At 46.1% G+C, this 72,089-nt stretch overlaps 2 protein-coding genes across 4 annotated transcripts in view; both read right to left on the bottom strand.

Moving 5' to 3' along the window:
- Window positions 1-19,510: 19,510 nt before the first annotated feature.
- On the bottom strand, window positions 19,511-45,644 carry slc10a7 (solute carrier family 10 member 7). Of its 2 annotated transcripts, XM_065025170.1 has the most exons (13): window positions 45,382-45,644; window positions 43,014-43,096; window positions 41,860-41,996; window positions 41,258-41,333; window positions 38,963-39,001; window positions 38,634-38,669; window positions 30,940-31,023; window positions 28,615-28,780; window positions 28,346-28,397; window positions 25,059-25,132; window positions 22,028-22,173; window positions 21,890-21,930; window positions 19,511-21,008 (listed from the first exon to the last, which is right to left on the bottom strand). In XM_065025170.1, exons 1-12 carry the CDS (start codon window positions 45,479-45,481, stop codon window positions 21,910-21,912), a joined length of 1,014 nt encoding a protein of 337 aa, XP_064881242.1. In that variant the 5' UTR covers window positions 45,482-45,644; the 3' UTR covers window positions 19,511-21,008; window positions 21,890-21,909. The 2 variants fall into 2 exon arrangements, with proteins under 2 accessions (XP_064881242.1, XP_064881241.1); XM_065025169.1 differs by lacking the exon at window positions 21,890-21,930.
- Window positions 45,645-54,240: 8,596 nt separating this feature from the next.
- Window positions 54,241-72,089, bottom strand: part of ttc29 (tetratricopeptide repeat domain 29) — an 87,379-nt gene continuing 69,530 nt past the window's right edge. The window contains exons 12-13 of one of the 2 annotated variants that reach the window (XM_065025168.1): window positions 54,660-54,804; window positions 54,241-54,351 (exon numbers count right to left, since the gene is read on the bottom strand). In XM_065025168.1, the coding sequence (XP_064881240.1) occupies window positions 54,338-54,351; window positions 54,660-54,804 (159 nt within the window). In that variant the 3' untranslated portion in view covers window positions 54,241-54,337. Of the gene's footprint in view, window positions 54,352-54,659; window positions 54,805-72,089 lie in introns of those variants that run through there. The other variant, XM_065025167.1, reaches the window with a different exon arrangement.

Raw genomic sequence — 72,089 nt, 5'->3', positions numbered from 1 at the left:
TATGTTAGCTAGCTGGCTATAACAGAGGGAAGCTATGTTAGCTAGCTGGCTATAACAGAGGGATGCTATGTTAGCTAGCTGGCTATAACAGAGGGAAGCTATGTTAGCTAGCTGGCTATAACAGAAGGATGCTATGTTAGCTAGCTGGCTATAACAGAAGGATGCTATGTTAGCTAGCTGGCTATAACAGAGGGATGCTATGTTAGCTAGCTGGCTATAACAGAGGGAAGCTATGTTAGCTAGCTGGCTATAACAGAGGGATGCTATGTTAGCTAGCTGGCTATAACAGAGGGAAGCTATGTTAGCTAGCTGGCTATAACAGAAGGATGCTATGTTAGCTAGCTGGCTATAACAGAAGGATGCTATGTTAGCTAGCTGGCTATAACAGAGGGATGCTATGTTAGCTAACTGGCTATGACTTTCCAACACAACACTGGAACTCTTTCAAGTCAAGGTAAGGCTTATGATTTTACAAATGTATTGGCACCGGGGCCAATAACTGCTTACTGACTGTACACTGTAACGTTACTGAATGATTGTAGCGGGTTTACTAACGAGTTCTATTAGCTATGTTGACTATGACGTTACTTCAGCTAATATGGTGACAACGATGTAGGCTGTTTGTAGAGGTTTGGTTTGGCTTGGAAAGGTTTTTTTCACCTGGTCACATACAGCTGATGTGTTGTGCATTGAACTCCACATGCGAAGGGAAGAGGTGAGAGGAGGAGAAATGTGAGAAGGAATACAACGTGGCTGCTATGAAAGTTAACTGTGATCAGGGGTGTATTCATTCGGCCAATTCTGTTGAAAAATGTTTCTTAAAACGGAAGCAAACAGAACAAAACAGGGATAAACATACCTAACTCTCGTTTCCAACTGTTGGACTAATGACTACACCCTAGATCAGCTAGATGCAGGCAAGCGTGTGCAAGGCGATATTGAATGTCACGGTCTGTCACGTCAAATTTATCTCTCGACCTGTGTGCCTACGTTGTAAACTTGAATTCATAGGCTAGGTTGTAGCAACCTCATGAAGGGTACAGGGAACATTCTAGTGTCATGTAGTAACATAAACCCATCACTGTTACATTGAACTGGGTGAATATGAATGACAGTAACCTAAACCTGTCACTGTTACATTGAACTGGGTGAATATGAATGACAGTATCCTAAACCTGTCACTGTTACATTGAACTGGGTGAATATGAATGACAGTATCCTAAACCTGTCACTGTTACATTGAACTGGGGGTAACCTAAACCCATCATACATTGAATGACAGTAACCTAAACCTGTCACTGTTACATTGAACTGGGTGAATGACAGTAACCTAAACCTGTCACTGTTACATTGAACTGGGTGAATGACAGTAACCTAAACCTGTCACTGTTACATTGAACTGGGTGAATGACAGTAACCTAAACCTGTCACTGTTACATTGAACTGGGTGAATATGAATGACAGTAACCTAAACCTGTCACTGTTACATTGAACTGGGTGAATGACAGTAACCTAAACCTGTCACTGTTACAATGAACTGGGTGAATGACAGTAACATAAACCCATGACTGTTACATTGAACTGGGTGAATATGAATGACAGTAACCTAAACCTGTCACTGTTACATTGAACTGGGTGAATATGAATGACAGTAACCTAAACCTGTCACTGTTACATTGAACTGGGTGAATTACAGTAACCTAAACCTGTCACTGTTACATTGAACTGGGTGAATGACAGTAACCTAAACCTATCACTGTTACATTGAACTGGGTGAATATGAATGACAGTAACCTAAACCTGTCACTGTTACATTGAACTGGGTGAATATGAATGACAGTAACCTAAACCTGTCACTGTTACATTGAACTGGGTGAATGACAGTAACCTAAACCTGTCACTGTTACATTGAACTGGGTGAATATGAATGACAGTAACCTAAACCTGTCACTGTTACATTGAACTGGGTGAATATGAATGACAGTAACCTAAACCTGTCACTGTTACATTGAACTGGGTGGATATGAATGACAGTAACCTAAACCTGTCACTGTTACATTGAACTGGGTGAATATGAATGACAGTAACCTAAACCTGTCACTGTTACATTGAACTGGGTGAATATGAATGACAGTAACCTAAACCTGTCACTGTTACATTGAACTGGGTGAATATGAATGACAGTAACCTAAACCTGTCACTGTTACATTGAACTGGGTGAATATGAATGACAGTAACCTAAACCTGTCACTGTTACATTGAACTGGGTGAATGACAGTAACCTAAACCTGTCACTGTTACAATGAACTGAGTGAATGACAGTAACCTAAACCTGTCACTGTTACATTGAACTGGGTGAATGACAGTAACCTAAACCTGTCACTGTTACAATGAACTGGGTGAATGACAGTAACCTAAACCTGTCACTGTTACATTGAACTGGGTGAATGACAGTAACCTAAACCTGTCACTGTTACAATGAACTGGGTGAATGACAGTAACCTAAACCTGTCACTGTTACATTGAACTGGGTGAATGACAGTAACCTAAACCTGTCACTGTTACATTGAACTGGGTGAATGACAGTAACCTAAACCTATTGATGTTACATTGAACTGGGTGAATATGAATGACAGTAACCTAAACCTGTCACTGTTACATTGAACTGGGTGAATGACAGTAACCTAAACCTATCACTGTTACATTGAACTGGGTGAATGACAGTAACCTAAACCCATCACTGTTACATTGAACTGGGTGAATATGAATGACAGTAACCTAAACCTGTCACTGTTACATTGAACTGGGTGAATATGAATGACAGTAACCTAAACCTGTCACTGTTACATTGAACTGGGTGAATATGAATGACAGTAACCTAAACCTGTCACTGTTACATTGAACTAGGTGAATATGAATGACAGTAACCTAAACCTGTCACTGTTACATTGAACTGGGTGAATGACAGTAACCTAAACCTATCACTGTTACATTGAACTGGGTGAATGACAGTAACCTAAACCTGTCACTGTTACATTGAACTGGGTGAATATGAATGACAGTAACCTAAACCTATTGATGTTACATTGAACTGGGTGAATATGAATGACAGTAACCTAAACCTGTCACTGTTACATTGAACTGGGTGAATGACAGTAACCTAAACCTATCACTGTTACATTGAACTGGGTGAATGACAGTAACCTAAACCTGTCACTGTTACATTGAACTGGGTGAATATGAATGACAGTAACCTAAACCTGTCACTGTTACATTGAACTGGGTGAATGACAGTAACCTAAACCTATCACTGTTACATTGAACTGGGTGAATATGAATGACAGTAACTGTTACAAACTGGGTGAATGACAGTCACTGTTACATTGAACTGGGTGAATATGAATGACAGTAACCTAAAGTAACCTAAACCTGTCACTGTTACATTGAACTGGGTGAATGACAGTAACCTAAACCTGTCACTGTGACATTGAACTGGGTGAATGACAGTAACCTAAACCTGTCACTGTTACATTGAACTGGGTGAATTACAGTAACCTAAACCTGTCACTGTTACATTGAACTGGGTGAATATGAATGACAGTAACCTAAACCTGTCACTGTTACATTGAACTGGGTGAATATGAATGACAGTAACCTAAACCTGTCACTGTTGCATTGAACTGGGTGAATATGAATGACAGTAACCTAAACCTGTCACTGTTACATTGAACTGGGTGAATTACAGTAACCTAAACCTGTCACTGTTACATTGAACTGGGTGAATTACAGTAACCTAAACCTGTCACTGTTACATTGAACTGGGTGAATATGAATGACAGTAACCTAAACCTGTCACTGTTACATTGAACTGGGTGAATATGAATGACAGTAACCTAAACCTGTCACTGTTACATTGAACTGGGTGAATGACAGTAACCTAAACCTGTCACTGTTACATTGAACTGGGTGAATATGAATGACAGTAACCTAAACCTGTCACGGTTACATTGAACTGGGTGAATATGAATCATCCAGTATGCTGTAATAGAAATAAGGCTCATAAATAAATAACCTCCCTCATCTTTGAACGGCAGCGACCTCCACTGTCTTTGCCTTCAACACTACGGGCGGCTACAATGTCATCCTCCTCCTGACCAGACAGCATCAGATAGATGGCCAACACGTAGAGAGACAGAGGGGCGCTGTTTCGCTGACTCGGATCTCATGTGGGATACATTCAGCCTCTTGTGAATCGAAGGAAAATAATGAAACGGCAGAGACTAAATATATAGAAAAATATATAGAAAAATATATAGAAAAAATATATAGAAAAAATATATAGAAAAATATATAGAAAAATATATAGAAAAATATATAGAAAAAATATATAGAAAAAATATATAGAAAAAATATATAGAAAAATATATAGAAAAATATATTTTGGGGAGGTCAATTTTGGGCTTCCCTTGGCAGCCATTGGCTGCATTTAGATAAACCCCTATGTTGTAATGGGGTACATTTCAGATTAAACCCCTATGTTGTAATGGGGGTACATTTCAGATTAAACCCCTATGTTGTAATGGGGGTACATTTCAGATTAAACCCCTATGTTGTAATGGGGGTACATTTCAGATTAAACCCCTATGTTGTAATGGGGTACATTTCAGATAAACCCCTATGTTGTAATGGGGTACATTTCAGATAAACCCCTATATTGTAATGGGGTACATTTCAGATTAAACCCCTATGTTGTAATGGGGGTACATTTCAGATTAAACCCCTATGTTGTAATGGGGTACATTTCAGATTAAACCCCTATGTTGTAATGGGGTACATTTCAGATTAAACCCCTATGTTGTAATGGGGTACATTTCAGATAAACCCCTATGTTGTAATGGGGTACATTTCAGATTAAACCCCTATGTTGTAATGGGGTACATTTCAGATAAACCCCTATGTTGTAATGGGGTACATTTCAGATTAAACCCCTATGTTGTAATGGGGTACATCTCATTCTTGTGTTATTATATAAAGCGACGGTAAGGCACATGCATGTGTGTGTGTATAAACCTTAATATGTGCTGTGTGTGTGTGTATAAACCTTAATATGTGCTGTGTGTGTGTGTGTGTGTCTGTGTGTGTGTGTGTGTGTGTGTGTGTGTGTGTGTGTGTGTGTGTGTATAAACCTTAATATGTGCTGTGTGTGTGTGTGTGTGTGTGTGTGTGTGTGTGTGTGTGTGTGTGTGTGTGTGTGTGTGTGTGTGTGTGTGACCGATCGGCAATAACGCTGTCACGAACTGATCCGAGGGACACATTCTCTAACGTCGCTATTGACGTGCTAGAAGCATAGACCTATAATAACGATTAGAAAAGGGTCATGTTTTTTGCTCTACTGTACAAAATGGTCACGATATAACTTGTCTTTCACTGTAACAATGAGGTCGTGTCAATCATCAAAAACATGTTATACTGTCTACAGTTCGTGACACCATTACTGGCCCAGACAGACATCTTATCAAGACCGGACGGACACACGGTAGCCTGCAGTAACCCACCGTAACCTCATTAGACAAAGTAGCCTACAATGTGTGAGGTTACGGTGTGTTTGTGTCCGGATAGATGTATGTCTGCCTGACTGGGTCGGTAATGATGTCACGAGCCAAACTCAACCTTTAGAACCGACTGACCCCGTTATTGATCCACCGGCCCCGCGGTCAAGGCTTGCGGTCACGGCTTGCGTACCCGCTCCAGCTCTCTCGGTTCACAACATGGCTGCCGCCCGCGAGCTGCCGAGGTGCAGTAGATCCAGACCTCTCAGGCTACGGTATTCCACCGCTCATCTCCCTCTCGTGCTACCGTATCCCTTCCCCGTTTCACCTCTCCGCCCCTGGTTACCGCTCCACTGAACAGAGCAGAAAGCAGTTTTACCGAATACACTTACGTGATTGTAGCCCTAAGCGCTGCGGTTGGTCTTGCTTTTTCCGAGGCATTTTCCTTCTTTTTTTTTACATTCTTCTTCTCAGGTTTGTGGGGTGAAACGTGTATCCTTATCTTCGTTGGAACGAAAGGATACTCCGGGACTCCCGTGTAGAGTGTCCTCGTTGGTTAGTAGGGTAGATCCGGGGACTGTCGCGAGCACTGACCGGGGCAGTGGCCGTGCCTGCTGCTTCCCGCGGCTCTGCTCTCTCTCTCTCTCTCTGTCTCTGTGTGTGTGTGTGTGTGTGTGTGTGTGTACAACCAATAATGGAGAAAGATCAAAGGGCAAAAGAGCAGCAGAGGAGACACACACACACAGATAGAGAGAGGAGAGACGGTGAGGAGAGAGAAGGAGAAGAGAGAGAGAGAAGGTGAGAGAGGAGAGGGAAGGAGAGGAGAGAGGAGAGATGGTGAGGAGAGAGAATGAGAGGAGAGAGAAGGTGAGAGAGGAGAGGGAAGGAGAGGAGAGAGGAGAGATGGAGAGGAGAGGGAAGGAGAGAGACAGAAGGAGAGAGAGAAGGAGAGAAGGTGAGAGAGGAGCGGGAAGGAGAGAGAAAGAAGGAGAGGAGAGAGAAGGTGAGAGAGGAGAGGGAAGGAGAGAGAGAAGGAGAAGGAGAGGAGAGAGAAGGTGAGAGAGGAGAGGGAAGGAGAGAGACAGAAGAAGAGAGAGAAGGAGAGAGAGGAGAGGGAAGGAGAGAGAGAGAAGGAGAGGAGAGAGAAGGTGAGAGAGGAGAGGGAAGGAGAGAGAGAAGGAGAAGGAGAGGAGAGAGAAGGTGAGAGAGGAGAGGGAAGGAGAGAGACAGAAGGAGAGAGAGAAGGAGAGGAGAGAGGAGAGAGAAGGAGAGGAGACAGAAGGAGAGGAGAGAGAAGGTGAGAGAGGAGAGGGGAGGAGAGAGACAGAAGGAGAGAGAAGAAGGAGAGGAGAGAAGAGAGAGAAGGAGAGGAGAGAGAATGTGAGAGAGGAGAGGGAAGGAGAGAGACAGAAGGAGAGGAGAGGGAAAGAGAGAGAAGGAGAGGAGAGAGAAGGAAGACAGAAAGTGAATAATAATAATGGATTTTTATAGCACCTTTTTTTTTTTGCAAAGTGCTTTATATAGTAGATATAGATAGATATAATATATATAGTATATATAGATATATATAATATATATAGTATATATAGATATATATAATATATATAGTATATATAGATATATATAATATATATAGTAGATATAGATAGATATAATATATATAGTATATATAGATATATATAATATATATAGTAGATATAGATAGATATAATATATATAGTAGATATAGATATATATAATATATATAGTATATATAGATATATATAATATATATAGTAGATATAGATAGATATAATATATATAGTATATATAGATATATATAATATATATAGTAGATATAGATAGATATAATATATATAGTATATATAGATATATATAATATATATAGTATATATAGATATATATAATATATATAGTATATATAGATATATATAATATATATAGTAGATATAGATAGATATAATATATATAGTATATATAGATAGATATAATATATATAGTATATATAGATATATATAATATATATAGTAGATATAGATATATATAATATATATAGTAGATATAGATAGATATAAATATATATAGTAGATATAGATAGATATAAATATATATAGTAAGGGGGAATCTCACCTCATCCACCACCAATGTGTGGCACCCACCTGGGTGATGCATGGCAACCATTTTGTGAAGGCTCACCCTACATCAGCTATAGCATGGTGGAGAGGTGAGGGTTATGCCAATTAGGAGTGTGTGTGTCTCTTTATATAAAGCGATGGTACGGCTACATTTTTGTACATTCAAACAGCAGTAGTACCAATCTATCTTGTAATTATTAGAGCTCTATAGCTCTAAAGTGTGTGTGTGTGTGTGTGTGTGTGTGTGTGTGTGTGTGTGTGTGTGTGTGTGTGTGTGTGTGTGTGTGTGTGTGTGTGTGTGTGTGAGAGAGAGAGTGAGAGCTTGGTTGAGTGGGACTGGGGAACAGTCCTATAGCCAATTAATTAATGGTCAATGAATATACAATTTAGTGTTTGTGTATATTATTAGTCTTTTATCATCACTAAGGCTGTTGTTGGAAGAATACAGTTGCTTACGAAACTATTCACCCCCCCTTTTGTCATTTTCCCTATTTTTGTTCCCTTGCAACCTGGAATTAAAATATAATTTTTCGGGGAGTTTGTATCATTTGATTTACACAACATGCCTACCACTTTAAAGATGCTAAAAAAATTTTTTTTTTTTTTTTTTTTTTTTTCGGGACTTAACGGTGACCCCGCGGACATGCCGAATTTGCGCCATTCTGGAAAGGACCCCGAAAATAAATTTTAACCATTTTCCAAAAATATATATATATTTTTTTTTTTCGGGACTTAACGGTGACCCCGCGGACATGCCGAATTTGCGCCATTCTGGAAAGGACCCCGAAAAGAAATTTTAACCATTTTCGAAAAAAAAAACATTTTATTTTTATTTCGGGACTTAACGGTGACCCCGCGGACATGCCGAATTTGCGCCATTCTGGAAAGGAAAGATGCTAAATATTTTTTATTGTGAAACAAACAAGACATCAATAGAAAAAAAACTGAACTTGAGCGTAACTATTCAACCCCTCCCCAAAGTCAATACTTTATAGTGACACCTTTTGCAGCAATTACAGCTGCAAGTCTCTTGGGGTATGTCTCTATAAGCTTGGCACATCTAGCCACTGGGATTTTTGCCCATTCTTCAAGGCAAAACTGCTCCAGCTCCTTCAAGTTGGATGGGTTCCGCTGTGTGTGTACAGCAATCTGTAAGTCATACCACAGATTCTCAATTGAGGTCTGAGCTTTGACTAGGCCATTCCAAGACATGTATATGTTTCCCCTTTAAACCTCTCGAGTGTTGCTTTAGCAGTATGCTTAGGGTCATTGTCTTGTCTCAAATCTCTGGAAGACTGAAACAGGTTTCCCTCAAGAATGTCCCTTTATGTAGCACCATCCATCATTCCTTCAATTCTAACCAGTTGCTCAGCCCCTGCCAATGGAAAACATCCCCACAGCATGATGCTGCCACCACCATGCTTCAGTGTGGGGATGGTATTCTCGGGGTGATGAGAGGTGTTGGGTTTGCATCAGACATAGCATTTTCCTTGATGGACAAAAAGCTACATTTTAGTCTTATCTGACCAGAGTACCTTCTTCCATATGTTTGGGGAGTCTCCCACATGCCTTTTGACTAATGCCAAATGTGTTTGCTTGTTTTGTTTTTTAAGCAATGGCTTTTTTTCTGGCCACTCTTCCGTAAAGCCCAGCTCTGTGGAGTGTATGACTTAAAGTGGTTCTATGGACAGATACTCCAATCTCTGCTGTGGAGCTTTGCAGCTCCTTCAGGGTGAGCTTTGGTCTCTTTGTTGCCTCTCTGATTAATTCCTTCCTTGCCTGGTCCGTGAGTTTTGGTGGGCGACCCTCTCTTGGAAGGTTTGTTTTGGTGGGCGACCCTCTCTTGGAAGGTTTGTTTTGGTGGGCGACCCTCTCTTGGAAGGTTTGTTTTGGTGGGCGACCCTCTCTTGGAAGGTTTGTTTTGGTGGGCGACCCTCTCTTGGAAGGTTTGTTTTTTGGTGGGCGACCCTCTCTTGGAAGGAAGGTTTGTTTTTGACCCTCTTTGTTTGTTTTGGGCGACCCTCTCTTGGAAGGTTTGTTTTGGTGGGCGACCCTCCTTGGAAGGTTTGTTTTGGTGGGCGACCCTCTCTTGGAAGGTTTGTTTTGGTGGGCGACCCTCTCTTGGAAGGTTTGTTTTGGTGGGCGACCCTCTCTTGGAAGGTTTGTTTTGGTGGGCGACCCTCTCTTGGAAGGTTTGTTTTGGTGGGCGACCCTCTCTTGGAAGGTTTGTTTGTTTTTTGGTGGGCGACCTCTCTCTCTTGGAAGGTTTGTTTTGGTGGGACCCTCTCGGCCCTCTCTTGGAAGGTTTGTTTTGGTGGGCGACCCTCTCTTGGAAGGTTTGTTTTGGTGGGCGACCCTCTCTTGGAAGGTTTGTTTTGGTGGGCGACCCTCTCTTGGAAGGTTTGTTTTGGTGGGCGACCCTCTCTTGGAAGGTTTGTTTTGGTGGGCGACCCTCTCTTGGAAGGTTTGTTTTGGTGGGCGACCCTCTCTTGGAAGGTTTGTTTTGGTGGGCGACCCTCTCTTGGAAGGTTTGTTTTGGTGGGCGACCCTCTCTTGGAAGGTTTGTTTTGGTGCCATATTCTTTAAATGTTTTAATAATGGATTTAATGGTGCTCTCTGGGATGTTCAAAGTTTCTGATATTTTTGACATTAACCCTGATCTGTACTTCTCAACAACTTTTAGGTTTGTTTTTTTCTGGGGGGCGGACCCTCTCTTGGAAGCGTGGGCGCTTAGTGGTTAGAGTGTAGGGGCGGTAGGGTAGCCTAGTGGTTAGAGTGTAGAGGCGGTATGGTAGCCTAGTGGTTAGAGTGTAGAGGCGGTATGGTAGTCTAGTGGTTAGAGTGTAGAGGCGGTATGGTAGCCTAGTGGTTAGAGTGTAGAGGCGGTATGGTAGTCTAGTGGTTAGAGTGTAGAGGCGGCAGGGTAGCCTAGTGGTTAGAGTGTAGAGGCGGTATGGTAGCCTAGTGGTTAGAGTGTAGAGGCGGTATGGTAGCCTAGTGGTTAGAGTGTAGGGGCGGTAGGGTAGCCTAGTGGTTAGAGTGTAGGGGCGGCAGCGTAGCCTAGTGGTTAGAGTGTAGGGGCGGTAGGGTAGCCTAGTGGTTAGAGTGTAGGGGCGGTAGGGTAGCCTAGTGGTTAGAGTGTAGGGGCGGCAGCGTAGCCTAGTGGTTAGAGTGTAGGGTCGGTAGGGTAGCCTAGTGGTTAGAGTGTAGGGGCGGTAGGGTAGCCTAGTGGTTAGAGTGTAGGGGCGGCAGCGTAGCCTAGTGGTTAGAGTGTAGGGGCGGCAGCGTAGCCTAGTGGTTAGAGTGTAGGGGCGGCAGCGTAGCCTAGTGGTTAGAGTGTAGGGGCGGTAGGGTAGCCTAGTGGTTAGAGTGTAGGGGCGGTAGGGTAGCCTAGTGGTTAGAGTGTAGGGGTGGCAGCGTAGCCTAGTGGTTAGAGTGTAGGTGTGGCAGCGTAGCCTAGTGGTTAGAGTATTGGACTAGTAACCGAAAGGTTGCAAGATCGAATCCCTGGGCTGACAAGGCACAAATCTGTCGTTCTGCCCCAGTTAACCCACTGTTTCTAGGCCATCATTGTAAATAAGAAATTGTTCTTAACTGACTTGCCTAGTTAAATAAAGGTAAAACATGTAGGGCATTGTCCCTTCACTGCCTTGGGATCTCCTTGGACCAAAGGGAAGACTGCCCCCTACTGGTCCTCCAACACCACTTCATAGCCCCTGAATACATATGCACGCACCAATTTTCCATTTATTTAATTTGTGAAACAAGGTCCATTATATGAAATCCAAATCAATTTAAATTACAGGTTGTAATGCAACAAAATAGGAAATACGCCAAGGGAGATGAATACTTTTGCAAGGCACTGTATCATAGTCCATTAGGCTACATTATATTTGCCTTCGGGTGACGTTTAGTTGCTTATAATTTCAGCAGCTGGAGCCTATAGATGCTCTGTGTCATGACTTGTGCCTGTCTCCACCCTCCACCAGGTGTCTCCACCCCCCACCAGGTTACTCCACCCCCCACAAGGTGACTCCACCCCCCACCAGGTGTCTCCACCCCCACCAGGTGTCTCCAGCCCCCTCCAGGTGTCTCCACCCCCACCAGGTGTCTCCACCCCCACCAGGTGACTCCACCCCCCACCAGGTGTCTCCACCCCCACCAGGTGTCTCCAGCCCCCACCAGGTGTCTCCACCCCCCACCAGGTGTCTCCACCCCCCACCAGGTGACTCCAGCCCCCACCAGGTGTCTCCACCCCCCACCAGGTGACTCCGCCCCCACCAGGTGTCTCCAGCCCCCACCAGGTGTCTCCAGCCCCCTCCAGGTGTCTCCACCCCCACCAGGTGTCTCCAGCCCCCACCAGGTGTCTCCACCCCCACCAGGTGTCTCCACACCCCACCAGGTGTCTCCAGCCCCCTCCAGGTGTCTCCACCCCCACCAGGTGTCTCCACCCCCACCAGGTGTCTCCAGCCCCCACCAGGTGTCTCCACCCCCCACCAGGTGACTCCACCCCCACCAGGTGACTCCACCCCCCACCAGGTGTCTCCACCCCCCACCAGGTGTCTCCACCCCCCACCAGGTGTCTCCCATTTGTCCCCATTGTCTCCTGTGTTGTTTTCTGTTTGTCTGTTGCCGGCTCGTCTTGTCAAGTCCAGCGTGTTTTCCCGTTTTCTAGTCCTCCTGGTTCTGACCATTCTGCCCTGCCCTTGCCTGCCATTCTGTACCTTACTGACACTTATGTACTGGATTACTGACCTGTCCTCTGCCTGGCCTTGACCTGTCCCCTGCCTGGCCTTGACCTGTCATTTGCCTGGCCTTGACCTGTCCTCTGCCTGGCCTTGACCTGTCCCCTGCCTGGCCTTGACCTGTCCCCTGCCTGGCTTTGACCTGTCATTTGCCTGGCCTTGACCTGTCCTCTGCCTGGCCTTGACCTGTCCTCTGCCTGGCCTTGACCTGTCCTCTGCCTGGCCTTGACCTGTCCTTTGCCTGGCCTTGACCTGTCCCCTGCCTGGCCTTGACCTGTTGTTTGCCTGGCCTTGACCTGTTGTTTGCCTGGCCTTGACCTGTCCTCTGCCTGGCCTTGACCTGTCCCCTGCCTGGCCTTGACCTGTCCTCTGCCTGGCCTTGACCTGTCCTCTGCCTGGCCTTGACCTGTCCCCTGCCTGGCCTTGACCTGTTGTTTGCCTGGCCTTGACCTGTTTGCCTGGCCTTGACCTGTCCCTTGCCTGGCCTTGACCTGTCCTCTGCCTGGCCTTGACCTGTTTGCCTGGCCTTGACCTGTCCCCTGCCTGGCCTTGACCTGTCCTCTGCCTGGCCTTGACCTGTCCCCTGCCTGGCCTTGACCTGTTGTTTGCCTGGCCTTGACCTGTCTTCTGCCTGGCCTTGACCTGTCCTCTGCCTGGCCTTGACCTGTCCTCTGCCTGGCCTTGACCTGTCCCCTGCCTGGCCTTGACCTGTCCTCTGCCTGGCCTTGACCTGTTGTTTGCCTGGCTTTGACCTGTCTTCTGCCTGGCCTTGACCTGTCCCCTGCCTGGCCTTGACCTGTCCTCTGCCTGGCCTTGACCTGTCCCCTGCCTGGCCTTGACCTGTCCCCTGCCTGGCCTTGACCTGTCCCCTGCCTGGCCTTGACCTGTCTTCTGCCTGGCCTTGACCTGTCCTCTGCCTGGCCTTGACCTGTCCCCTGCCTGACCTTGACCTGTCCTCTGCCTGGCCTTGACCTGTTGTTTGCCTGGCCTTGACCTGTCCCCTGCCTGGCCTTGACCTGTCCTCTGCCTGGCCTTGACCTGTCCCCTGCCTGGCCTTGACCTGTTGTTTGCCTGGCCTTGACCTGTCCTCTGCCTGGCCTTGACCTGTCCTCTGCCTGGCCTTGACCTGTCCCCTGCCTGGCCTTGACCTGTCCTCTGCCTGGCCTTGACCTGTCCCCTGCCTGTCCTTGACCTGTCTTCTGCCTGGCCTTGACCTGTCCTCTGCCTGGCCTTGACCTGTCCCCTGCCTGGCCTTGACCTGTCCTCTGCCTGTCCTTGACCTGTCGTTTGCCTGGCCTTGACCTGTCTTCTGCCTGGCCTTGACCTGTCCTCTGCCTGGCCTTGACCTGTCCCCTGCCTGTCCTTGACCTGTCCTCTGCCTGGCCTTGACCTGTCGTTTGCCTGGCCTTGACCTGTCCCCTGCCCCCCTGTTTTGTTAATAAACATCTGTGATTCGAACTGTCTACATCTGGGTCTTATCCTGAATCCTGATACTCATTTCCAAGATAATGTAGAGGTTTATTTATGAAATATTACCAACAGTAGTTAAAAATGTAAATGACCTAGAGAAGAGTCCCCTAAGCAAGCTGGTCCTGGGGCCCTGTTCACAAACACAAACACACCCCACAGAGCCCCAGGACAGCAGCACAATTAGACCCAACCAAATTATGAGAATATTTTTTTTTTTAAATGACTTGACACATTGGAAAGAATTTATTAAAAAAACATAACAAATGCTATTTAGCCCTAAACAGAGAGTACACAGTGGCAGAATACCTGACCACTGTGACTGACCCAAACTTAAGGAAAGCTTTGACTATGTACAGACTCAGTGAGCATAGCCTTGCTATTGAGAAAGGCTGCCGTAGGCAGACCTGGCTCTCAAGCGAAGACAGGCTATGTGCACACTGCCACAAAATGTGGAAACTGAGCAAGTTTGGAACCACTGTTGTGGAACTCGTACAAAGTAAATCTTAAATGAATTTGTTGAATGTTTTATTAACAGCACGCTGGAGAGGTTCCAACAAACTTGATGCGCCAGAGACGTCTGTCAGGAGCTCTTCTGGGGCAGTCCCGTTAGTTCTCTTATATCCTGCAGACAAGTTATATTTGCATGATTTAGCTTGTAATTAATTCATATATTTTTTAAATTATTATTATTATTATTATTTTTACCCCTTTTTGACACCCCCGGACAGGGCCAAACAGGAAGGATATAACCCCACCCACTTTGCCAAAGCACAGCCCCCACACCACTAGAGGGATATCTTCAACCACCAACTTACAAGGCCGAGTATAGCCCACAAAGATCTCCGCCAATGCACAACCCAAGGGGGCGCCAACCCAGACAGGAAGATCAAATCAGTGACTCAACCCACTCAAGTGACGCACCCCTCCTAGGGACGGCATGAAAGAGCACCAGTAAGCCAGTAGAGGCAGAGAATCCCAGTGGAAAGTGGGGAACCGGCCAGGCAGAGACAGCAAGGGCGGTTCGTTGCTCCAGAGCCTTTCCGTTCACCTTCACACTCCTGGGCCAGACTACACTCAATCATATGACCCACTGAAGAGATTAGTCTTCAATAAAGACTTAAAGGTCGAGACCGAGTCTGCGTCTCTCATAAACCACGGCTTCTGGTTGGGATATGTACGTATGGTCACTGTGGGGACAACGTTGTCAATGCACTTATTGATGAAGCCGGTCCTTGGTTTCTCATGTGGTAGAATGTGGTCATTGGTTTCTCATATGGTAGAATGTGGTCATTGGTTTCTCATGTGGTAGAATGTGGTCATTGGTTTCTCATGTGGTAGAATGTGGTCATTGGTTTCTCATGAGGTAGAATGTGGTCATTGGTTTCTCATGTGGTAGAATGTGGTCCTTGGTTTCTCATGTGGTAGAATGTGGTCATTGGTTTCTCATGAGGTAGAATGTGGTCATTGGTTTCTCATGTGGTAGAATGTGTTCATTGGTTTCTCATGTGGTCCGTGGTTTCTCATGTGGTCCTTTGTTTCTCATGTGGTAGAATGTGGTCCTTGGTTTCTCATGTGGTAGAATGTGGTCATTGGTTTCTCATGTGGTCCTTGGTTTCTCATGTGGTCCTTGGTTTCTCATGTGGTAGAATGTGGTCATTGGTTTCTCATGTGGTAGAATGTGGTCATTGGTTTCTCATGTGGTCCTTGGTTTCTCATGTGGTCCTTGGTTTCTCATGTGGTAGAATGTGGTCATTGGTTTCTCATGTGGTAGAATGTTGTACGATCTTTTGAAAAAAGTCAAAGGTAAAGGTCAATGGTCAAAGGATTTCTTATAAGTGTCCGGATTAATGTCCTGCTCCTTGAAAGCGGCAGCTCGAGCCTTTAGCTCGATGCAGACATTGCCTGTAATCCATGGTGTCACTGTGGGGACAACGTCGTCAATGCACTCTTTAATGAAGACGCTGACTGATGTGGTAAACTCCTCAATGTTATCAGATGAATCCTGGAACATATTCTACTCTGTGCAAAACAGTCCTGTAGCTTAGCGTCCGCTTCCTCGGACCACTTCTGCATTGAGCCAGTCACTGTGTACTTTTTTACACAAAATATTGGCACTTTGGGCCCAATTTGGACATTTTCACTTAGGGCTGTACTCCCTTTTGTTGCCAGCGGTTTAGACATTAATGGCTGTGTGTTGAGTTATTTTGAGGGGACAGCACATTTACACTGTTATACACGCTGTACACTCACTACTTTACGTTGTAGCAAAGTGTCATTTCTTCAGTGTTGTCACATGAAAAGATATACTCAAATATTTACAAAAATGAGAGGGATGTACTCACTTTTGTGATATACTGTATATCTGTATATCCAAAAAATCTCAGTTTACATTGGCGCCTTATGTGCAGTAATGTTTTGATTCCAAAACATCCGGTGATTTTGCAGAAATACTCATAATAAACATTGATAAAAGATACAAGTGTTATTCACAGAATTAAAGATAGACTTCTCCTTAATGCAACCGATGTGTCAGATTTTTTTTTTAACTTTATGGAAAAAGCATAATCTGAGAATGGCGCTCAGAGCCCAAAACACTCAGAGAAATATCCACCATTTTGGAGTCAACAGAAGTTGGAAACAACACCATAAATATTCACTTACCTTTGATGATCTTCGTCAGAAGGCACTCCCAGGAATTCCAGTTCGACAATAAATGACTGATTTGTTCCATAAAGTCCATCATTTATGTCCAAATAGCCACTTGTTGTTAGCGTGTTCAGCCCACTAATTCATCTTCATGAGGCGCGAGCACTTCGTCCAGACAAAAACTCAAAAAGTTCCGTTACAGGTCGTAGAAACGAGTCAAACGATGTATGGAATCAATCTTTAGAATGTTTTTAACATAAAACATCAATAATGCTCCAACCGGAGAATTCCTTTGTCTGAAGAAAAGCACTGGAACGAGAGGTAACTCTATCGGGAGCACGCGTCATGAGACCAAGGCACTATGCCAGACCACTGACTCAAGCAGGTCTCATGAGCCCCTCCTTTATAGTAGAAGCCTCATTCAAGTTTCTAAAGACAGTTGACATCTAGTGGAAGCCGTAGGAAGTGCAACTTTATCCATATCTCAATGTGTATTCAGTAGGCCAAGCTTTGAAAAACTACAAACCTCAGATGTCCCACTTCCTGGTTGGATTTTTCTCAGGTTTTCGCCTGCCATATGAGTTCTGTTTTACTCATGGACATCATTCAAAAATCATTTAAAAACTTCAGAGTGTTTTCTATCCAATACTAATAATAATATGCATATATTAGCATCTGGGACAGAGTAGAAGGCAGTTCACTCTGGGCACGCTATTCATCCAAAAGTGAAAATGCTGCACCCTATCACAAAAAGGTTTTAACCCTACCCAGAGAGAGACCCCCCTAACCCTACCCAGAGAGAGACCCCCTAACCCTACACAGAGAGAGACCCCCTTAACCCTACCCAGAGAGAGACCCCCTTAACCCTACCCAGAGAGAGACCCCCTAACCCTACCCAGAGAGAGACCCCCTAACCCTACCCAGAGAGAGACCCCCTAACCCTACCCAGAGAGAGACCCTTTAACCCTACCCAGAGAGAGACCCCTAACCCTACCCAGAGAGAGACCCCCTAACCCTACCCAGAGAGAGACCCCCTAACCCTACCCAGAGAGAGACCATCATTATCATCTAAACTGTATCTCCCTGTATATTATCATCTAAACTGTATATTATCATCTAAACTGTATATTATCATCTAACTGTATATCCCTGTATATTATCATCTAAACTGTATCTCCCTGTATATTATCATCTAACTGTATCTCCCTGTATATTATCATCTAAACTGTATATTATCATCTAAACTGTATATTATCATCTAAACTGTATATTATCATCTAACTGTATATTATCATGTAAAGTGTATATTACTGTATATTATCATGTAAAGTGTATATTACTGTATATTATCATGTAAACTGTATATTACTGTATATTATCATGTAAAGTGTATATTACTGTATATTATCATCTAAACTGTATATTATCATCTAAACTGTATATTATCATGTAAAGTGTATATTACTGTATATTATCATGTAAAGTGTATATTACTGTATATTATCATGTAAACTGTATATTATCATCTAACTGTATATTATCATGTATATTACTGTATATTATCATGTAAAGTGTATATTACTGTATATTATCATGTAAAGTGTATATTACTGTATATTATCATGTAAACTGTATATTACTGTATATTATCATCTAAACTGTATATTATCATGTAAAGTGTATATTACTGTATATTATCATCTAAACTGTATATTACTGTATATTATCATGTAAAGTGTATATTACTGTATATTATCATGTAAAGTGTATATTACTGTATATTATCATGTAAAGTGTATATTACTGTATATTATCATCTAAACTGTATATTATCATGTAAAGTGTATATTACTGTATATTATCATGTAAAGTGTATATTACTGTATATTATCATCTAAACTGTATATTACTGTATATTATCATGTAAAGTGTATATTACTGTATAATATCATGTAAAGTGTATATTACTGTATAATATCTAAACTCTGTCTATCTGTAAAATCTTTAACAAAAACAACTTGTAACTGTTACTGTGTTTGTTAGGCCATTACCATGATTGGCTAGTAGTAGACTAGAAAACAGACCCGTTGAACTATATACTATACTGTACAGACCACAGACCCAGTACTGTACAGACCACAGACCCAGTACTGTACAGACCACAGACCCAGTACTGTACAGACCACAGACCCAGTACTGTACAGACCACAGACCCAGTACTGTACAGACCACAGACCCAGTACTGTACAGAACACAGACCCAGTACTGTACAGACCACAGACCCAGTACTGTACAGACCACAGACCCAGTACTGTACAGAACACAGACCCAGTCCACAGTAAAATAGTACTGTACAGAACACAGACCCAGTACTGTACAGAACACAGACCCAGTACTGTACAGAACACAGACCCAGTACTGTACAGAACACAGACCCAGACCACAGACCCAGTACTGTACAGAACACAGACCCAGTACTGTACAGAACACAGACCCAGTCCACAGTAAAATAGTACTGTACAGAACACAGACCCAGTACTGTACAGAACACAGACCCAGTACTGTACAGAACACAGACCCAGTACTGTACAGAACACAGACCCAGACCACAGACCCAGTACTGTACAGAACACAGACCCAGTACTGTACAGACCACAGACCCAGTACTGTACAGAACACAGACCCAGACCACAGACCCAGTACTGTACAGAACACAGACCCAGTACTGTACAGAACACAGACCCAGACCACAGACCCAGTACTGTACAGAACACAGACCCAGACCACAGACCCAGTACTGTACAGAACACAGACCCAGACCACAGACCCAGTACTGTACAGAACACAGACCCAGACCACAGACCCAGTACTGTACAGAACACAGACCCAGACCACAGACCCAGTACTGTACAGAACACAGACCCAGACCACAGACCCAGTACTGTACAGAACACAGACCACAGAGTTTAAATCACAGTTTTTATTCATACTAGAGAAGAAACCTGTCCTTCTAACATCCGCCCAAACCGAAAGGTTCATCTTTTCAGTACTGAGAGTCTGCATCCTGACTGGCCAATAAGGGGTAGAGTTTCATGTGGGAACACATTGCCATTGGTCCTTGTTGTCACACAGTGTTTGTTTGGTAACAGCATTAGAAAAATCTGAAAACAAAATAATGAATCATCATCAACGTGTTAGTATGTATTACTGACGTTATGCCAAGGCACCTAGGGGCTGCGTCCCAAATGGCCCCCTAGTCCCTACGGCGTGCACTTATTACAGAGCTCTATGGGCCCTGGTCAACAGTAGTGCACTATATATATAGTGCACTTATTACAGAGCTCTATGGGCCCTGGTCAACAGTAGTGTACTAATATATAGTGCACTTATTACAGAGCTCTATGGGCCCTGGTCAACAGTAGTGCACTAATATATATATAGTGCACTTATTTTGACCAGAGCTCTATGGGCCCTGGTTAACAGTAGTGCACTAATATAAATATATATAGGGATTAGGGTGCTATTTGGGAAACACTTCTGACATAGTTTAACATGTTCACTGTTCAGAAAGAAATATAGAAAGTAGAACAGAAACGACTCTCTGACCTGTAGAATAAGGAATCTATAGTCATATAGTCAATCTATAGTCAATCTATAGTCATATCTCCATCTGCTGAACGCTATTGTACTATTGGTTCATGATCAGAGATGTGTAGATCCCCCCACCCCCCACCGGAGTTTATTCAGTGTCTGAAATGGCACCCTATTCTCTATGTAGTGTGCTACCGATGGCCGGGCCTTGGTCAAATGTAGTGCACTTTAACAGTAAATAGGATGGCAATTCAGACACTTCACATTTTCCTCCCCCGGAATACAGACAGGGAGACATCACCAGATGTCTGTCCTTCAACTATGGTAATAACATTTACAAATATATATAATCCCCCCCCCCTGCAAAAGCCTAAACAAGCATTAGAAACTATCAGTAAACTAGTCATTGTTCAAAACCATAAAAAACTGATTGTCAGAAAAGAGTCTTGGAATGTAACATCCCCAGAAGAATAGTTAGAAAGAGGACAATGTCCCAGCTGGCAGGCGGCGTCGTCTCAGAATTCACTTCCTGATGACGATCAGTAGTACTTCTTGTCTCACAGGAAGTGGACACCGTCTTCATGGGGATACAAAAATAGAGACTTCTATGTTCGTATAAAAGTAAACCATCGAATAAAATCATACAAGTTTTGTCATGGTAACCATCACAACCGTTAAGCCCAGGACTACGTGTTCGCGAGTCACGCGGTTGTGACGAGGCACTTGTGTTTCTGTATGTATCCTTCCACCAGAGAGATACATAAAGAGGAAGGAAGTAGTCCCTTCTGTCACAGTTTAAAGGATACTCCCCATGAGGGGGAGTGAATGAGTGTACCACTTCAGATGGGCTGTAGGTCGGTCAACTTCACTCCCTGTGGACACACAATATTTACATTTAGCATAATATTTACATAATATTTACATTTAGCATAATATTTACATAATATTTACATTTAGCGTAATATTTACATTTAGCATAATATTTACATTTAGCATAATATTTACATTTAGCATAATATTTACTATTTACATTTAGCATAATATTTACTATTTACATTTAGCATAATATTTACATTTAGCATAATATTTACATTTAGCATAATATTCCCCAGACACCATACATTTACAATCCCCAGCCACCAATCACAACCTTTACATTTAGCCACCATCAACAAGTGTTGACTCCCCAGCCACCATCAACACAGTTCACAACCTTCCCAGCCACCATCAACACAGTTCACAACCTTCCCCAGACACCATCAAACACATTTAGCAAAATAGCCACCATCAACACAGTTCACAAAGATTATCCCAGACACCATCAACACAGTTCACAACCTTCCCCAGCCACCATCAACACAGTTCACAACCTTCCCCAGCCACCATCAACACAGTTCACAACCTTCCCCAGCCACCATCAACACAGTTCACAACCTTCCCCAGCCACCATCAACACAGTTCACAACCTTCCCCAGACACCATCAACACAGTTCACAACCTTCCCCAGCCAAAACCCTCCACTCCAAACCAACTGATTTAATCCGTAACATCTTAATATACATATATATTTCACAAACAAGTTCGATTTGTCCCCTTCCAAAACCAACAGTGATTAAAACATTCTATATCACAATTAAGGCCAATGAATTAATTGCCAATTAGCACCCCGTTTGTGACCAATTAAGTCCAGGTGAGTAGCTGGGTGTTAGTGGGTTAGACACACAGACCGGAGAGGAGGCGTTTCTCTACTCACACAGACCAGACAGGTAGGTATCAATGCAATAAAATACTAGGCTGTTCCAGGGTGGAGAGAACAGAGGGACCGAGTTAGATAATAGTTGGTGTGATAGATAAATAGATCTCGCTCTGTCTCTGTGTGTGTGTTGTCTACCTTTTGTCTGCTGTTCATCCAGCTCTTGATGGTGGGTACCAGTATTGAACCCAGTAGGATCTGAGCAGGGTGATAGATGAGGAGAGGGACGGAGATCAGAGAGAGATGCTCATACCCCTCAAAAACTATCTTTAACATGGGTATACCTGGAGAGAGGAAAGAGGGGAGGAGAGGGAGGGAAGAGGGGAGGAGAGGGAGGGAAGAGGGGAGGAGAGGGAGGGAAGAGGGGAGGAGAGGGAAGAAGGGGAGGAGAGGGAGGGAAGAGGGGAGGAGAGAGGGAGGGAAGAAGAGGGGAGAAGAGAGGGAGGGGAGAAGAGGGGAGAAGAGAGGGAGGGGAGAAGAGAGGGAGGGAAGAAGAGGGAGGGGAGAAGAGAGGGAGGGAAGAAGAGGGGAGAAGAGAGGGAGGGAAGAGGGTAGAAGAGAGGGAGGGAAGAGGGTAGAAGAGGTAAAGAAAAAATTCATATTATCAGTTGAGAAACACAAGCTTAGCTTGATCCATTTCTGTATCATTTTCATGGTGTTACTGGATTTGATCAAATTCCCGATATTTGTTATTGACATAATAGGTGCATTGAGTCTTTGCAGGTCAGTGTTGGCCAGCTAGCACATTTATGTTACACAAGAGATCCGAGTTCCTGGTTGTATCCGTGTCCAGAAACCAGAATAAACATTTAGTTGTTGCTATGATTTACACCCCCTCCCTTCTCTCATCAAGGGTTTTTACATAACAGTTTCAACTCTGATTTAGACTCCATTTTGTCTCCTGCTTCCTGATCCTCTTTAACAACATTTCCTCGAGCAGATAAACACACCCCTTTTTTTTGTGAAAAGTGAATGATATTTTCTAAACCCAAGGTTTTCTTCTGATCCCATTCAGAGGAGGAAAACAAAAATTCGGGAAATCTTTCAGACATGAGAAACAGACGTACTCTCTCGACTAAATCAAGATACCTACTAAGCTTCCATCTCGGACTCCATCTCGGACTCCGCTGTTGGACAACAGTAAAAATGCACTAAAAAGGGTACAAATTCCTCTTCTTCTTTAAGTCTGACTCAGGCATCATAACTGAGAAGATAAGTGGATGCTTTAAAAAACAAAACGAACATTTTATCATCTCTGCAGACTTTATTTGAGAGAAGAAAAAAAAAAACCCCCACAGTGGTTTAAATTGACCTTGGTCAGTCAAATGACTGCTCTTCCCTCTGCCAGCCACATCAACTTCTAGTGAATCGGTTTTCATTTCAGCAATTCACTATCTGTGATGTGCTAGATGCCTCGCTTAAGATTGATGTAGTAATAATAATCATCATCCACTGGGGCTGATATGCTTCATCCATTTCTGCTGCCGCTCTCTGCCCCCCTGACTACGACTATATCTAGTACTATCCCCAAGGTTTGGAAGGAGGCCCAGGTAATCCCCCTAACGATTATATCTAGTACTCTCCCCAAGGTTTGGAAGGAGGCCCCGGTACTCCCCCTAACGATTATATCTAGTACTATCCCCAAGGTTTGGAAGGAGGCCCAGGTAATCCCCCTAACGATTATATCTAGTACTCTCCCCAAGGTTTGGAAGGAGGCCCCGGTACTCCCCCTAACGATTATATCTAGTACTATCCCCAAGGTTTGGAAGGAGGCCCCGGTACTCCCCCTAACGATTATATCTAGTACTCTCCCCAAGGTTTGGAAGGAGGCCCAGGTACTCCCCCTAACGATTATATCTAGTACTATCCACAAGGTTTGGAAGGAGGCCCCGGTACTCCCCCTAACGATTATATCTAGTACTATCCCCAAGGTTTGGAAGGAGGCCCAGATACTCCCCCTAACGATTATATCTAGTACTATCCACAAGGTTTGGAAGGAGGCCCAGATACTCCCCCTAACGATTATATCTAGTACTATCCACAAGGTTTGGAAGGAGGCCCCGGTACTCCCCCTAACGATTATATCTAGTACTATCCCCAAGGTTTGGAAGGAGGCCCAGGTACTCCCCCTAACGATTATATCTAGTACTATCCACAAGGTTTGGAAGGAGGCCCCGGTACTCCCCCTAACGATTATATCTAGTACCATCCCTAAACAAATGGCAACATCATCTATGTGAACCCGGCTGCTACTTTACTTACAGGCGACAGTGTTAGTACTCATCACTACATTCTCTACCAGAAAGTTGATTGTCCCGCTTTGATTTCACGTACATTGATAGCAATGTATGTTAAATATTTTAACAATAAGTCTGTACCTAACATCATTACTAAGCTTTAGACATATGAGTCACCACTTTTAGTAACAATTTTCAAAATGTTCTGAAATGTGATGTCCTGGTGCCTCTTGGGTAATTCAGGAAGCTGATTGAGGATCTTATTACTGATGAATGTGATGTCCTGGTGCCTCTTGGGTAATTCAGGAGCTGATTGAGGATCTTATTACTGATGAATGTGATGTCCTGGTGCCTCTTGGGTAATTCAGGGAGCTGATTGAGGATCTTATTACTGATGAATGTGATGTCCTGGTGCCTCTTGGGTAATTCAGGAAGCTGATTGAGGATCTTATTACTGATGAATGTGATGTCCTGGTGCCTCTTGGGTAATTCAGGGAGCTGATTGAGGATCTTATTACTGATGAATGTGATGTCCTGGTGCCTCTTGGGTAATTCAGGGAGCTGATTGAGGATCTTATTACTGATGAATGTGATGTCCTGGTGCCTCTTGGGTAATTCAGGAAGCTGATTGAGGATCTTATTACTGATGAATGTGATGTCCTGGTGCCTCTTGGGTAATTCAGGAAGCTGATTGAGGATCGTATTACTGATGAATGTGTTTTATTTTTCTTGGTGCTGATTTTGGATCTTATTACTGATGAATGTGATGTCCTGGTGCTCATCTGTAAAATTCAGAGCTGATTGAGGATCTCAGTGATGTCCTGGTGCCTCTCAGAAGCTTCAGGGAGCTGATTTTGTATTTTTTTAATGTTGAATCCCTGAAAAAAATGAAAGGTTAAATAAAAAATAAATGTAAAAAAAAAAAAGCTTACCCAGGGTGAGAGATTTGTGTGTAGCACAGAACATGATAGCTACTGTGTCAGCTGGAGTAAAACCAGACTGTTTCCTACAGGATGGGAGGGGACTGGGAGGATCTTATTACTGATGAATGTGATGAGGGGGGGACAGGGGATTGAGGAGGGATGGGACGAGTATTTTTTAAATGTCGGGGAGGGGACGTAAAGACGGGAGGGGACGAGGGAGAGGAGGGGACAGGACAGGAGGGGCTGGGGGACAGGATGGGAGGGGACGAGACAGGAGGGGACGACGGACGGGAGGGGACGAGACGGGAGGGGAGGGACGAGAGAGGAGGGGAGGGGACGGGACGAGGACGGGAGGGGACGGGACAGGAGGGGGACGGGGACAGGAGGGAGGGGGACGAGACAGGAGGGGAGGGGACGAGACAGGAGGAGGACAGGAGACAGGAGGGGACGGGACGGGGCGAGGCGGGGAGGGGACAGGGGACGAGACAGGAGGGGCGGAGACGGGGAGGGGCGACAGGAGGGGAGGGGAGAGAGGAGGGGACGGGGCGAGACAGGAGGGGAGGGGACAGGAGAGGAGGGGGACAGGAGGACGAGAGGAGGGGACGGGACGAGACAGGAGGGGACGGGACGAGACAGGAGGGGAGGGGACGAGACAGGAGGGGACGGGACGAGACAGGAGGGGACGGGACGAGACAGGAGGGGACGGGACGAGACAGGAGGAGGGGACGAGAGAGGAGGGGACGGGGACGAGACAGGAGGAGGGGGGACGAGAGACGGGAGAGACAGGAGGGGAGGGGACGAGACAGGAGGGGGGGGGAGGGGACGGGGAGAGGAGGGGACGGGACGGGACAGGAGACGGGAGGAGGACAGGAGGAGGGACGAGAGAGGAGGGGACGGGACGAGACAGGAGGGGAGGGGGAGAGAGAGGAGGGGACGGGGACGAGACAGGAGGGGGAGAGACAGGGACGAGACAGGAGGGGACGGGACGAGACAGGAGGGGAGGGGACGAGACAGGAGGGGACGGGACGAGACAGGAGGGGAGGGACGAGACAGGAGGGGACGGGACGAGACAGGAGGGGACGGGACGAGACAGGAGGGACGGGACGAGACAGGAGGAGGACAGGAGGGGACGGGACAGGAGGGGACGGGGGACGAGACAGGAGGGACGGGGGACAGGAGGGACGAGACAGGAGGGGAGGGGAGACAGGAGGGGAGGGGACGAGACAGGAGGGGACGGGGACGAGACAGGAGGAGGGAGGAGAGAGGAGGGGACGGGACGAGGAGGAGGGGACGGGGAGACAGGAGGGGAGGGGACGAGACAGGAGGAGGGACGAGACAGGAGGGGACGGGACGAGACAGGAGGGGAGGGGACGAGACAGGAGGGGACGGGACGAGACAGGAGGAGGGGACAGGAGGGGCGAGACAGGAGGGGAGGGGACGAGAGGGAGGGGAGACAGGAGGAGGGGAGGGGACGAGAGAGGAGGGGGGACGAGACAGGAGGAGGGAGGAGGGGGACGAGACAGGAGGGAGGGGACGAGAGAGGACGGGACGAGACAGGAGGAGGGGACGAGACAGGAGGGGACGGGACAGGACAGGAGGGAGGGGACGGGAGGAGGGACGGGACGAGACAGGAGGAGGGACGAGACAGGACGGGACGGACAGGAGGAGGGGACGGGAGAGACAGGAGGGGGGGACAGGAGGGGACGAGACAGGAGGGGAGACGAGACAGGAGGGGACGGGACGAGACAGGAGGGGACGGGACGAGACAGGAGGGACGGGACGAGACGGGACGAGACAGGAGGGGACGGGACGAGACAGGAGGGGACGGGACAGGAGGGGACGGGACGAGACAGGAGGGGAGGGCGAGACAGGGAGGGGACGAGAGAGGAGGGGACGGGACGAGAGAGGAGGGGACAGGAGGGGAGGGGACGAGACAGGAGGGGACGGGACGAGACAGGAGACGAGACAGGAGGGACGGGACAGGAGGGGACGGACGGGAGGGGAGGGACGAGAGAGGGGACGGGAGGAGACGGGAGGGGACGGGGGAGGAGGGGACGGGACAGGAGGGGAGGGACGAGGGACAGGAGGGACGGGACGAGACAGGAGGTGAAGGGAGACAGGAGGGGACGAGACAAGAGGGGAGGGGACGAGACAGGAGGGAGGGGACGAGACAGGAGGAGGGGACGAGACAGGAGGGGACGGGACGAGACAGGAGGGGACGGGGGACAGGAGGGGACGGGGGACAGGAGGGGACGGGGGACAGGAGGGGACGGGACAGGAGGGGACGAGACGGGACGGGAGGGGAGGGAGGGGAGGGGACGGGACGAGACAGGAGGGGACGAGACAGGGGAGGGGACGAGACAGGAGGGGACGAGACAGGAGGGGACGGGACAGGAGGGGACGGGACAGGAGGGACGGGACAGGAGGGGACGGGACGAGACAGGAGGGGACGGGACGAGACAGGGGGACGGGACGAGACAGGAGGGGACGGGACAGGAGGGGACGGGACGGGACAGGAGGGGACGGGACGGGACAGGAGGGGACGGGACAGGAGGGGACGGGACAGGAGGGACGAGACAGGAGGGGGAGACAGGAGGGGACGAGACAGGAGGGGACGAGACGAGACAGGAGGGACGGGACGAGACAGGAGGGGACGAGGAGACAGGAGGGGACGGGACGAGACAGGAGGGGACGAGACGAGACAGGAGGGGACGAGACAGGAGGGGAGGGACGAGACAGGAGGGGACGGGACAAGACAGGAGGGGACGGGACAAGACAGGAGGGGACGGGACGAGACAGGAGGGGAGGGACGAGACAGGAGGGGGGGACAGGAGGGGACGAGACAGGAGGGGACGGGGAGACAGGAGGGGACGGGACATGAGGGGACGGGACATGAGGGGAGGGGACGGGACATGAGGACAGGGAGGGGAGGGGGGGACGAGACAGGAGGGGACAGGAGGGGAGGGGACGGGACAGGAGGACAGGAGGGGACGGGACAAGACAGGAGGGGAGGGGACGGGACGAGACAGGAGGGGAGGGGACGGGACGAGACAGGAGGGGACGGGAGGGGAGGGGAGAGAGAGAGAGATCAGAAACTGATTAACACACACCTAAAACATCACAGAGTGAGTATATTGGAAGACATTTTACAGCATGAGATGAACAGAGCCCCATAATCCTAGAGTGACTGTACAGATGAACAGAGCCCCATAATCCTAGAGTGACTGTACAGATGAGAGCAACAGCATGACAGTAACAGTACTACAGTATAACACTAACAGTACTATTAAACTCACTGTGTGGAGAAGACAAACGTCAACAGCATGAAGCTCAGCTGGATGCAGAATACTGGGGAGAGACAACGCATCAGATCAGAGGGTTTAGACAGAACTCACACAGAGAGAGAGAGAGAGAGAGAGAGACACAGAGAGAGAGAGAGACACAGAGAGAGAGAGAGAGAGAGAGAGAGAGAGAGAGAGAGAGAGAGAGAGAGAGAGACAGAGAGGGCGAGAGACAGAGGGCGAGAGACAGAGAGCGAGAGACAGAGAGCGAGAGACAGACTCACTGATGAAGGTGATGAGCAGCAGGCTGAGGTGGTCCAGTTCAATATCCGGGTTAGAGAAGGTCTCACAGAAGGTGGTGTAAATGATCATCAGGAGAACCAAAGAACTGATGGCTCCAAACGGAGGTTTCCTCCTCTCGAGCCAGTCCCTCAGGAACCGCCGGGACACCTGGGATACATAGAGGCTATAAGGGCTTTATAGAGGTGTTATAGACTCCCACAGAAGGTCTCTCTAGCCAGTCCCTCAGGAACCTCCGGGACACCTGGGATACATAGTGGCTATAAGGGCTTTATAGAGGTGTTATAGACTCCCACAGAAGGTCTCTCTAGCCAGTCCCTCAGGAACCGCCGGGACACCTGGGGAGGCTATAGGGCTTTATAGAGGTGTTATAGATAGAGGCTATAGAGGGCTTTATAGAGGTGTTATAGACTCCCACAGAAGGTCTCTCTAGCCAGTCCTTCAGGAACCGCCGGGACACCTGGGATACATAGAGGCTATAAGGGCTTTATAGAGGTGTTATAGACTCCCACAGAAGGTCTCTCTAGCCAGTCCCTCAGGAACCGCCGGGACACCTGGGATACATAGTGGCTATAAGGGCTTTATAGAGGTGTTATAGACTCCCACAGAAGGTCTCCTCCCTAGCCAGTCCCTCAGGAACCGCCGGGACACCTGGGATACATAGTGGCTATAAGGGCTTTATAGAGGTGTTATAGACTCCCACAGAAGGTCTCTCTAGCCAGTCCCTCAGGAACCGCCGGGACACCTGGGATACATAGTGGCTATAAGGGCTTTATAGAGGTGTTATAGACTCCCACAGAAGGTCTCCTCCCTAGCCAGTCCCTCAGGAACCGCCGGGACACCTGGGATACATAGTGGCTATAAGGGCTTTATAGAGGTGTTATAGACTCCCACAGAAGGTCTCTCTAGCCAGTCCCTCAGGAACCGCCGGGACACCTGGGATACATAGTGGCTATAAGGGCTTTATAGAGGTGTTATAGACTCCCACAGAAGGTCTCCTCTCTAGCCAGTCTGTCAGGAAATCTGTTTTTATAAAAAAGCTTATAGTGGTTAAACGGGGTATTATTTGGGCTTTTAACGGGATTATGAAGTGGTTAAACGGGGTATTATTTGGGTTTTTAACAGGATTATAAAGTGGTTAAACGGGGTATTATTTGGGTTTTTAACAGGATTATAAAGTGGTTAAACAGGGTATTATTTGGGTTTTTAACAGGATTATGAAGTGGTTAAACGGGGTATTATTTGGGCTTTTAACAGGATTATAAAGTGGTTAAACGGGGTATTATTTGGGTTTTTAACAGAATTATGAAGTGGTTAAACAGGGTATTATTTGGGTTTTTAACAGGATTATGAAGTGGTTAAACAGGGTATTATTTGGGTTTTTAACAGGATTATGAAGTGGTTAAACAGGGTATTATTTGGGTTTTTAACAGGATTATAAAGTGGTTAAACGGGGTATTATTTGGGTTTTTAACAGGATTATGAAGTGGTTAAACGGGGTATTATTTGGGGCTTTTAACAGGATTATAAAGTGGTTAAACGGGGTATTATTTGGGTTTTTAACAGGATTATGAAGTGGTTAAACGGGGTATTATTTGGGGCTTTTAACAGGATTATAAAGTGGTTAAACAGGGTATTATTTGGGCTTTTAACAGGATTATAAAGTGGTTAAACGGGGTATTATTTGGGTTTTTAACAGGATTATAAAGTGGTTAAACGGGGTATTATTTGGGGCTTTTAACAGGATTATAAAGTGGTTAAACGGGGTATTATTTGGGTTTTTAACAGGATTATGAAGTGGTTAAACGGGGTATTATTTGGGGCTTTTAACAGGATTATAAAGTGGTTAAACAGGGTATTATTTGGGCTTTTAACAGGATTATAAAGTGGTTAAACGGGGTATTATTTGGGGCTTTTAACAGGATTATAAAGTGGTTAAACAGGGTATTATTTGGGCTTTTAACAGGATTATAAAGTGGTTAAACGGGGTATTATTTGGGCTTTTAACAGGATTATAAAGTGGTTAAACGGGGTATTATTTGGGTTTTTAACAGGATTATAAAGTGGTTAAACGGGGTATTATTTGGGTTTTTAACAGGATTATAAAGTGGTTAAACGGGGTATTATTTGGGTTTTTAACAGGATTATAAAGTGGTTAAACGGGGTATTATTTGGGTTTTTAACAGGTTTATAAAAGGTTTTGTAATCTGTGTACTGACGTTGCACAGGATGAAGGGTTTAAAAATACTAACATAAAAAGGTGTTATATTTCTGTATAGGCTTTATAAAAACAGGCTCTATAAACTGACCTGTCCTAGGATGAGAGGAACGACCACAGTCATGAAGAGCTGAGAGAAGATGGAGGAGAAAGGGACAGAGGATGACGAGCCCAGCTGGAAGAGAGGATGAACGAGGGATGAGAATGTGTCAACATATCAGGTACTGACATTGATTATAAAACTCTTTCAGTAGCAGTATGAAACACCTTGGGGACCTCTGGAGCTCTGTCAGAGTGACCATCAGGTTCTTGGTCACCTCTCTGACCAAGGCCCTTCTCCCCCGATTGGTCAGTTTGGCCGGGTGGCCAGCTCTAGGAAGAGTCTTGGTGGTTCCAAACGTCTCTCATTTAAGAATGATGGAGGCCACTGTGTTACTGGGGAACTTCAATGCTGCAGAAATGTTTTGGTGTCCTTCCCCAGATCTGTGCCTCGACACAATCCTGTCTCTGAGCTCTATGGACAATTCCTTCGACCTCCTGGCTTGGTTTTTGCTCTGACCTGGGCAGTCACTGTCAACTGTGGGACCTTATATAGACAGGTGTTTGGCTTTTCCAAACCATGTCCAATCAATTGAATTTACCACAGGTGGACTCCAGTCAAGTTGTAGAAACATCTCAAGGATGATCAATGGAAACAGGATGCACCTGCACATTGACTCGGTACCAGTACCACCTGTGTGTAGATTGACTCGGTACCAGTACCACCTGTGTGTAGATTGACTCGGTACCAGTACAACCTGTGTGTAGATTGACTCGGTACCAGTACAACCTGTGTGTAGATTGACTCGGTACCAGTACAACCTGTGTGTAGATTGACTCGGAACCAGTACAACCTGTGTGTAGATTGACTCGGTACCAGTACCACCTGTGTGTAGATTGACTCGGTACCAGTACCACCTGTGTGTAGATTGACTCGGTACCAGTACCACCTGTGTGTAGATTGACTCGGAACCAGTACCACCTGTGTGTAGATTGACTCGGTACCAGTACCACCTGTGTGTAGATTGACTCGGTACCAGTACCACCTGTGTGTAGATTGACTCGGTACCAGTACCACCTGTGTGTAGATTGACTCGGTACCAGTACAACCTGTGTGTAGATTGACTCGGAACCAGTACCACCTGTGTGTAGATTGACTCGGTACCAGTACCACCTGTGTGTAGATTGACTCGGTACCAGTACCACCTGTGTGTAGATTGACTCGGTACCAGTACCACCTGTGTGTAGATTGACTCGGTACCAGTACCACCTGTGTGTAGATTGACTCGGTACCAGTACCACCTGTGTGTAGATTGACTCGGTACCAGTACCACCTGTGTGTAGATTGACTCGGTACCAGTACCACCTGTGTGTAGATTGACTCGGTACCAGTACCACCTGTGTGTAGATTGACTCGGTACCAGTACAACCTGTGTGTAGATTGACTCGGAACCAGTACAACCTGTGTGTAGATTGACTCGGAACCAGTACCACCTGTGTGTAGATTGACTCGGTACCAGTACCACCTGTGTGTAGCCTCGTTACTGTTATTTTATTGTATAAACTTTATTTAGAAAATATTTTCTTAACTCTTATTTTGTTAAAACTGCATTGGTTATGGGCTTGTAAGTAAGCATTTCAGTGTTAGGTCTACACCTGCATAGCCTGGTTCCTCTCTAGGTTTCTTCCTAGGTTCTGGCCTTTCTAGGGAGTTTTTCGTAGCCACCGTGCTTCTACACCTGCAATGCTTGCTGTTTGGGGTTTTAGGCTGGGTTTCTGTACAGCACTTTGAGATATCAGCTGATGTACGAAGGGCTATATAAATACATTTGATTTAGTGTAGCGTAGTGTATAGTAGTGTAGTGTATAGTAGTGTAGTGTATAGTAGTGTAGTGTATAGTAGTGTAGTGTAGTGTATAGTAGTGTAGTGTATAGTAGTGTAGTGTAGTGTATAGTAGTGTAGTGTATAGTAGTGTAGTGTAGTGTATAGTAGTGTAGTGTATAGTAGTGTAGTGTATAGTAGTGTAGTGTATAGTAGTGTAGTGTAGTGTATAGTAGTGTAGTGTATAGTAGTGTAGTGTATAGTAGTGTAGTGTATAGTAGTGTAGTGTATAGTAGTGTAGTGTATAGTAGTGTAGTGTATAGTAGTGTAGTGTAGTGTAGTGTAGTGTATAGTAGTGTAGTGTAGTGTATAGTAGTGTATAGTAGTGTAGTGTAGTGTATAGTAGTGTATAGTAGTGTATAGTAGTGTAGTGTATAGTAGTGTAGTGTATAGTAGTGTAGTGTATAGTAGTGTAGTGTATAGTAGTGTAGTGTATAGTAGTGTAGTGTATAGTAGTGTAGTGTATAGTAGTGTAGTGTATAGTAGTGTAGTGTATAGTAGTGTAGTGTAGTGTAGTGTAGTGTATAGTAGTGTAGTGTAGTGTATAGTAGTGTATAGTAGTGTAGTGTAGTGTATAGTAGTGTATAGTAGTGTATAGTAGTGTAGTGTATAGTAGTGTAGTGTATAGTAGTGTAGTGTATAGTAGTGTAGTGTAGTGTAGTGTAGTGTATAGTAGTGTAGTGTATAGTAGTGTAGTGTATAGTAGTGTATAGTGTAGTGTAGTGTATAGTAGTGTAGTGTAGTGTATAGTAGTGTAGTGTATAGTGGTGTAGTGTATAGTAGTGTAGTGTATAGCAGTGTAGTGTAGCGTAGTGTATAGTAGTGTAGTGTATAGTAGCGTAGTGTATAGTAGCGTAGTGTATAGTAGTGTAGTGTATAGTAGTGTAGTGTATAGTAGTGTAGTGTAGTGTAGTGTATAGTAGTGTAGTGTATAGTAGTGTAGTGTATAGTAGCGTAGCGTAGCGTATAGTAGCGTATAGTAGTGTAGTGTATAGTAGTGTAGTGTAGCGTAGTGTAGTGTAGCGTAGTGTAGTGTAGCGTAGTGTATAGTAGCGTAGTGTATAGTAGCGTAGTGTATAGTAGTGTAGTGTATAGTGGTGTAGTGTAGTGTAGTGTATAGTAGTGTAGTGTATAGTAGTGTAGTGTATAGTAGTGTATAGTAGTGTAGTGTATAGTAGTGTAGTGTATAGTAGTGTAGTGTATAGTGGTGTAGTGTAGTGTAGTGTATAGTAGTGTAGTGTATAGTAGTGTAGTGTAGTGTATAGTAGTGTAGCGTAGTGTATAGTAGTGTAGTGTATAGTAGTGTAATGATGTACGATGGGCTATATAAATACATTTGATTTGATTTAGTGTAGTGTATAGTAGTGTATAGTAGTGTAGTGTAGTGTATAGTAGTGTAGTGTAGTGTATAGTAGTGTAGTGTATAGTAGTGTAGTGTATAGTAGTGTAGTGTATAGTAGTGTAGTGTATAGTAGTGTAGTGTATAGTAGTGTAGTGTAGTGTATAGTAGTGTAGTGTATAGTAGTGTAGTGTAGTGTATAGTAGTGTAGTGTAGTGTATAGTAGTGTAGTGTAGTGTATAGTAGTGTAGTGTAGTGTAGTGTATAGTAGTGTAGTGTAGTGTATAGTAGTGTAGTGTAGTGTATAGTAGTGTAGTGTAGTGTAGTGTAGTGTATAGTAGTGTAGTGTAGTGTATAGTAGTGTAGTGTATAGTAGTGTAGTGTAGTGTAGTGTATAGTAGTGTATAGTAGTGTAGTGTATAGTAGTGTAGTGTAGTGTATAGTAGTGTAGTGTAGTGTATAGTAGTGTAGTGTATAGTAGTGTATCGTAGTGTAGTGTATAGTAGTGTAGTGTAGTGTATAGTAGTGTAGTGTAGTGTATAGTAGTGTAGTGTAGTGTATAGTAGTGTAGTGTAGCGTAGTGTATAGTAGTGTAGTGTATAGTAGTGTAGTGTATAGTAGTGTAGTGTATAGTAGTGTAGTGTAGTGTATAGTAGTGTAGTGTAGTGTATAGTAGTGTAGTGTATAGTAGTGTAGTGTAGCGTAGTGTAGTGTATAGTAGTGTAGTGTATAGTAGTGTAGTGTATAGTAGTGTATAGTAGTGTAGTGTAGTGTAGTGTATAGTAGTGTAGTGTAGTGTGTAGTATAGTGTAGTGTAGTGTATAGTAGTGTATAGTAGTGTAGTGTATATTAGTGTAGTGTATAGTAGTGTAGTGTATAGTAGTGTAGTGTATAGTAGTGTAGTGTATAGTAGTGTAGTGTATAGTAGTGTAGTGTATAGTAGTGTAGTGTAGTGTAGTGTAGTGTATAGTAGTGTAGTGTATAGTAGTGTAGTGTAGTGTATAGTAGTGTAGCGTATAGTAGTGTAGTGTATAGTAGTGTAGTGTAGTGTAGTGTATAGTAGTGTAGTGTAGTGTATAGTAGTGTAGTGTATAGTAGTGTAGTGTATAGTAGTGTAGTGTAGTGTATAGTAGTGTAGTGTAGTGTAGTGTATAGTAGTGTAGTGTATAGTAGTGTAGTGTATAGTAGTGTAGTGTATAGTAGTGTAGTGTAGTGTATAGTAGTGTAGTGTAGTGTAGTGTATAGTAGTGTAGTGTATAGTAGTGTAGTGTATAGTAGTGTAGTGTATAGTAGTGTAGTGTATAGTAGTGTAGTGTATAGTAGTGTGTAGTGTATAGTAGTGTAGTGTATAGTAGTGTAGTGTATAGTAGTGTAGTGTATAGTAGTGTAGTGTAGTGTATAGTAGTGTAGTGTATAGTAGTGTAGTGTAGTGTATAGTAGTGTAGTGTATAGTAGTGTAGCGTAGTGTATAGTAGTGTAGTGTATAGTAGTGTAATGATGTACGATGGGCTATATAAATACATTTGATTTGATTTAGTGTAGTGTATAGTAGTGTAGCGTAGTGTATAGTAGTGTAGTGTATAGTAGTGTAATGATGTACGATGGGCTATATAAATACATTTGATTTGATTTAGTGTAGTGTATAGTAGTGTATAGTAGTGTAGTGTAGTGTATAGTAGTGTAGTGTAGTGTATAGTAGTGTAGTGTATAGTAGTGTAGTGTATAGTAGTGTATAGTAGTGTAGTGTATAGTAGTGCAGTGTATAGTAGTGTATAGTAGTGTAGTGTATAGTAGTGTATAGTAGTGTAGTGTATAGTAGTGTATAGTAGTGTAGTGTATAGTAGTGTATAGTAGTGTAGTGTATAGTAGTGTAGTGTATAGTAGTGTAGTGTATAGTAGTGTAGTGTATAGTAGTGTAGTGTAGTGTATAGTAGTGTAGTGTAGTGTAGTGTATAGTAGTGTAGTGTAGTGTATAGTAGTGTAGTGTATAGTAGTGTAGTGTAGTGTATAGTAGTGTAGTGTAGTGTAGTGTATAGTAGTGTAGTGTAGTGTAGTGTATAGTAGTGTAGTGTAGTGTATAGTAGTGTAGTGTATAGTAGTGTAGTGTAGTGTATAGTAGTGTATAGTAGTGTAGTGTATAGTAGTGTAGTGTAGTGTATAGTAGTGTAGTGTAGTGTATAGTAGTGTAGTGTATAGTAGTGTAGTGTATAGTAGTGTAGTGTATAGTAGTGTATCGTAGTGTAGTGTATAGTAGTGTAGTGTAGTGTATAGTAGTGTAGTGTAGTGTATAGTAGTGTAGTGTATAGTGTAGTGTATAGTAGTGTATAGTAGTGTAGTGTATAGTAGTGTAGTGTATAGTAGTGTAGTGTATAGTAGTGTAGTGTATAGTAGTGTATAGTAGTGTAGTGTAGTGTATAGTAGTGTAGTGTGTAGTATAGTGTAGTGTATAGTAGTGTATAGTAGTGTAGTGTATAGTAGTGTAGTGTATAGTAGTGTAGTGTAGTGTAGCGTAGTGTAGTGTATAGTAGTGTAGTGTATAGTAGTGTAGTGTATAGTAGTGTAGTGTATAGTAGTGTAGTGTATAGTAGTGTAGTGTATAGTAGTGTAGTGTAGTGTATAGTAGTGTATAGTAGTGTAGTGTATAGTAGTGTAGTGTATAGTAGTGTAGTGTATAGTAGTGTAGTGTATAGTAGTGTATAGTAGTGTAGTGTATAGTAGTGTAGTGTATAGTAGTGTAGTGTATAGTAGTGTAGTGTATAGTAGTGTAGTGTATAGTAGTGTAGTGTAGTGTAGTGTATAGTAGTGTAGTGTAGTGTAGTGTATAGTAGTGTAGTGTATAGTAGTGTAGTGTATAGTAGTGTAGTGTATAGTGTATAGTAGTGTAGTGTATAGTAGTGTAGTGTAGTATAGTGTAGTGTAGTATAGTGTAGTGTATAGTAGTGTAGTGTATAGTAGTGTAGTGTATAGTGGTGTAGTGTATAGTAGTGTAGTGTATAGTAGTGTAGTGTATCATCTCTGTACCCCACACATACAATTATCTGTCAGGTCCCTCATCTCTGTACCCCACACATACAATTATCTGTAAGGTCCCTCATCTCTGTACCCCACACATACAATTATCTGTCAGGTCCCTCATCTCTGTACCCCACACATACAATTATCTGTCAGGTCCCTCATCTCTGTACCCCACACATACAATTATCTGTAAGGTCCCTCATCTCTGTACCCTACACATACAATTATCTGTCAGGTCCCTCATCTCTGTACCCCACACATACAATTATCTGTAAGGTCCCTCATCTCTGTAGAGCAGTGAATTTCAAACACAGATTCAACCACAAAGACCAGGGAGGTTTTCCAATGCCTTGTTAAGAAGGGCCCCAATTGGTAGATGGGTAAAAAAAAGTTGTTATTAACCTATTGGGAAGCAGACATTGAATATCCCTTTGAGCAGGGTGAAGTTATTAATTACACTTTGGATGGTGTATCAATACACTCAGTCACTACAAAGATACAGGCGTCCTTCCTAACTCAGTTGCCGAAGAGGAAGGAAACCGCTCAGGGACTTGAACATGAGGCCAATGGTGACTTTAAAACAGTCACAGAGTTTAATGGCTGTGATAGGTAGAAAACTGAGGATGGATCAACAACATTGTAGTTACTCCACAATACTAACCTGAATTATTTAATGACAGAGTTAAAAGGAAGCCTGTACAGAATAAAATTCCAAAACATGCATCCTGTTTGCAATAAGGCACTAAAGTAATACTTCATGTCCTGAATACAAAGTGTCATGTTTGGGGCAAATCCAATACATCACTGAGTACCACTCTTGATATATTCAAGTATAGTGGTGGCTGCATCATGTTATGGGTATGCTTGTCATCGACAAGGACTAGGGAGTTTTTCCAGGATAAAAATAAATGGAATAAACCTAAGCAGAGGCTAAATCCTAGAGGAAAACCTGGTTCAGTCTGCTTCCCAACAGACACTGGGAGGTGAAATCACCTTTCAGCAGGACAATAACCGAAAACACAAGGCCAGATATACACTGGGAGATGAAATCACCTTTCAGCAGGACAATATCCGAAAACACAAGGCCAGATATACACTGGGAGATGAAATCACCTTTCAGCAGGACAATAACCTAGAACACAAGGCCAAATCTACACTGGAGCTGCTTACCAAGATGACAGTGAATGTTCCTGAGTGGCCTAGTTACAGTTTGGCCTTAGAAATCACCTTGAAAATCTATGGCAAGACTTGAGACTTACCCAGAAAGGTGATTCTAAAATATATTGACTCAGGGGGTTGAATAATTATCTAAATGAAGATTAGTGTTTTATTTTTTCATATTTTTTAATGTAATTTTTTCCCCCCCACTTTGACATGGAGTATTTTGTGAAGATCGTTGACCAAAACAATGACAATTTAAATGAATTTTAATCCTAAACACAACAAAAAGGTGCCAAAGAAAGGTCAAGGGGTTATATAGAATACTTTGTGTCGTGTAGAAAATACTTACAAACAGTAACAGTAGCAGTGGTGTCACTATTATTCCCTGTAGACAGAGAATAGGGATGTCAGACAGGCTCAATACTGTTCCCCCCCCCACACACACACACCACCATCCCCCCACCCCACACACACACACACAACCCACCATCCCCCCCACCCCACACACACACACACACAACCCCCCCACACACACACACCACCATCCCCCCACCCCACACACACACCACCATCCCCCCACCCCACACACACAACTCCCCCCCACACACACACACACACACACTAGTCTACCTTCACATGGCTCCATGGTAGAGGTAAAGAGACACAATTCAGTCTTACCAGGAAGCTTCCGAAGGCGGAGTTAAAGATGGCGGCAGCCTGAGGGAAGAGAATCCCCGTTTATTAAAATGGAACCAACACACGGTAATGTACAGGGATCTGTCCAGCTTGTCGTGTACTAACAGAACGTCCATAATGTCCAGCTAGTTGTGTACTAACAGAACGTCCATAATGTCCAGCTAGTCGTGTACTAACAGGGAAACAGAACGTCCATAATGTCCAGCTAGTCGTGTACTAACAGAACGTCCATAATGTCCAGCTAGTCGTGTACTAACAGGGAAACAGAACGTCCATAATGTCCAGCTAGTCGTGTACTAACAGGGAAACAGAACGTCCATAATGTCCAGCTAGTCGTGTACTAACAGGGAAACAGAACGTCCATAATGTCCAGCTTGTAGTGTACTAACAGAACGTCCATAATGTCCAGCTAGTCGTGTACTAACAGGGAAACAGAACGTCCATAATGTCCAGCTTGTAGTGTACTAACAGAACGTCCATAATGTCCAGCTAGTCGTGTACTAACAGGGAAACAGAACGTCCATAATGTCCAGCTAGTCGTGTACTAACAGAACGTCCATAATGTCCAGCTAGTCGTGTACTAACAGAACGTCCATAATGTCCAGCTAGTCGTGTACTAACAGAACGTCCATAATGTCCAGCTAGTCGTGTACTAACAGGGAAACAGAACGTCCATAATGTCCAGCTTGTCGTGTACTAACAGAACGTCCATAATGTCCAGCTAGTCGTGTACTAACAGAACGTCCATAATGTCCAGCTAGTCGTGTACTAACAGGGAAACAGAACGTCCATAATGTCCAGCTAGTCGTGTACTAACAGAACGTCCATAATGTCCAGCTAGTCGTGTACTAACAGAACGTCCATAATGTCCAGCTAGTCGTGTACTAACAGGGAAACAGAACGTCCATAATGTCCAGCTTGTCGTGTACTAACAGGGAAACAGAACGTCCATAATGTCCAGCTTGTCGTGTACTAACAGAACGTCCATAATGTCCAGCTAGTCGTGTACTAACAGAACGTCCATAATGTCCAGCTAGTCGTGTACTAACAGAACGTCCATAATGTCCAGCTAGTCGTGTACTAACAGAACGTCCATAATGTCCAGCTAGTCGTGTACTAACAGGGAAACAGAACGTCCATAATGTCCAGCTTGTCGTGTACTAACAGAACGTCCATAATGTCCAGCTAGTCGTGTACTAACAGAACGTCCATAATGTCCAGCTAGTCGTGTACTAACAGGGAAACAGAACGTCCATAATGTCCAGCTAGTCGTGTACTAACAGAACGTCCATAATGTCCAGCTAGTCGTGTACTAACAGAACGTCCATAATGTCCAGCTAGTCGTGTACTAACAGGGAAACAGAACGTCCATAATGTCCAGCTTGTCGTGTACTAACAGGGAAACAGAACGTCCATAATGTCCAGCTTGTCGTGTACTAACAGAACGTCCATAATGTCCAGCTAGTCGTGTACTAACAGAACGTCCATAATGTCCAGCTAGTCGTGTACTAACAGAACGTCCATAATGTCCAGCTAGTCGTGTACTAACAGAACGTCCATAATGTCCAGCTTGTCGTGTACTAACAGAACGTCCATAATGTCCAGCTAGTCGTGTACTAACAGAACGTCCATAATGTCCAGCTAGTCGTGTACTAACAGAACGTCCATAATGTCCAGCTAGTCGTGTACTAACAGGGAAACAGAACGTCCATAATGTCCAGCTTGTAGTGTACTAACAGAACGTCCATAATGTCCAGCTAGTCGTGTACTAACAGGGAAACAGAACGTCCATAATGTCCAGCTAGTCGTGTACTAACAGAACGTCCATAATGTCCAGCTTGTCGTGTACTAACAGAACGTCCATAATGTCCAGCTAGTCGTGTACTAACAGAACGTCCATAATGTCCAGCTAGTCGTGTACTAACAGAACGTCCATAATGTCCAGCTTGTCGTGTACTAACAGAACGTCCATAATGTCCAGCTAGTCGTGTACTAACAGGGAAACAGAACGTCCATAATGTCCAGCTTGTCGTGTACTAACAGAACGTCCATAATGTCCAGCTAGTCGTGTACTAACAGGGAAACAGAACGTCCATAATGTCCAGCTTGTCGTGTACTAACGGGGAAATAGAGTGTCATTCCAAATACAACCTGTACGTACGCCGGTATAGGCACCGTCATTGTAAATAAGAATTTGTTCTTAACCGACTTGCACTAGTCGTGTACTAACGGGGAAATAGAGGCCTAGTTAAATAAAAATAAAAACATTGTAAATACCTCGTTCCCCCCCACAGCTTTGGTGAGTATGACAGCAGAGGAGACTGGAGGGGGCATACATCCCACCGTCTGTAACCTAGACGACGCACGCACAGAGACACACACACAACAGGGTCTTTGTCAAGGTCACGTCACCCATGGCAACCGTAAGGTAGAACCACTGGCTGAAGAAAGGACTCTTTCACTCCTCCCCCCCTCCTCCCTCTAGCCCCTCCCCCTCCCAATACAGTATGTAGTTGTGTATTAGGAACATCCGATGGTCCCGCCCCCACACACACACACAAAGCTCCTCCCCCCTTCCTCCCTCTAGCCCCTCCCCCTCCCAATACAGTATGTAGTTGTGTGTTAGAAACATCCGATGGTCCCGCCCCCCTCCACACACACACAAAGGTCCTCCCCCCTTTCTCTCTCTAGCCCCTCCCCCTCCCAATACAGTATGTAGTTGTGTGTTAGGAACATCCGATGGTCCCGCCCCCACACACACAAAGCTCCTCACCCTCAGAGCAGCCAATGGTTTAAAGATAGATACAGAGAAACTCTCTGTGTGTGTGTGTGTGTGTGTGTGTGTGTGTGTGTGTGTGTGTGTGTGTGTGTATACTCACCCTCGGAGTAGCCAAGTGTTGATTGAGGTAAGAGCCAGTAGTTTGATACAGAGCCACATGGCAACAGGGAAGAAGACCAGGGTGAAGGACTGGACAAACAGATGCAGCTTCACATGGAGGAGGGCACTGGTCAACTCCTAGAGGAATATGGAGAGGGAGAGAGAAGCATCATACTGGTCAACTCCTAGAGGAATATGGAGAGAGAGAGAGAGAAGCATCAAACTGGTCAACTCCTAGAGGAATATGGAGAGAGAGAGAAGCATCATACTGGTCAACTCCTAGAGGAATATGGAGAGGGAGAGAGAGAAGCATCAAACTGGTCAACTCCTAGAGGAATATGGAGAGAGAGAGAGAAGCATCATACTGGTCAACTCCTAGAGGAATATGGAGAGAGAGAAGCATCATACTGGTCAACTCCTAGAGGAATATGGAGAGAAGGAGAAGCATCAAACTGGTCAACTCCTAGAGGAATATGGAGAGAGAGAGAGAAGCATCAAACTGGTCAACTCCTAGAGGAATATGGAGAGAAGGAGAAGCATCAAACTGGTCAACTCCTAGAGGAATATGGAGAGAAGGAGAAGCATCATACTGGTCAACTCCTAGAGGAATATGGGGAGAGGGAGAGAAGCATCATACTGGTCAACTCCTAGAGGAATATGGAGAGAAGGAGAAGCATCAAACTGGTCAACTCCTAGAGGAATATGGAGAGAAGGAGAAGCATCATACTGGTCAACTCCTAGAGGAATATGGGGAGAGGGAGAGAAGCATCATACTGGTCAACTCCTAGAGGAATATGGAGAGAGAGAGAGAAGCATCATACTGGTCAACTCCTAGAGGAATACGGAGAGAGAGAGAGAAGCATCAAACTGGTCAACTCCTAGAGGAATATGGAGAGAGAGAGAGAAGCATCATACTGGTCAACTCCTAGACGAATATGGAGAGAGAGAGAGAAGCATCAAACTGGTCAACTCCTAGAGGAATATGGAGAGAGAGAGAGAAGCATCAATGAACCATGCAAACAAAACCCTTTGAGATGAAAATGCTTAATGGAGAATCCCCAATGAAATAGCTTTTTGGAAAATAACTCAACTATACCACAATCGCAAATCATTAGACGGGAGGAGTCTGGATTCACTACGTAAATGTCTCTTTACCTCTGTTTTTAATGACAGGCCGCTGTTGAAGAAAATGGCTGACACCGCAACATAGGTGATTGTGAACTCTGGTCTCAGTGGACCTGAGAGAGAGAGAGAGACAGACAGAGAGAGAGACAGAGAGACAGAGAGAGAGAGAGAGAGACAGAGGGAGAGAGAGAAAGAGGGAGAGAGAGAAAGAGGGAGAGAGAGAAAGAGGGAGAGAGAGAGAGACAGACAGAGAGAGAGACAGAGAGACAGAGAGAGAGAGAGAGAAAGAGGGAGAGAGAGAAAGAGGGAGAGAGAGAGAGAGACAAAGAGGGAGAGAGAGAAAGAGGGAGAGAGAGAAAGAGGGAGAGAGAGAAAGAGGGAGAGAGAGAGAAAAAGAGGGAGAGAGAGAGAAAAAGAGGGAGAGAGAGAGAAAGAGGGAGAGAGAGAGAAAGAGGGAGAGAGAGACAGAGACAGAGAGAGAGAGAGAGAGAGAGAGAGAGGGGGAGAGAGAGAAAGAGGGAGAGAGAACAAGCGAGTTAACTACTAATACATAAGCAAACACAGGTATTAGAACACACAATGGAGCATATAGTGCTCCCGGATATATGGAGCATATAGTGCTCCCGGATATAGGGCGTGTGTGTTGGAGAGTGCCAGGCCTGCGCACTGGTCCGGGGGAGCGCACTGTCTAACGCGTTGGTTTACTGGGTGCGAAGCGTTATCGTGTCACTTCCGCTTTATGTCCGGTTATCGCTGAGAAACTATGAATATGACACTGAAGGCTGAAACAGTAGCTGAAATCGGGTGGGAGCAACTAGCTGACGGTTGTTGGGAAAGGGGGAAAGCTGGTCAGTTGTACAACTGAATGCATTCTCTGTCTCTCTCCAACCCCTGTGAATCAGAGAGGTGTGTTGTCGGTGGTTAGTTAGGTTAGCCCAAGATGTACTCTTAAGGAGTCTATCGTTACCCCTTAGGTTCAACGACCTAATGGTGTTATTCTCTGAGGTAGACTGACTCTTGTAGCCAAAAACGCTATCTAAGCGTGAATCGATTATCAGGTTTTGCGATATGGTTCTAGAAACGTAAAGCCTTTTACTTTCATATCAAAATCATTTCTAAATGAAAAATACGCACTTTCTGTACACTTTTTTTTAACCGGCTTTTATCAAAGTCTCGGTGGACAGTATTTTTCAGTGACGTTTCTGGTGGTCCCCACACAGGGGGTTGGAGAATTGCTAGATAGCTAATAACTGGGTAGCTAATTCTGTCTTCAGTATGTCTTCAATAAACGCGCTGTAACGTGGAGATATTATATTATTTCTCGCTGATATGAAAAGGTCCCTACCGCAAGCGATGCCTGTTAATGTTCAGACCAAGCATCGGGGCTCTTAAACACCCACACAGAGGACGCCTGTTAATGTTCAGACCAAGCATCGGGGCTCTTAACACCCACACAGAGGACGCCTGTTAATGTTCAGACCAAGCATCGGGGCTCTTAACACCCACACAGAGGACGCCTGTTAATGTTCAGACCAAGCATCGGGGCTCTTAACACCCACACAGAGGACGCCTGTTAATGTTCAGACCAAGCATCGGGGCTCTTAACACCCACACAGAGGACGCCTGTTAATGTTCAGACCAAGCATCGGGGCTCTTAACACCCACACAGAGGACGCCTGTTAATGTTCAGACCAAGCATCGGGGCTCTTAACACCCACACAGAGGACGCCTGTTAATGTTCAGACCAAGCATCGGGGCTCTTAACACCCACACAGAGGACGCCTGTTAATGTTCAGACCAAGCATCGGGGCTCTTAACACCCACACAGAGGACGCCTGTTAATGTTCAGACCAAGCATCGGGGCTCTTAACACCCACACAGAGGACGCCTGTTAATGTTCAGACCAAGCATCGGGGATCTTAAACACCCACACAGAGGACGCCTGTTAATGTTCAGACCAAGCATCGGGGCTCTTAACACCCACACAGAGGACGCCTGTTAATGTTCAGACCAAGCATCGGGGCTCTTAACACCCACACAGAGGACGCCTGTTAATGTTCAGACCAAGCATCGGGGATCTTAAACACCCACACAGAGGACGCCTGTTAATGTTCAGACCAAGCATCGGGGCTCTTAACACCCACACAGAAGATGCCTTCGTCCAATGACTAGAGTGTAATGGAGTGATGATCAGGGGATATGTTAGCTCACCTGCTTGAGTGGAGTCTGACAGCTTAACAATGTCCCAATTTGTAGTTTACCTACCATTCTTGTCCGAACCATTATGGCAAATCACAATATCTAACTTACGTGTTGAATAAACTGTTTAGCTAAAAAAACAAAAAAAAACAAATGTGACTATTGAAGACCATTCAGATCAGTGTCAACGGGAACTTACCTCCTTTCAGTCCAACTGCAGGCTGTAGTTTCGCAGACACGATTGCTGCCACTATACCGATAATAAACCATTCTTTCCGTACTCTAGCCAACAGGCCCATATTACCGAGCCTCTACACGGCTCCCCGGGCCGAACCTGACTTCTCTGTCCCGTCCGGACAAGCCCCAATAGCAACAGGAACTTTTGTCAGATTGTCGTTTTGAAGAAGGATTAAAAGAGACACACGATTTCATATCCGTACTAATATTCTGCTAGCAGCACTGACGATGACGTCACTTTCCTATTGTAATGAGGAAATCTTCAAAATAAAAGCCCGCATTTCAAAACCCTGTAAAGGTGGATAAACTCATTCCAATGATATTACTTTTTTTTAAAAAATCAATGTCGATATTTTATTTATTTATTTATTGTGCTTATAAGCAAATGCAAGAAGGAATTTCTGTTTTTTTTAAAAGACCACTATTGAGAAATACAATGTTCAGACTGGTATGGTGACAATGTTGGGCTTTCTAGAGAAAAGAAACAGGATAATTTGTGCAGATGTGAAACAGTGAGGTTGGGAGTACTCGGTAGAGGCTGTAGAATCTATATATAGTGTCATTTCATGGGAAACGGAATAATACGGACTGTTGCTGCCAGTGGTGTAAAGTACTTAGGGCCAAATACTTGAAAGTACTACTTAAAGTAGTTTTTGGGGGTATCAGTACTTTACAATTGATATTTTTTACAACTTTTACATTTACTTCACTACATTTCTAAGGAAAATAATGTTATTTTTTACCCCATACATTTTCCCTCACACACTTCAGTATATTTTACTTTGATACTTAATATGTATCAATTATATTTAATTTGGTACTTCATTATATTTAAAACCGAATACCTTTAGACCTTTTACTCAAGTAGTATTTTACTGGGTGACTTTCACTTTTACTTGAGTCATTTTCTATTAAGGGATCTTTACTTTTACTCAAGAATGATAATTGGGTACTTTTTCCCCCACTGGTTGCTGGCAGGGCCCTGACTATGAGAACACAGAGGTCCACCACTGGTTACTGGCAGGGCCCTGACTATGAGAACACAGAGGTCCACCACTGGTTACTGGCAGGGCCCTGACTATGAGGACACAGAGGTCCACCACTGGTTACTGGCAGGGCCCTATGAGGACACAGAGGTCCACCACTGGTTACTGGCAGGGCCCTGACTATGAGAACACAGGGGTCCACCACTGGTTACTGGCAGGGCCCTATGAGGACACAGAGGTCCACCACTGGTTACTGGCAGGGCCCTGACTATGAGGACACAGAGGTCCACCACTGGTTACTGGCAGGGCCCTATGAGGACACAGATGTCCACCACTGGTTACTGGCAGGGCCCTGACTATGAGGACACAGAGGTCCACCACTGGTTACTGGCAGGGCCCTGACTATGAGGACACAGAGGTCCACCACTGGTTACTGGCAGGGCCCTGACTATGAGAACACAGAGGTCCTCCACTGGTTACTGGCAGGGCCCTGACTATGAGAACACAGGGGTCCACCACTGGTTACTGGCAGGGCCCTATGAGAACACAGAGGTCCACCACTGGTTACTGGCAGGGCCCTGACTATGAGAACACAGAGGTCCATCACTGGTTACTGGCAGGGCCCTATGAGAACACAGAGGTCCACCACTGGTTACTGGCAGGGTCCTGACTATGAGGACACAGAGGTCTACCACTGGTTACTGGCAGGGCCCTGACTATGAGAACACAGAGGTCCACCACTGGTTACTGGCAGGGCCCTGACTATGAGGACACAGAGGTCCATCACTGGTTACTGGCAGGGCCCTATGAGAACACAGAGGTCCACCACTGGTTACTGGCAGGGCCCTGACTATGAGAACACAGAGGTCCATCACTGGTTACTGGCAGGGCCCTATGAGAACACAGAGGTCCACCACTGGTTACTGGCAGGGTCCTGACTATGAGGACACAGAGGTCCACCACTGGTTACTGGCAGGGCCCTATGAGAACACAGAGGTCCACCACTGGTTACTGGCAGGGCCCTGACTATGAGGACACAGCGGTCCACCACTGGTTACTGGCAGGGCCCTATGAGAACACAGAGGTCCACCACTGGTTACTGGCAGGGCCCTATGAGGACACAGAGTTCCACCACTGGTTACTGGCAGGGCCCTGACTATGAGAACACAGAGGTCCACCACTGGTTGCTGGCAGGGCCCTATGAGGACACAGAGTTCCACCACTGGTTACTGGCAGGGCCCTGACTATGAGGACACAGAGGTCCACCACTGGTTACTGGCAGGGCCCTGACTATGAGAACACAGGGGTCCACCACTGGTTACTGGCAGGGCCCTATGAGGACACAGAGGTCTACCACTGGTTGCTGGCAGGGCCCTGACTATGAGGACACAGAGGTCTACCACTGGTTGCTGGCAGGGCCCTGACTATGAGAACACAGAGGTCCACCACTGGTTACTGGCAGGGCCCTATGAGGACACAGAGGTCCACCACTGGTTACTGGCAGGGCCCTATGAGAACACAGAGGTCCACCACTGGTTACTGGCAGGGCCCTGACTATGAGAACACAGAGGTCCACCACTGGTTACTGGCAGGGCCCTATGAGAACACAGAGGTCCACCACTGGTTACTGGCAGGGCCCTATGAGGACACAGAGTTCCACCACTGGTTACTGGCAGGGCCCTGACTATGAGAACACAGAGGTCCACCACTGGTTGCTGGCAGGGCCCTATGAGGACACAGAGTTCCACCACTGGTTACTGGCAGGGCCCTGACTATGAGGACACAGAGGTCCACCACTGGTTACTGGCAGGGCCCTGACTATGAGAACACAGGGGTCCACCACTGGTTACTGGCAGGGCCCTATGAGGACACAGAGGTCTACCACTGGTTGCTGGCAGGGCCCTGACTATGAGGACACAGAGGTCTACCACTGGTTGCTGGCAGGGCCCTGACTATGAGAACACAGAGGTCCACCACTGGTTACTGGCAGGGCCCTATGAGGACACAGAGGTCCACCACTGGTTACTGGCAGGGCCCTATGAGAACACAGAGGTCCACCACTGGTTACTGGCAGGGCCCTGACTATGAGAACACAGAGGTCCACCACTGGTTACTGGCAGGGCCCTATGAGAACACAGAGGTCCACCACTGGTTACTGGCAGGGCCCTATGAGAACACAGAGGTCCACCACTGGTTACTGGCAGGGCCCTGAATATGAGGACACAGAGGTCCACCACTGGTTACTGGCAGGGCCCTGACTATGAGGACACAGAGGTCCACCACTGGTTACTGGCAGGTCCCTGAATATGAGGACACAGAAGTCCACCACTGGTTACTGGCAGGGCCCTGACTATGAGGACACAGAGGTCCATCACTGGTTACTGGCAGGGCCCTGACTATGAGGACACAGAGGTCCACCACTGGTTACTGGCAGGGCCCTATGAGAACACAGAGGTCCACCACTGGTTACTGGCAGGGCCCTGACTATGAGGACACAGAGGTCCACCACTGGTTACTGGCAGGGCCCTATGAGAACACAGATGTCCACCACTGGTTACTGGCAGGGCCCTGACTATGAGAACACAGAGGTCCACCACTGGTTACTGACAGGGCCCTGAATATGAGAACACAGAGGTCCACCACTGGTTACTGGCAGGGCCCTATGAGAACACAGAGGTCCACCACTGGTTACTGACAGGGCCCTGAATATGAGAACACAGAGGTCCACCACTGGTTACTGGCAGGGCCCTATGAGAACACAGAGGTCCACCACTGGTTACTGGCAGGGCCCTGACTATGAGAACACAGAGGTCCACCACTGGTTACTGGCAGGGCCCTATGAGAACACAGAGGTCCACCACTGGTTACTGGCAGGGCCCTGACTATGAGGACACAGAGGTCCACCACTGGTTACTGACAGGGTCCTGACTATGAGAACACAGAGGTCCATCACTGGTTACTGGCAGGGCCCTATGAGAACACAGAGGTCCACCACTGGTTACTGACATGGTCCTGACTATGAGAACACAGAGGTCCATCACTGGTTACTCGCAGGGCCCTATGAGAACACAGAGGTCCACCACTGGTTACTGACAGGGTCCTGACTATGAGGACACAGAGGTCCACCACTGGTTACTGGCAGGGCCCTGACTATGAGGACACAGAGGTCCACCACTGGTTGCTGGCAGGGCCCTGACTATGAGGACACAGAGGTCCACCACTGGTTACTGACAGGGCCCTATGAGGACACAGAGGTCCACCACTGGTTACTGGCAGGGCCCTGACTATGAGAACACAGAGGTCCACCACTGGTTACTGGCAGGGCCCTGACTATGAGGACACAGAGGTCCACCACTGGTTACTGGCAGGGCCCTATGAGAACACAGAGGTCCACCACTGGTTACTGGCAGGGCCCTGACTATGAGAACACAGAGGTCCACCACTGGTTACTGGCAGGGCCCTATGAGAACACAGAGGTCCACCACTGGTTACTGGCAGGGCCCTGACTATGAGGACACAGAGGTCCACCACTGGTTACTGACAGGGTCCTGACTATGAGAACACAGAGGTCCATCACTGGTTACTGGCAGGGCCCTATGAGAACACAGAGGTCCACCACTGGTTACTGACAGGGTCCTGACTATGAGAACACAGAGGTCCATCACTGGTTACTGGCAGGGCCCTATGAGAACACAGAGGTCCACCACTGGTTACTGACAGGGTCCTGACTATGAGGACACAGAGGTCCACCACTGGTTACTGGCAGGGCCCTGACTATGAGGACACAGAGGTCCACCACTGGTTGCTGGCAGGGCCCTGACTATGAGGACACAGAGGTCCACCACTGGTTACTGGCAGGGCCCTGACTATGAGGACACAGAGGTCCACCACTGGTTACTGGCAGGGCCCTGACTATGAGGACACAGAGGTCCACCACTGGTTACTGACAGGGCCCTATGAGGACACAGAGGTCCACCACTGGTTACTGGCAGGGCCCTGACTATGAGAACACAGAGGTCCACCACTGGTTACTGGCAGGGCCCTGACTATGAGGACACAGAGGTCCACCACTGGTTACTGGCAGGGCCCTGACTATGAGGACACAGAGGTCCACCACTGGTTACTGGCAGGGCCCTGACTATGAGGACACAGAGGTCCACCACTGGTTACTGGCAGGGCCCTGACTATGAGGACACAGCGGTCCGGACCTCTGTAATTTTTGCAAATACGTTTTTTAAATACAAACGTTTCAAAACATCTGTTCCCCATGAAGCTACACCATATATAGATGGGTTAGTTGACAACGTCGGCCTCAGAAGTCCTGAGTTGCGATTCGGAATGGCCAGATGGCAACAAGGAGATCCCATGTGGGGAATCGCAGGTGGCTTGTTTCAGCTCGTTTTATTTTGTTCTTGATACCATGTCTTGGTTTGAGGTGTTTTGACTGAAGTAACGTCTATGATAAAAATCCACTCAATAGCTAACCAACAACTATTCCACTGAGGGGAGCTGAAGGATGGGACTGGATGGTGGTCAGAGATAGATGGGAGGGGTTGAGGGGAGCTGAAGGATGGGACTGGATAGTGTTCAGAGATAGATGGGAGGGGTTGAGGGGAGCTGAAGGATGGGACTGGGTGGTGTTCAGAGATAGATGGGAGGGGTTGAGGGGAGCTGAAGGATGGGACTGGATAGTGTTCAGAGATAGATGGGAGGGATTGAGGGGAGCTGAAGGATGGGACTGGATAGTGTTCAGAGATAGATGGGAGGGGTTGAGGGGAGCTGAAGGATGGGACTGGGTGGTGTTCAGAGATAGATGGGAGGGGTTGAGGGAGCTGAAGGATGGGACTGGATAGTGTTCAGAGATAGATGGGAGGGGTTGAGGGGAGCTGAAGGATGGGACTGGGTGGTGATCAGAGATAGATGGGAGGGGTTGAGGGTAGCTGAAGGATGGGACTGGATGGTGTTCAAAGATAGATGGGAGGGGTTGAATGGAGCTGAAAGATGGGACTGGATGGTGGTCAGAGATAGATGGGAGGGGTTGAGGAGAGCTGAAGGATGGGACTGGGTGGTGATCAGAGATAGATGGGAGGGGTTGAGGAGAGCTGAAGGATGGGACTGGGTGGTGATCAGAGATAGATGGGAGGGGTTTGAGGAGAGCTGAAGGATGGGACTGGATGGTGGTCAGAGATAGATGGGAGGGGTTGAGGAGAGCTGAAGGATGGGACTGGGTGGTGGTCAGAGATAGATGGGAGGGGTTGAGGAGAGCTGAAGGATGGGACTGGATGGTGATCAGAGATAGATGGGAGGGGTTTGAGGAGAGCTGAAGGATGGGACTGGGTGGTGGTCAGAGATAGATGGGAGGGGTTGAATGGAGCTGAAAGATGGGACTGGATGGTGGTCAGAGATAGATGGGAGGGGTTGAGGAGAGCTGAAGGATGGGACTGGATGGTGGTCAGAGATAGATGGGAGGGGTTGAATGGAGCTGAAGGATGGGACTGGGTGGTGTTCAGAGATAGATGGGAGGGGTTGAGGAGAGCTGAAGGATGGGACTGGATGGTGTTCAGAGATAGATGGGAGGGGTTGAATGGAGCTGAAAGATGGGACTGGGTGGTGATCAGAGATAGATGGGAGGGGTTGAATGGAGCTGAAAGATGGGACTGGGTGGTGGTCAGAGATAGATGGGAGGGGTTTGAGGGGAGCTGAAGGATGGGACTGGGTGGTGGTCAGAGATAGATGGGAGGGGTTGAATGGAGCTGAAAGATGGGACTGGATGGTGTTCAGAGATAGATGGGAGGGGTTGAATGGAGCTGAAGGATGGGACTGGATGGTGGTCAGAGATAGATGGGAGGGGTTGAGGAGAGCTGAAGGATGGGACTGGGTGGTGGTCAGAGATAGATGGGAGGGGTTGAGGGGAGCTGAAGGATGGGACTGGATGGTGGTCAGAGATAGATGGGAGGGGTTGAGGAGAGCTGAAGGATGGGACTGGATGGTGGTCAGAGATAGATGGGACCAACAACTGTAACAATGTATTTGAGAGACAAATGTTCATTGTACTGATGTGTTCAATAAACATTGGAGACAAAACATGGGTTACATGTTTAAGACAACCCCATCTGTTTTATTTATTTAACTAGGCAAGTCAGTTAAGAACAAATTATTATTTACAATGACAGCCTACCTTGTTCATGACAGCTTTGTTCAGGGGGCAGAACAACAGATTTTTACTTTGTCAGCTCAGGGATTTGATCCTGCGACGTTTTGGTTACTGGCCCAACGCTCTAACCACTTGGCTACCCCATAGTTGTACAGTCAGTTTTGCTGCTAAACAACCAACCCGTCAATAGAGGACTCTTATTTTGAAAAAGAAAAAAATTCGCGGCTGTGTGGCCAGCATGTTATCCTGCTGCCGGGAGAACGGAAATCGGATCGGTAACGTGTTCGTCACTAGTTACTACAGCCACAACGTCATAAACCCCGCCTATTTCTACCGTTTATCTTCTTAAAATCTGATTTGAACCCCTAACCTCAACCATAACATTAACCACACTACTAACCTTATGCCTAACCTTAAATTAAGAACAACAATTTTTGTTTTATTGTATTTTGACGATAGAGTCAATTTGGACTTTGTGGCTGCGTTAACTAGTGCAAACACAAGTAACTCTCGTTTACTTCCTGACACATGATCAAATCGTTGGCGTAAACACCGTAGTAAACGTGTATTGATTTTTAATCTGCGTTGAACGGCTGTCCACAACAGTGTAATAAAAACGCAGCTCAAATCTCCGTTTGAACGTTATTATTTAAATAACAGTCAACTACGTTACAACAGACTTTATCACTCGTTTGATTCCGACGTTAGTATCCTTGATTAGCTATTTGAAATGAGAATGGTTCATCTATTATGGGTATTACGCTTTTACAGTCCCAATATGCAGTTTACAGTCATTTACTGTACCTCTATTATAGGAATATCTGAAGTATGACAGGAACTGAGCATTGCGTCCAAGATGTCCGCCCGTAGATTTAAAAGTAATCTACTCACTCTCGCACACTACCACCACTCCTAACTGGAGTAAACTAATGGACAACAACTCTTAGGCTTCCACTTCCAGCTTCTACTATTTACATTATACAGACACAATCTATTTTACAATAGGTATATTTAGTTTGTTTTTGGTCCCACCCAGCTCCATTCAACCCCTCCCATCTGTCTCTGAACACCATCCAATCCCATCCTTCAGCTCTCCTCAACTCCTCCCATCTATCTCTAAACACCATCCAGTCCCATCTTTCAGCTCCCCTCAACCCCTCCCATCTATCTCTGAACACCATCCTTCAGCTCCATTCAACCCCTCCCATCTGTCTCTGAACACCATCCAGTCATTCAGCTCCATTCAACCCCTCCCATCTATCTCTTAACACCATCCAGTCCCATCTTTCAGCTCCCCTCAACCCCTCCCATCTATCTCTGAACACCATCCAGTCCCATCCTTCAGCTCCCCTCAACCTCTCCCATCTATCTCTGAACACCATCCTTCAGCTCCCCTCAACCCCTCCCATCCCTGAACACCACCTCTCCCATCTATCTCTGAACACCATCCTTCAGCTCCCCTCAACCCCTCCCATCTATCTCTGAACACCATCTTTCAGCTCCCCTCAACCCCTCCCATCTATCTCTGAACACCATCCAGTCCTTCAGCTCCCCTCAACCCCTCCCATCTATCTCTAAACACTATCCAGTCCCATCCTTCAGCTCCCCTCAACCCCTCCCATCTATCTATCTATTCTCATAGTTTCTACAGATTGTAAAATGAAAGCTAAAACACCTTCGCTATGAAGAGAGTTAGATTTTTTTATTTATTATTATCAACACGGTGATAAGAGCATGCACTTCATCTTCTCCTCTGGTCCTCCTCTTCCTCCTCCTCCTCATATCTTTCCCTCTGTTGGAAACAACAGGGTCACGTTCAATTGGGAGCAAAACAGTAGAAAACGTTTTGAAATGTAGAACATGCTACTAGCCTATTTAAGCTACTATCTCCAGTGACAACAGGGATTAAAGCGTTCTATTCTGAAGACCTCCACTATATGCCGTTTCCTTAAATGGCACCGACACAGATGATACATGGAAAGCAAGTGACGTCACCGATTGAAACGCTATTTAGCGCGCATCGCTAACTAGGCTAGACGTTTCACATCCGTTACACTATTTCAAAAGGCAAGACAATACCCCTCCCGTAACCAGACTCACCTGCTGATCCTGTTGTATCAGTGAATACGTTCTGCCTGCTCTCCTTCCAGCCTGTCAGGAGTAGCAGGTCACTGTGTGACGCCGTCTCAACGGAACGACTGTACTTCCTGATCATACTGTAGGCACGGGCACTACCCACAAACACCTGACAATCACAACGGGGGGAAAAAAAAAAAAAAAACGTTTTTTTAAAATAAATTCCTTTTATTTTACGTCAGCAGTTTTCACAAACTGTTTTTACAGATACCCAGCCCCCCCCCCAAAAGAGACAGCAATGCAGAGGTTGGCAGAAGGACAGCGCCTAGGAACAACTCCCTAGAAGGCAGGAACCTAGGAAGAAACCTAGAGGAGGAACCTAGAGGGGAGGAACCTAGAGGGGAGGAACCTAGAGGAGGAACCAGGCCCAGACGGGATCGCCTTTACATGCCAAGTACATTTCCATGTAACCATGGTGATGACAATACATAGAATATACAAGACAGAAGAATCTATCAGCCCTGGTCACATAGTCTGTGTCCCCTATCAGCCCTGGTCACATAGTCTGTGTCCCCTATCAGCCCTGGTCACATAGTCTGTGTCCCCTATCAGCCCTGGTCACATAGTCTGTGTCCCCTATCAGCCCTGGTCACATAGGCTGTGTCCCCTATCAGCCCTGGTCACATAGGCTGTGTCCCCTATCAGCCCTGGTGTCCCCTATCAGCCCTGGTCACATAGTCTGTGTCCCTGGTCACACAGGCTGTCCCCTATCAGCCCTGGTCACATAGTCTGTGTCCCCTATCAGCCCTGGTCACATAGGCTGTGTCCCCTATCAGCCCTGGTCACATAGGCTGTGTCCCCTATCAGCCCTGGTCACATAGGCTGTGTCCCCTATCAGCCCTGGTCACATAGGCTGTGTCCCCTATCAGCCCTGGTCACATAGGCTGTGTCCCCTATCAGCCCTGGTCACACAGGCTGTGTCCCCTATCAGCCCTGGTCACATAGTCTGTGTCCCCTATCAGCCCTGGTCACATAGGCTGTGTCCCCTATCAGCCCTGGTCACACAGGCTGTGTCCCCTATCAGCCCTGGTCACATAGGCTGTGTCCCCTATCAGCCCTGGTCACATAGGCTGTGTCCCCTATCAGCCCTGGTCACATAGGTCACATAGGCTGTGTCCCCTATCAGCCCTGGTCACATAGGCTGTGTCCCCTCATCAGCCCTGGTCACATAGGCTGTGTCCCTATCAGCCCTGGTCACACAGGCTGGTCCTATCAGCCCTGGTCACTAGGCTGTGTCCCCTATCAGCCCTGGTCACATAGGCTGTGTCCCCTATCAGCCCTGGTCACATAGGCTCCCCTATCAGCCCTGGTCCCCTATCAGCCCTGGTCACATAGGCTGTGTCCCCTATCAGCCCTGGTCACATCAGGCTGTGTCCCCTATCAGCCCTGGTCACATAGGCTGTGTCCCCTATCAGCCCTGGTCACATAGGCTGTGTCCCCTATCAGCCCTGGTCACATAGGCTGTGTCCCCTATCAGCCCTGGTCACATAGGCTCAGCCCTGTCCCCTATCAGCCCTGGTCACATAGGCTGTGTCCCCTATCAGCCCTGGCCCTGGTCATAGGCTGTGTCCCCATCAGCCCTGGTCACACAGGCTGTGTCCCCTATCAGCCCTGGTCACATAGGCTGTGTCCCCTCAGCCCTGGTCACATAGTCTGTGTCCCTATCAGCCCTGGTGGCTGTGTCCCCTATCAGCCCTGGTCACATAGGCTGTGTCCCCTATCAGCCCTGGTCACATAGGCTGTGTCCCCTATCAGCCCTGGTCACATAGGCTGTGTCCCCTATCAGCCCCCTGGTCACATAGGCTGTGTCCCCTATCAGCCCTGGTCACATAGGTGTGTCCCCTGCCCTGGTCACATAGGCTGTGTCCCCTATCAGCCCTGGTCACATAGGCTGTGTCCCCTATCAGCCCTGGTCACATAGGCTGTGTCCCCTATCAGCCCTGGTCACATAGGCTGTGTCCCCTATCAGCCCTGGTCACATAGGCTGTCCCCTATCAGCCTGTAGGCTGTGTCCCCTATCAGTCCCCTATCAGCCCTGGTCACATCAGCCCTGGTCACACAGGCTGTGTCAGCCCTGGTATCAGCCCTGGTCACATAGGCTGTGTCCCCTATCAGCCCTGGTCACATAGTCTGTGTCCCCTATCAGCCCTGGTCACATAGGCTGTGTCCCCTCAGCCCTGGTAGGCCCCTATCAGCCCTGGTCACATAGTCTGTGTCCCCCTATCAGCCCTGGTCACATAGGCTGTGTCCCCTATCAGCCCTGGTCACATAGGCTGTGTCCCCATCAGTCACACAGGCTGTGTCCCCTATCAGCCCTGGTCACATAGGCTGTGTCCCCTATCAGCCCTGGTCACATAGGCTGTGTCCCCTATCAGCCCTAGGCTGTGTCCCCTATCAGCCCTGGTCACATATAGGCTCTGCCCTATCAGCCTCAGTCCTGTGTCCCCTATCAGCCCTGGTCACATAGGCTGTGTCCCCTATCAGCCCTGGTCACATAGGCTGTGTCCCCTATCAGCCCTGGTCACATAGTCTGTGTCCCCTATCAGCCCTGGTCACATAGGCTGTGTCCCCTATCAGCCCTGGTCACATAGTCTGTGTCCCCTATCAGCCCTGGTCACATAGGCTGTGTCCCCTATCAGCCCTGGTCACATAGGCTGTGGCCCCTATCAGCCCTGGTCACACAGGCTGTGTCCCCTATCATCCCTGGTCACATAGGCTGTGTCCACTATATAAGAAGGATCATGGGTCTATCTATAAACTAGGGTGCCATTTGGGACCCATCCATAATGTATATGGGTCTATCTATAAACTAGTGTGCCATTTGGGACCCATCCATAATGTATATGGGTCTATCTATAAACTAGTGTGCCAGTGTGGGACCCATCCATAATGTATATGGGTCTATCTATAAACTAGGGTGCCAGTGTGGGACCCATCCATAATGCATATGGGTCTATCTATAAACTAGGGTGCCATTTGGGACCCATCCATAATGTATATGGGTCTATCTATAAACTAGGGTGCCAGTGTGGGACCCATCCATAATGTATATGGGTCTATCTATAAACTAGGGTGCCATTTGGGACCCATCCATAATGTGTATGGGTCTATCTATAAACTAGTGTGCCATTTGGGACCCATCCATAATGTATATGGGTCTATCTATAAACTAGGGTGCCAGTGTGGGACCCATCCATAATGTATATGGGTCTATCTATAAACTAGGGTGCCATTTGGGATCCATCCATAATGTATATGGGTCTATCTATAAACTAGGGTGCCAGTGTGGGACCCATCCATAATGTATATGGGTCTATCTATAAACTAGGGTGCCATTTGGGACCCATCCATAATGTATATGGGTCTATCTATAAACTAGTGTGCCAGTGTGGGACCCATCCATAATGTATATGGGTCTATCTATAAACTAGTGTGCCAGTGTGGGACCCATCCATAATGTATATGGGTCTATCTATAAACTAGTGTGCCAGTGTGGGACCCATCCATAATGTATATGGGTCTATCTATAAACTAGGGTGTCAGTGTGGGACCCATCCATAATGTATATGGGTCTATCTATAAACTAGGGTGCCATTTGGGACCCATCCATAATGTATATGGGTCTATCTATAAACTAGTGTGCCAGTGTGGGACCCATCCATAATGTATACGGGTCTATCTATAAACTAGTGTGCCATTTGGGACTAATCCAAAATGTATATGGGTCTATCTATAAACTAGTGTGCCAGTGTGGGACCCATCCATAATGTATATGGGTCTATCTATAAACTAGTGTGCCATTTGGGACTAATCCAAAATGTATATGGGTCTATCTATAAACTAGTGTGCCAGTGTGGGACCCATCCATAATGTGTATGGGTCTATCTATAAACTAGTGTGCCATTTGGGACCCATCCATAATGTATATGGGTCTATCTATAAACTAGGGTGCCAGTGTGGGACCCATCCATAATGTATATGGGTCTATCTATAAACTAGGGTGCCATTTGGGATCCATCCATAATGTATATGGGTCTATCTATAAACTAGGGTGCCATTTGGGACCCATCCATAATGTATATGGGTCTATCTATAAACTAGTGTGCCAGTGTGGGACCCATCCATAATGTATATGGGTCTATCTATAAACTAGTGTGCCATGGGACCCATATATGGGTCTATCTATAAACTAGTGTGCCAGTGTGGGACCCATCCATAATGTATATGGGTCTATCTATAAACTAGTGTGCCAGTGTGGGACCCATCCATAATGTATATGGGTCTATCTATAAACTAGGGTGTCAGTGTGGGACCCATCCATAATGTATATGGGTCTATCTATAAACTAGGGTGCCATTTGGGACCCATCCATAATGTATATGGGTCTATCTATAAACTAGTGTGCCAGTGTGGGACCCATCCATAATGTATACGGGTCTATCTATAAACTAGTGTGCCATTTGGGACTAATCCAAAATGTATATGGGTCTATCTATAAACTAGTGTGCCAGTGTGGGACCCATCCATAATGTATATGGGTCTATCTATAAACTAGTGTGCCATTTGGGACTAATCCAAAATGTATATGGGTCTATCTATAAACTAGTGTGCCAGTGTGGGACCCATCCATAATGTATATGGGTCTATCTATAAACTAGGGTGCCATTTGGGACCCATCCATAATGTATATGGGTCTATCTATAAACTAGTGTGCCATTTGGGACCCATCCATAATGTATATGGGTCTATCTATAAACTAGGGTGCCATTTGGGACCCATCCATAATGTATATGGGTCTATCTATAAACTAGGGTGCCAGTGTGGGACCCATCCATAATGTATATGGGTCTATCTATAAACTAGGGTGCCATTTGGGACCCATCCATAATGTATATGGGTCTATCTATAAACTAGTGTGCCAGTGTGGGACCCATCCATAATGTATATGGGTCTATCTATAAACTAGTGTGCCAGTGTGGGACCCATCCATAATGTATATGGGTCTATCTATAAACTAGTGTGCCAGTGTGGGACCCATCCATAATGTATATGGGTCTATCTATAAACTAGGGTGCCAGTGTGGGACCCATCCATAATGTATATGGGTCTATCTATAAACTAGGGTGCCAGTGTGGGACCCATCCATAATGTATATGGGTCTATCTATAAACTAGTGTGCCAGTGTGGGACCCATCCATAATGTATATGGGTCTATCTATAAACTAGGGTGCCATTTGGGACCCATCCATAATGTATATGGGTCTATCTATAAACTAGGGTGCCAGTGTGGGTGTCCTACGCTGGACAACTTGTTACAGCTGTTGATAAATCCCCTTCAGAATGTATTCATACCCATTGACTTCTTCCACATTTTGTTGTGTTACAGCCTGAATTCAAAATGGATTAAATTGTTTCGCTCACACCAATCCACACATAACACTCCATAATGACATCACAACACTCCATAATGACATCACAACACTCCATAATGACATCACAACACTCCATAATGACAAAGTGAAAACATGGTTTTAGAAAATGTTTGCTAATTCATTGAGAATTAAATAAAGAAATCGAATTTACATAAGTATTCACACCCCTGAGTGAAATAAGCAATAAGGCACAAGAGGGTGTGGTATAAGGCTAAGGGCTGTTCTTAGGCACGATGCAAGGCGGAGTGCCTGGGCACAGCCCTTAGCCGTGGTATATTGGCCATATACCATAAACCCCTGAGGTGCCGTATTGCTATTATAAACTGGTTACCAACAGAATTAGAGCAGTAAAACTAAAGGTTTTGTCATACGGTCTGATATACCACAGCTGTCAGCCAATCAGCATTCAGGGCTCGACCCACACAGTTTATAATACATGTTAGAATTATCTTATATGACCTGAAAAAGGGTCACTCCCCCCTCTTGTCTGTAAGGTTGCTCTGTTTCTAAACTCAGCAAAAAAAGAAACGTCCCTTTTTCAGGACTCTGTCTTTCAAAGATAATTCGTAGAAATCCAAAATCACTTCACAGGTCTATATTGTAAAGGGTTTAAACACTGTTTCCCATGCTTGTTCAATGAACCATAAACAATTAATGAACATGCACCTGTGGAACGGTCGTTAAGACACGAACAGGTTACAGACGGTTGGCAATTAAGGTCACAGTTATGAAAACTTAGGACACTAAAGAGGCCTTTCTCCTGACTCAGGGTCTTCTGCCCAGGGTTCCTGCTCATCTGCATGAACGTACCTTAGGCATGCTGCAAGGAGGCATGAGGACTGCAGATGTGGTCAGGGAAATAAATGGCAATGTCTGTACTGTGAGATGCCTAAGACAGCGCTACAGGGAGACCGGACGGACAGCTGATCATCCTCGCAGTGGCAGACCACGTGTAACAACACCTGCACAGGATTGGTACATCCGTACATCACACCTGCGGGACAGGTACAGCATGGCAACAACAACTGCCCGAGTTACACCAGGAACGCACAATCCCTCCATCAGTGCTCAGACTGTCCGCAATAGGCTGAGAGCGACTGGACTGAGGGGTTGTTGGCCTGTTGTAAGGCAGGTCCTCACCAGACTTCACTGGCAACAACGTCACCTATGGGCACAAACCCACCGTTGCTGGACCAGACAGGACTGGCAAGAAGTGCTCTTCACTAACGAGTCGTGGTTTTGTCTCAGCAGGGGTGATGGTCGGATTCGTGTTTATCGTCGAAGGAATGAGTGTTACACCGAGGCCTGTATTCTGGAGCGAGATCGATTTGGAGGTGGAGGGTCCGTCATGGTCTGGGGCGGTGTGTCACAGCATCATCGGACTGAGCTTGTTGTCATTGCAGGCAATCTCAACGCTGTGCGTTACAGGGAAGACATCCTCCTATCTCATGTGGTACCCTTCCTGCAGGCTCATCCTGACATGACCCTCCAGCATGACAATGCGTACTGCTCATTCTGTGTGTGAATTCCTGCAAGACAGGAATGCCAGTGTTCTGCCATGACCAGCGAAGAGCCCGGATCTCAATCCCATTGAGCACGTCTGGGACCTGTTGGATCGAAGGGAATGGCCCTCCATTTCTGCCCGGATCTCAACCCCATTGAGCACGTCTGGGACCTGTTGGATCGGAGGGTGAGGGCTAGGGCCATTCCCCCCAGAAATGTCTGGGAATTTGCAGGTGCCTTAGTGGAAGAGTGGGTTAACATCTCACAGCAAGAACTGGCAAATCTGGTGCAATCCATGAGGAGGAGATGCACTGCAGTACTTAATGCAGCTGGTGGCCACACCCGATACTGACTGTTACTTTTGAATTTGACCTCCCCCCTTTGTTCAGGGACACATTATTCCATTTCTGTTAGTCACATGTCTGTGGAACTTGTTAAATTTTTGTCTCAGTTGTTGAATCTTGTTATGTTCATACAAATATTTACACATTTTAAGTTTGCTGAAAATAAACGCAGTTGACAGTGAGAAGGACGTTTTCTTTTTTTGTTGCTGAGTTTAGTTGCCCTTTTGTAATATAAGCAGGGTTAGGGTTAGCCTGTTATATAACTGTTTCTAAACTGTCCTGTTCTAACTTTCTGTGAAACGATCTTTAATGGTTCCTGTTGTCCCAGGATGTGTGGGGGAGTGGACATGTCCCTGGTATGATTAGTCTTTCTCTAGGCCAACTGTGGTGATAAGCAGAAGCACCCGACTCAATCCAAGGACATGTGAAACACCCCCCATCCTGGGTCTGTATAAATGTCTGTGAGAACAAAGAGAGACTCTATCTAGTTTCCCCTTGCATACATGCTCGTCATAAAGCTTTTGAATATTGAGATCGGACTGCCTTCTGAGTCATTTTTCCACCACAATTCTTGGTGCCGTGACCCCGGATCGCTACAGCAGGACCCGAACCCATATCGCCCGCTGGGAAACAAGACAACTCCTGCGCCAAAACTAAGAGGTAAGGGACCTTTCTCACAATCCATATATGAGTTGTCTATTTCTCTAGTGGGTGGTGGGGTTACAGCTGTGAGTCTTTCTGGGTAAGTCTTGGAGATTTGCACACCTGGATTGTACAATATTTGCACATTAATTTTTTTTAAATTCTTTAAGTTCTGTCAAGTTGGTAGTTAAGTCTTGCCATAGATTTTAAAGTGGATTTAAGTCAAAACTTGTAACTAGGCCACTCAGGAACATTCAATGTCATCTTGGTAAGCAACTCCAGGATATATTTGCCCTTGTGTTTTAGGTTATTGTCCTGCTGAAAGGTGAATTTGTCCCCCATTGTCTGTCTGAAAGCAGACTGAACCAGGTTTTCCTCTAGGATATTGCCTGTGCTTATAGCTGTATTCCGTTTCTTTGTATCCATGTTATGGGTATTGCCGATGACAAGCATACCCATAACACGATGCAGCCACCACCATGCTTGAAAATATGAGATGTGTTACTCAGTGATGTTGTATTGGATTTGCTCCAAACATAACGCTTTGTATTCAGGACATAAAGTTCATTTCTTTGCCACATTTTTTACTTTAGTGCCTTATAGCAAATAAGATGCACAATTCTGTACAGGCTTCATTGTTTTCACTCTGTCATTTAGGTTTGTATTGTGGAGTAACTACAATGTTGTTGATCCATCCTCAGGTGTCTCCTATCACAGCCATTAAACTCTATAACTGTTTTAACGTCACCATTGGCCTCATGGTGCAATCCCTGAGTGGTTTCCTTCCTCTCTGGCAACTGAGTTAGGAAGGACACCTGTATCTTTGTAGTGACTGGGTGTATTGATACACCACCCAAAGTGTAATTAATAACTTCACCATGCTAAAAGGGATATTCAATGTCTGCTTTTTATGTTTTACCCATCTACCAATAGGTGCCCTTCTTCGCGAGGCTGTGGAAAACCTCCCTGGTCTTTGTGGTTGAATCTGTGTTTGAAATTCCCTGCTCTACAGAGATGAGGGACCTTACAGATAATTGTATGTGTGGGGTACAGAGATGAGGGACCTGACAGATAATTGTATGTGTGGGGTACAGAGAGGAGGGACCTTACAGATAATTGTATGTGTGGGGGTACAGAGATGAGGGACCTTACAGATAATTGTATGTGTGGGGTACAGAGATGAGGGACCTTACAGATAATTGTATGTGTGGGGTACAGAGATGAGGGACCTTACAGATAATTGTATGTGTGGGATACAGAGATGAGGATGTCATTAATTGTAACAGAGATGAGGGACCTAACAGATAAACACAGAGATAGGGACCTTACAGATAATTGTATGTGAGTCAGAGATGCAACTTATTATGTGACTTGTTGAGCACATTTTTACTCCAGAACTTATTTAGTCTTCCCGTAAAAAAAGGGGTTGAATACTGATTGACTCAAGACATTTCAGCTATACATTTTTCATTAATTCGTAAACATTTCTATGAACATAATAGCACTTTGATATTATGGGGTAATGTGGTTAGGACAGTGATACAAAATCTCAATTGAATCCATTTTAAATTCCGTCTGTAACAGCATGTGGAAGAAGGCAAGGGGTGTGAATATACATACTGAAGGCTCTGTGCTCAGTAACATTCACAACATGATTTAAAACCTACAGTCTCATGGTTGGTGCCTTGACAGATTTAGTCCAAAATCAGGTTAGTTGGTAGGATAATGAGGTGGTGGGTTAGTTGGTAGGGTAATGAGTGTAGGGTTAGTTGGTAGGGTAATGAGGTGGTGGGTTAGTTGGAAGGGTAATGAGGTGGTGGGTTAGTTGGTAGGGTAATGAGGTGGTGGGTTAGTTGGTAGGGTAATGAGTGTAGGGTTAGTTGGTAGGGTAATGAGGTGGTGGGTTAGTTGGTAGGGTAATGAGGTGGCGGGTTAGTTGGTAGGGTAATGAGGTGGTGGGTTAGTTGGTAGGGTAATGAGGTGGTGGGTTAGTTGGAAGGGTAATGAGTGTAGGGTTAGTTGGTAGGGTAATGAGGTGGTGGGTTAGTTGGTAGGGTAATGAGTGTAGGGTTAGTTGGTAGGGTAATGAGGTGGTGGGTTAGTTGGTAGGGTAATGAGGTGGTGGGTTAGTTGGTAGGATAATGAGGTGGTGGGTTAGTTGGAAGGGTAATGAGTGTAGGGTTAGTTGGTAGGGTAATGAGTGTAGGGTTAGTTGGTAGGGTAATGAGGTGGTGGGTTAGATGGTAGGGTAATGAGGTGGTGGGTTAGTTGGAAGGGTAATGAGGTGGTGGGTTAGTTGGTAGGGTAATGAGTGTAGGGTTAGTTGGTAGGGTATTGAGGTGGTGGGTTAGTTGGTAGGGTAATGAGTGTAGGGTTAGTTGGTAGGGTAATGAGTGTAGGGTTAGTTGGTAGGGTAATGAGGTGGTGGGTTAGTTGGTAGGGTAATGAGTGTAGGGTTAGTTGGTAGGGTAATGAGGTGATGGTTAATGAGTGTAGGGTTAGTTGGTAGGGTAATGAGGTGGTGGGTTTTAATGAGTGTAGGGTTAGTTGGTAGGGTAATGAGTGTAGGGTTAGTTGGTAGGGTAATGAGGTGGTGGGTTAGTTGGTAGGGTAATGAGGCGGTGGGTTAGTTGGTAGGGTAATGAGTGTAGGGTTAGTTGGTAGGGTAATGAGGTGGTGGGTTAGTTGGTAGGGTAATGAGGTGGTGGGTTAGTTGGTAGGGTAATGAGTGTAGGGTTAGTTGGTAGGGTAATGAGTGTAGGGTTAGTTGGTAGGGTAATGAGGTGGTGGGTTAGTTGGTAGGGTAATGAGTGTAGGGTTAGTTGGTAGGGTAATGAGTGTAGGGTTAGTTGGTAGGGTAATGAGGTGATGGGTTAGTTGGTAGGATAATGAGGTGATGGGTTAGTTGGTAGGGTAATGAGGTGATGGGTTAGTTGGTAGGGTAATGAGTGTAGGGTTAGTTGGTAGGGTAATGAGGTGGTGGGTTAGTTGGTAGGGTAATGAGGTGGTGGGTTAGTTGGTAGGGTAATGAGTGTAGGGTTAGTTGGAAGGGTAATGAGGTGGTGGGTTAGTTGGTAGGGTAATGAGGTGGTGGGTTAGTTGGTAGGGTAATGAGTGTAGGGTTAGTTGGTAGGGTAATGAGTGTAGGGTTAGTTGGTAGGGTAATGAGTGTAGGGTTAGTTGGTAGGGTAATGAGTGTAGGGTTAGTTGGTAGGGTAATGAGTGTAGGGTTAGTTGGTAGGGTAATGAGTGTAGGGTTAGTTGGTAGGGTAATGAATGTAGGGTTAGTTGGTAGGATAATGAGTGTAGGGTTAGTTGGTAGGGTAATGAGGTGGTGGGTTAGTTGGTAGGGTAATGAGTGTAGGGTTAGTTGGTAGGATAATGAGGTGGTGGGTTAGTTGGTAGGGTAATGAGGTGGTGGGTTAGTTGGTAGGGTAATGAGGTGGTGGGTTAGTTGGTAGGGTAATGAGTGTAGGGTTAGTTGGTAGGATAATGAGGTGGTGGGTTAGTTGGTAGGATAATGAGGTGGTGGGTTAGTTGGTAGGTCCTAATCCAGGCACTTGTCATCTCCGTCTGGGTTAGTTGGGCTCCCTGCCTGTACGCCGCAGCCCGTCTGGTGTTCAACCTTCCCAAGTTCTCTCACGTCACCCCGCTCCTCCGTCCAAGCTCGCATCCGCTACAAGACCATGGTGCTTGCCTACGGAGCTGTGAGGGAACGGCACCTCACTACCTCCAGGCTCTGATCAGGCCCTACACCCAAACAAGGGCACTAGTTCATCCACCTCTGGCCTGCTCGCCTCCCTACCACTGGGAGGGTACAGTTCCCGCTCAGCCCAGTCAAAACTGTTCGCTGCTCTGGCCCCCAATGGTGGAACAAACTCCCTCACGACGCCAGGACAGCGGAGTCAATCACCACCTTCCGGAGACACCTGAAACCCCACCTCTTTAAGGAATACCTAGGATAGGATAAAGTAATCCTTCTCCCCCTTAAAAGACCTAGATGCACTATTGTAAAGTGGCTGTTCCACTGGATGTCATAAGGTGAAAGGACCAATTTGTAAGTCGCTCTGGATAAGGCGTCTGCTAAATGTTGGTAGGATAATGAGGTGGTGGGTTAGTTGGTAGGGTAATGATGTGGTGGGTTAGTTGGTAGGGTAATGAGGTGGTGGGTTAGTTGGTAGGGTAATGAGGTGGTGGGTTAGTTGGTAGGGTAATGAGTTAGTTGGTAGGGTTAGTTGGTTAGGGTAGGGTAATGAGGTGGTGGGTTAGTTGGTAGGGTAATGAGTGTAGGGTTAGTTGGTAGGGTAATGAGTGTAGGGTTAGTTGGTAGGGTAATGAGTGTAGGGTTAGTTGGTAGGGTAATGAGTGTAGGGTTAGTTGGTAGGGTAATGAGGTGGTGGGTTAGTTGGTAGGGTAATAAGGTGGTGGGTTAGTTGGTAGGGTAATGAGGTGGTGGGTTAGTTGGTAGGGTAATGAGTGTAGGGTTAGTTGGTAGGGTAATGAGTGTAGGGTTAGTTGGTAGGGTAATGAGTGTAGGGTTAGTTGGTAGGATAATGAGGTGGTGGGTTAGTTGGTAGGATAATGAGTGTAGGGTTAGTTGGTAGGGTAATGAGGTGGTGGGTTAGTTGGTAGGGTAATGAGGTGGTGGGTTAGTTGGTAGGGTAATGAGGTGGTGGGTTAGTTGGTAGGGTAATGAGTGTAGGGTTAGTTGGTAGGGTAATAAGTGTAGGGTTAGTTGGTAGGGTAATGAGGTGGTGGGTTAGTTGGTAGGGTAATGAGGTGGTGTGTTAGTTGGTAGGGTAATGAGTGTAGGGTTAGTTGGTAGGGTAATGAGTGTAGGGTTAGTTGGTAGGGTAATGAGTGTAGGGTTAGTTGGTAGGATAATGAGGTGGTGGGTTAGTTGGTAGGATAATGAGGTGGTGGGTTAGTTGGAAGGGTAATGAGTGTAGGGTTAGTTGGTAGGGTAATGAGGTGGTGGGTTAGTTGGTAGGGTAATGAGGTGGTGGGTTAGTTGGTAGGATAATGAGGTGGTGGGTTAGTTGGTAGGGTAATGAGGTGGTGGGTTAGTTGGTAGGGTAATGAGGTGATGGGTTAGTTGGTAGGATAATGAGGTGGTGGGTTAGTTGGTAGGGTAATGAGGTGGTGGGTTAGTTGGTAGGGTAATGAGTGTAGGGTTAGTTGGTATGGTAATGAGGTGGTGGGTTAGTTGGTAGGATAATGAGGTGGTGGGTTAGTTGGTAGGGTAATGAGGTGGTGGGTTAGTTGGAAGGGTAATGAGTGTAGGGTTAGTTGGTAGGGTAATGAGTGTAGGGTTAGTTGGTAGGGTAATGAGGCGGTGGGTTAGTTGGTAGGGTAATGAGGTGGTGGGTTAGTTGGTAGGGTAATGAGGTGGTGGGTTAGTTGGTAGGGTAATGAGTGTAGGGTTAGTTGGTAGGGTAATGAGGTGGTGGGTTAGTTGGTAGGGTAATGAGGTGGTCGGTTAGTTGGAAGGGTAATGAGTGTAGGGTTAGTTGGAAGGATAATGAGGTGGTGGGTTAGTTGGTATGGTAATGAGGTGGTGGGTTAGTTGGAAGGGTAATGAGTGTAGGGTTAGTTGGTAGGGTAATGAGGTGGTGGGTTAGTTGGAAGGGTAATGAGTGTAGGATTAGTTGGTAGGGTAATGAGGTGGTGGGTTAGTTGGTAGGGTAATGAGTGTAGGGTTAGTTGGTAGGGTAATGAGGTGGTGGGTTTTAATGAGTGTAGGGTTAGTTGGTAGGGTAATGAGGTGGTGGGTTTTAATGAGTGTAGGGTTAGTTGGTAGGTTAATGAGGTGATGGTTAATGAGTGTAGGGTTAGTTGGTAGGGTAATGAGGTGGTGGGTTTTAATGAGTGTAGGGTTAGTTGGTAGGGTAATGAGGTGGTGGTTTAGTTGGTAGGGTAATGAGGTGGTGGGTTAGTTGGTAGGATAATGAGGTGGTGGGTTAGTTGGTAGGGTAATGAGGTGGTGGGTTAGTTGGTAGGGTAATGAGGTGGTGGGTTAGTTGGAAGGGTAATGAGTGTAGGGTTAGTTGGTAGGGTAATGAGGTGGTGGGTTAGTTGGTAGGGTAATGAGGTGGTGGGTTAGTTGGTAGGGTAATGAGGTGGTGGGTTAGTTGGTAGGATAATGAGGTGGTGGGTTAGTTGGTAGGGCAATGAGGTGGTGGGTTAGTTGGAAGGGTAATGAGTGTAGGGTTAGTTGGTAGGGTAATGAGTGTAGGGTTAGTTGGTAGGGTAATGAGTGTAGGGTTAGTTGGTAGGGTAATGAGGTGGTGGGTTAGTTGGAAGGGTAATGAGTGTAGGGTTAGTTGGTAGGGTAATGAGGTGGTGGGTTAGGTGGTAGGGTAATGAGGTGGTGGGTTAGTTGGTAGGATAATGAGGTGGTGGGTTAGTTGGTAGGGTAATGAGGTGGTGGGTTAGTTGGTAGGGTAATGAGGTGGTGGGTTAGTTGGTAGGGTAATGAGGTGGTGGGTTAGTTGGTAGGGTAATGAGTGTAGGGTTAGTTGGTAGGGTAATGAGGTGGTGGGTTAGTTGGTAGGGTAATGAGGTGGTGGGTTAGTTGGTAGGGTAATGAGTGTAGGGTTAGTTGGAAGGGTAATGAGTGTAGGGTTAGTTGGTAGGATAATGAGGTGGTGGGTTTTAATGAGTGTAGGGTTAGTTGGTAGGGTAATGAGGTGGTGGGTTTTAATGAGGTGACGGGTTAGTTGGTAGGGTAATGAGGTGGTGGGTTTTAATGAGTGTAGGGTTAGTTGGTAGGGTAATGAGGTGGTGGGTTAGTTGGAAGGATAATGAGGTGGTGGGTTAGTTGGTAGGGTAATGAGTGTAGGGTTAGTTGGTAGGGTAATGAGGTGATGGTTAATGAGTGTAGGGTTAGTTGGTAGGGTAATGAGGTGGTGGGTTTTAATGAGTGTAGGGTTAGTTGGTAGGGTAATGAGGTGGTGGGTTAGTTGGTATGGTAATGAGTGTAGGGTTAGTTGGTAGGGTAATGAGGTGATGGTTAATGAGTGTAGGGTTAGTTGGTAGGGTAATGAGGTGGTGGGTTTTAATGAGTGTAGGGTTAGTTGGTAGGGTAATGAGGTGGTGGGTTAGTTGGTAGGGTAATGAGTGTAGGGTTAGTTGGTAGGATAATGAGGTGATGGTTAATGAGTGTAGGGTTAGTTGGTAGGGTAATGAGGTGGTGGGTTTTAATGAGTGTAGGGTTAGTTGGTAGGGTAATGAGGTGGTGGGTTAGTTGGTAGGGTAATGAGTGTAGGGTTAGTTGGTAGGGTAATGAGTGTAGGGTTAGTTGGTAGGGTAATGAGGTGGTGGGTTAGTTGGTAGGATAATGAGGTGGTGGGTTAGTTGGTAGGGTAATGAGGTGGTGGGTTAGTTGGTAGGGTAATGAGGTGGTGGGTTAGTTGGTAGGGTAATGAGTGTAGGGTTAGTTGAAGGGAAGGTGGTGGGTTAGTTGGTAGGGTAATGAGGTGGTGGGTTAGTTGGTAGGGTAATGAGTGTGTAGGGTTAGTTGGAAGGGTAAATGAGGTGGTGGGTGGGTTTTAATGAGTGTAGGGTTAGTTGGTAGGGTAATGAGGTGGTGGGTTAGTTGGTAGGGTAATGAGTGTAGGGTTAGTTGGCAGGGTAATGAGGTGGTGGGTTAGTTGGTAGGGTAATGAGGTGGTGGGTTAGTTGGTAGGATAATGAGGTGGTGGGTTAGTTGGTAGGGTAATGAGTGTAGGGTTAGTTGGAAGGGTAATGAGGTGGTGGGTTTTAATGAGTGTAGGGTTAGTTGGTAGGGTAATGAGGTGGTGGGTTAGTTGGTAGGGTAATGAGTATAGGGTTAGTTGGTAGGGTAATGAGGTGGTGGGTTAGTTGGTAGGGTAATGAGGTGGTGGGTTAGTTGGTAGGGTAATGAATGTAGGGTTAGTTGGTAGGGTAATGAGATGGTGGGTTAGTTGGAAGGGTAATGAGGTGATGGTTAATGAGTGTAGGGTTAGTTGGTAGGGTAATGAGGTGGTGGGTTAGTTGGTAGGGTAATGAGTGTAGGGTTAGTTGGTAGGGTAATGAGGGTGATGGTTAATGAGTGTAGGGTTAGTTGGTAGGGTAATGAGGTGGTGGGTTTTAATGAGTGTAGGGTTAGTTGGTAGGGTAATGAGGTGGTGGGTTAGTTGGTAGGGTAATGAGTGTAGGGTTAGTTGGTAGGGTAATGAGGTGATGGTTAATGAGTGTAGGGTTAGTTGGTAGGGTAATGAGGTGGTGGGTTTTAATGAGTGTAGGGTTAGTTGGTAGGGTAATGAGTGTAGGGTTAGTTGGTAGGGTAATGAGTGTAGGGTTAGTTGGTAGGGTAATGAGTGTAGGGTTAGTTGGTAGGGTAATGAGTGTAGGGTTAGTTAGTAGGGTAATGAGGTGGTGGGTTAGTTGGTAGGATAATGAGGTGGTGGGTTAGTTGGTAGGGTAATGAGGTGGTGGGTTAGTTGGTAGGGTAATGAGGTGGTGGGTTAGTTGGTAGGATAATGAGGTGGTGGGTTAGTTGGTAGGGTAATGAGGTGGTGGGTTAGTTGGTAGGGTAATGAGTGTAGGGTTAGTTGGAAGGGTAATGAGGCGGTGGGTTAGTTGGTAGGGTAATGAGGTGGTGGGTTAGTTGGTAGGATAATGAGTGTAGGGTTAGTTGGTAGGGTAATGAGGTGGTGGGTTAGTTGGTAGGGTAATGAGTGTAGGGTTAGTTGGAAGGGTAATGAGGTGGTGGGTTAGTTGGTAGGGTAATGAGTGTAGGGTTAGTTGGAAGGGTAATGAGGTGGTGGGTTAGTTGGTAGGGTAATGAGTGTAGGGTTAGTTGGAAGGGTAATGAGGTGGTGGGTTTTAATGAGTGTAGGGTTAGTTGGTAGGGTAACGAGGTGGTGGGTTAGTTGGTAGGGTAATGAGTGTAGGGTTAGTTGGTAGGGTAATGAGGTGGTGGGTTAGTTGGTAGGGTAATGAGGTGGTGGGTTAGTTGGTAGGATAATGAGGTGGTGGGTTAGTTGGTAGGGTAATGAGTGTAGGGTTAGTTGGAAGGGTAATGAGGTGGTGGGTTTTAATGAGTGTAGGGTTAGTTGGTAGGGTAATGAGGTGGTGGGTTAGTTGGTAGGGTAATGAGTATAGGGTTAGTTGGTAGGGTAATGAGGTGGTGGGTTAGTTGGTAGGGTAATGAGTGTAGGGTTAGTTGGTAGGGTAATGAGGTGGTGGGTTAGTTGGAAGGGTAATGAGGTGATGGTTAATGAGTGTAGGGTTAGTTGGTAGGGTAATGAGGTGGTGGGTTAGTTGGTAGGGTAATGAGGTGATGGTTAATGAGTGTAGGGTTAGTTGGTAGGGTAATGAGGTGATGGTTAATGAGTGTAGGGTTAGTTGGTAGGGTAATGAGGTGGTGGGTTTTAATGAGTGTAGGGTTAGTTGGTAGGGTAATGAGGTGGTGGGTTAGTTGGTAGGGTAATGAGTGTAGGGTTAGT

This window comes from Oncorhynchus nerka, linkage group LG12 (genome assembly GCF_034236695.1).
Source record: "Oncorhynchus nerka isolate Pitt River linkage group LG12, Oner_Uvic_2.0, whole genome shotgun sequence".
Taxonomy (NCBI): Eukaryota; Metazoa; Chordata; class Actinopteri; order Salmoniformes; family Salmonidae; genus Oncorhynchus; species Oncorhynchus nerka.
This window is presented reverse-complemented; position numbering and strand designations above follow the sequence as displayed.

Bases quoted from the DNA above. Each gene is read 5' to 3' on its own strand.
- slc10a7 (XM_065025169.1), bottom strand. From the start codon at position 45,481: ATGGGCCTGTTGGCTAGAGTACGGAAAGAATGGTTTATTATCGGTATA. The intron at 31,024-38,633 runs GTAAGTATTTTC...CCTCTCTTCCAG, and splicing joins CACTGCTACTGTTACTGTTT to CTGGGCTCGTCATCCTCTGT. The intron at 25,133-28,345 runs GTGAGTTTAATA...CCCATCCTGTAG, and splicing joins ACGTTTGTCTTCTCCACACA to GAAACAGTCTGGTTTTACTC.